Source organism: Dysidea avara, chromosome 14, assembly GCF_963678975.1.
Source record: "Dysidea avara chromosome 14, odDysAvar1.4, whole genome shotgun sequence".
NCBI lineage: Eukaryota > Metazoa > Porifera > Demospongiae > Dictyoceratida > Dysideidae > Dysidea > Dysidea avara.
In genome coordinates, this window is record NC_089285.1 from 10,275,247 (window position 1) to 10,344,610 (window position 69,364).

The window sequence follows — 69,364 nt, forward strand, 5'->3', positions numbered from 1 at the left end:
GTGCCTCATGTGTAATTAAAATATGCGTAGATTGTTTTTAAAATAATGAAATTATGTACAGTACCTTACATTATGAAGTTTGTAAATATGTCACAAACATTCGTGAATGAAATGTGCGAGGTGTGCAATAACCTTTTATGTAATCTTAACTTCTTTTTATCAAGTAAACCAGTTTTGCTCTTTCCTCCTCCCCCCCCCCCCCCCCCCCCCCCCCCATCCAGACTGCTGCTGCAGAGTGCATCTTTTCCAAAGACAGGATCGTGGGCCAAAGCTCTAGCCAGTCATCTTAGTGTGGAGGCATCCTCCCCTGGATAATTTCTTATCACCTGTTCAACGGGAACTAATTTTGTTGGTGTGCTGAATGTTGGTGGCAGTACACAGGAGTGTATCTGTGAGATGATGGATGAGCTACACTGCTTGATGATGGATAGCTTTGACAATAGATAGCTTAATGGTGGATAGCTTTGTGGTGGCTGATGTAATGGTGGTAATGTTGGCAATTATGTCAGAAGTGGATATATGCACTCATGTTCACTGTGCCATGTTTGGGATAATGTAGTCAGTCAGAGGCATAGCCAGATCCCAGGCCCGGGCATCAGCACCCGGGCACCAAGCTACTACGTATGCTCTACCTATACCAAGCTACCCAGGGCAATTAAAGACGGGGGCTTTGAGTAGCTTATAACATCCACTATATTGTACAAGAATAGCTAGCACGACTTACACAGCTGTAATCCTTGTCAACTTTACATTCCAGCAATAGCATGGGTTTTCCAAGAGATTTTCCCATAGTTAAACTTGATTGTGGTATTTACCACTAATGGGAAGCAATAAATAGAAGATAGATCGCATGATTTTCCTTAAATCGCTGGCAACATTGTGGCAAAAGAGTTGACAAAGACTCCAGACTGGTGACAAGGAGACAGAGGATCATTAGTACAGTAGAGTGGATGTAGTGGAAGATTGAAATATAAATAGCCTTAAGAGTTGACCCATTTAACTGGTAGAATACTCCATCCAGGGTGGAGATTTCAAATAGTATGGAGCATCTATCTATATTGTATTTGTAGATTGATGGACTACTCCAGTTCAAGTCATCAAGTGATAATTATAAGCACCTTGTGCTTTTATTCGAGTGTCACCCTGGTTGGGTATTAAAACACTAATATTTACACGCATGTATAAAGATTACCCATTGCTATAGCTAGAGTTTATAGTTGATAATTTTGCATATAGTTAGAGTTGATGGATAGTAATGCACAATGTGTTTTGAAACACATTATTGATGTTGATATGAAGATGGGCATGTGTGTTGCATGACTAGATGGCTTTCCCCCGGGCTCGGGCATAGCTAAAAGTCTGGCTACGTCCCTGTACTTAGTCTACCTGTCTACATCCACATATAACAGTTTATTATAAAAACAGGTTTCCTACTTAGAGAACAACTTACTCATCTATTATCGAAACCAAAAACTTTGTGCAGTTACACTAGTCCACGAAGGATCCAGTTTTCCCAGAAATGGTACTGTTTATTTAGACACCAGCACATCTTGTTATGAATTGTACGATCTAGTTTATAACTAGAGTTGCACCGATATGACTTAGCCAATATACAGATAACCGATATACTGGAAGAAAATAAAGCCGATACCAGTAGTCAAATACCGTCTACGTCATTTTGATTAACCTTTTCTATGAGAGGCCACCACGTTATGTTTCAACCGAAGTAGTACAACAAGGGAGTGGTTGCAAGATATAAAGTGCTCTTTAACTGTTCATGTGTGGCCCTCTAAAATGGAAAGTGACTGTTAATTACTACCTAAAACTACCAAGAGAAGTATCGAGCTATAGTCTGTACAAACACTCTGTGGTAAGTGGTCATTCGATCAAATCTTGGTGATAGAGAACTGTTGATTGGTGTTGATCAGTGTTGATAACAACAGTTGAACAGACTTAGGTGTGATCCATTCCTTGGACACTGTGCATAATGCTGAGAAAATTACAAATTTGCAATTAGTACAAACTAGGTGGGTTGGTCACCTGAACTATTTGCATTTTCATACATACTTACCTGATGAGCATGGAGTCCTGCATATCTTGTTAGTTGGAAAAAATCCTACTATTAACATACAGTTATCTGTAAACTGCATAAGCAAAACACAGGCATCTGCCCATCAGTTCAATCATGTGAGAGTTCTACTGCTGCTACAACTATGAAATTTACATGGAGTGTTCTCATAAGTTATGTTAGTATCTAAGTGTCCATATTAGTTGGCATTGCACTCCGTCACAAACTAATTAGTTGTAATAAAGACAGCTATTATAGCTAGTTCACACACACCAAAACAATCAGTATAGAGTGTAGCTATGACAGTTCAGGGCATTGCTTGTCTGTGCCTCCGCTCATCTCTGGATCTAGAACGAGAGTTTCTATTATACAAAAGAGATGAGATTATTGTAAATAGTACTTGGATAGCTATATATACCTGGTGTTATGCCTTGCTGCCACTGAACCCATAGTGGTTGGTGCCGAGCAACTTTGTTCTTCTTCATGTCAGTATCTCTAACCAGTCTATGCAATGGAAAAGACAATTAAAATGCTACTAGCTACAGACTCATTAAATTGTAGCCAGCTATCACCTGCAAATCCTGACAATTCTGGCAATTCTTTTTTCCTGGCCAAGCACAGCTGAGCTGCCTGCCCAGTAATAAATATCTAACAGTGTATAAAACTACAATGATCACTACCCACTATATAGGTATAGTTGAAGTCATTTTGTACCATTTTATGTGTTACACATTTTGGGTGTGTGTAGTAAAGTGTTGTTAAACTTCAATAGATCAGTGTATTGCATTTTCTTGTATGTTTATGCAGTACAGAACATTCAACCAATAAGCTGGTGATGTGTACTGAGGTGTTCTGATGTTGTTGTAGCTTCAACAGTTGAAACATGTGATCAATTGTGACATGCTAAAATTATTCATGTAGTGCAAATGGTTTAGTTATTAGATTACTTACCTTCCTTAGAAGTCAACCCCCAATGCAGATAGCTGCTGACCTGCACCTCTTTATTAGAGTCTTATCCTCATTTTCAAGCACAACACTGCCTAAGAAACACTCAATATTTCCATCATCAATCTTAGTTCTTACTTGCATGCTGCTGGCAGCCTGAGGATTCTCAAATTAGTGGACATAAGTGCAACACACAATATGTCAAAGGATCACCTTGAACCCTTTGTATAATACTTACAATAACTGTTAACCTTGATTCACTCTGTATCACGTGTTCTGTATACTACTATAGTCCTAGTGTTCACCATCAGAGTCATTCACACAGAGTGGTTTTGAGGGTGACAACTAGCCCACCACAGTCAATAGACTAACACTGTCACATGTGTCACTAACATTGTCCTGGGTATCAACTCTTGTAAAGGTCACTGAATTGTGTGACCTTGAGAGTTGATGTCTGGCTAGCTGTGCTTAATGGTAAGTAGGTTCTCATTATTACCAGTTATGATTTCATTGTGCATATCTTTCTTGTAAGCAAGGAGGGATACACATTTTCTGGCCCATGTGTAGCTGTAACAATTACACTGAAATTTTACTGGACTCACTGCCTTGTGGTGTAGGCACCTATTATCTTAATAGCTTCTTTTTGTTTTTGTGTAATTAATTGTTTTGGTATTGTGATTTTCTGGTGCCTAAACTCTCTTACCTGCGTAATTGTTTATCATATCTGCTGGAACAAACACTGCTCTAAGTGCTGGCTTTATACATGCTGTATGGGTAGTTTATCATGTTGGTGTATGTGACCCAATCCTAGCAATGTAATTGTTATTAATACATTCCTTGCTAGCTTGACAGAGACCATCTCCTCTCCACCTTGTGCTTTTCTTCTCCTCTACTCTGTTTCATATTCCATCCCCACCATTATCTCAATGACTCTCTTGGAATCAAAGGGCTTATAAAGCATTGATAGCAAAATTCCATATTTTTTTTCATGAGATAAAATATGTGGCAGCAAAGAGTCTAAAGGCCACAGCCTCCCAGTAAGTAACTGTAGTCATTTAGACATCTGAACGTTCACTAGAATCAACTATAGGTAGCTATATGCAATGGGAAAGATCAAGTGAGACAAGTTTAATTCCCAATAACTAGCTAAACATATTGTATTGATTTTTCACTTTTAAAGAACAAGTTTTATGTAATTGCTTGATTGTTCTATATTGATACTTGAACGTTCTATCATGATCCTGGCATGGCAGTGGTTTATACATCTATCTTCCAAAGTTAAACAGAAAGTCCAAGTTATTGTTGGGTGTGGGTGTGTGGATTAGAGCTGAAACAAATATCAAATTTAGTATTCGAATAGTTTGAATAGTACAACAAGCGATCATTCATATAGTCTGAATAAGTTATTTTGCTTGAATTTACATGACTTGATTTGTAATTCTCTATTTTAAATTCCATGATAGTGTTTTAAATACACTGCAATTACCTTTCACCACTAAAATATAACCTAATCACAAGTAAAATTGAAAATAAATTGTTAAAATATAAAACATATCCAGTGTTTACCCAAAACTTACTGGTTAGACATCATGTCATTTGTGTAGAATTCATCCACTGACTGACCAGTTTAAGGCCTGTTATTTCTTCAGTTGAATGATCTTCTTGTCTTCCTCATGTATCATTGTTAAAGGGACTATAGACGGTAGCGCTCAAACATAACATCACACTGCTCAGTTGCGAGTGGTTAAAAAACTCGGTAATTAAAGGGTGTGCTGTTTCCTTCACGAGTATTCATCTCGTTTTGTATGGGATGAATACTCGCAAAGGAAATGGGTGCCACGCCCTTTAATTAGCAAGGTTTTTTATCACTTACCATGAGCAAGTGCGATGTTACATTTGAGCAGTACTGTACTACAATAGAAAATGTACATACATTCAATTACAGCAGTTTTTGAGTGGCAAGGTCCAACATATTTCATGTCCTTCACCACTGTGAGGGATTCCATTGCAAGTTTGTCAACTGTTGCAATATCAACATTAAAGGTTATTAATTGGGAGTGTGGTTCTCACAATGAATCAATCAATCCAAGTTATATGCAGCAATTTACAATGATTGGTATACTGGTGTAATTTAAAATTATATGTTTTTAAAAAGTTGTGAAACAACTTAAATGAACAGATTTTCCATGCACAACAATGTTATAGTATCATCTCTTATTTCACTACTTTTTATATCTCTACTAGTTACACTAGTTTATTTGTTTCTTTTACAGGTAGGATATACACATGTGGCTATATATGTATTACGGTGACTGCTTTATTAGAGTATTATCCTGATTTTCAGCAAAATGCCGCCAAAGAAACACTCAATACTTACATCATCAATCTTAGCGTGTACTTGCATGCTAAGATTGATGACAAGCGATCATTACCTTGACAACCTGTGGAATCAAAGTACTTTATTTTTCATATAATTTTGTTAAGATAAAATATCTGGCAACAACAGGTCTGGGGGGCACAGTGCCCTCCCTCCATCACAAGTAATAGTCATTTAGACATCTGGAAGTTCACTAGAATCAACTCTGTAGGTAGCTACATGCAGTGGGAAACATCAAGTGGAGAAAGCAAGTTTGATTCCCGATAGCTAGCTACCTATTTAAGTGCTTATTAGGATACTTACACACTTACCCATTTTCCTGGCATGGTAGTGATTTCTTACCAAAATATGCCTCCTGGGGAAGTGATCCTCTTCAGTGAAAAATGAGGGATATTTGTCAACCACCACATGTGGCTTCAGTAGTGAAGCTGTATGTATTGGTGGAAGTGAAGATCTTTTAAAAACTAATCGTTTCTTGTTAACTAGATAGTGGACTCTTCTTAGAGGTGGACCTTGTATTTATTTATTTTATTTATTAATGCTTTATAGTACACACATACAAGCATGAGCTTAGGTACACACACAGATACAAGAATTGACAATATACATGGTGTACTAAAGGTCTGTAGGCTTGTTCCTACAGCCAAAAGTAGTAATTATAAAATAATAATAAAAGAACACATGATAAATTGTCTTAAACAGTGTGTAGTTAATCGAGAAATGATCAGTAACACACCGACTACAGGGACAGTGGTAGTGCAGTGTATGGGGGTTGAGGGGGTCAAAGTTATGAATGAAATGATTCCAGAAGTGGGACTTGACTCTGTTCCTGATAGTGTCAATAGACAGATTAACGTCAATTAATGGAAGCGCATTCCATAAGCGACAGATCCTTACAAAGTAAAAGTGTCGTTGCTTGTTAGTGGTAGAGGGATTGTGATGTAATTTGAAGCCTCCTAATCTGGCACTGGTAGAGAAGGAAATAAAATGGTGAATGTTGAAACTACTGGTTGGATTTTTGATAGATTTGATGAAAAACATGATGTCTGAAAGTTCAAAGGTGTGCATTAATGGGAGAAGCTCTAGTTTGAGAAGTCTAGTTTTATAGTCGGAAATGTAATCGTTCAAAATATACTTTGTGGCTCGTCTCTGAAGATGTTCTAGGTTACTGATGTCTTTCACTAAATATGGACGCCAGATAGGGGAGCAGTACATGAGCTGAGACCTGATTAGAGATACGTATAGCTTAACTTTAGTCAGTGGTGGTATAGATGAACTGAAGGTTCTTCGTACAAGACCCAATGTCTTATAAGCTTTACTTATAATAATGTCATGATGAGTTTTCCATTCAAGATTATCACTTAATGTAACTCCGAGATCTTTATGTGATTGTTTAGTAATGATTATGTTACCACTAATAGTATATGATGTAGGAGACTTCCGGTTAAAAGATAAATGGCAGCTTTTAGATGAGTTAAAATGTAAATTAGAGGATGTACTCCAGCTAAAGAGGTTGTCAATGTCACGTTGTAACAGTTGTTCGCCAGGAGGTGTCTTAATGTGCCTGAAACATATGGTGTCATCTGCAAATAGTAAAGCCTCACTGTCAGTAATAGAATTAGGTAGATCATTCATAAGCATGATAAAGAGAAATGGACCGAGAATACTGCCCTGGGGTACCCCAGATTCAACAGATAAAAGATCAGAATAAAAGTTATTAATAGAAACAAACTGGGATCTGGTACTAAGGTAGGCTTGAAGCCAAAGCCACAAGCTACCTGAAATGTTAAAGTTATGAAGTTTGGACAATAGATAAGAATGGGAAACCGAATCAAAAGCCTTACGGATATCTAAGTAGATGGCATCAAATTGGTCACGAGAAGAAAATGCATTGTGTAGAAATAGAAGTAGCTGTTGAGTAGTAGACCGATTGCACATATATCCAAACTGAGCAGGGTTGATGTAGGCCGAAATGTGATCAACCATTTTGTTGTAGATGACACGTTCTAGAACTTTAGATGTATTACTGAGTAGAGAAATTGGACGGTAATTTTTCACTGAGGTGGGATCACCTGATTTAAAAATTGGAACAATCTTATGGACTTTCCAGTCTCTAGGCAAGTATGAAAACTGAAGCGTTAAATTAAATAAATAGCAGAGAGGTTGATAAAGGGCTGTGGCACACCTTTGTAAAACAATTGGTGGTATTCCATCAGGTCCCGTGGCTTTGGTGGTATCTAAATTAAGAAGAACGTTAAGTACTTCACTATCAGATATATTGAAGTATGATGATCAATGTCATCAGGGGGTACAGGATGGCTTGATGCTTTGGTGAATACTGAATAAAAATATTTGTTGAAAAGGGAGGCTTTAGCTGAGTCAGAGTTGGCAGAGATGGAGTCATAATAAACAGAACATGGAATACAATTGGAATTTGTTAAACTTCGAATGTACTTATAGATTTTAGAGTTGCTGTAGGAAAAGTTAGAGATCAAAGTAGATTCATAGTCAGCCTTAGTATTGCTTATTTCAGCTTGGAGTAGTGTTTCGTTATTTTCAAGTTTGAGTTTATTCTGTTCAGAGGGATGCTTATTGTATTTACGTCTAAGAGTTCGAACACGATTAATATTGTGTCTAATAGAAGAGTTGAACCATTTAGGCTGATTGTAGCGATTGACTCTAACAGTGGGTATAAACTGTTTTATCCCATCCTTGATAAGTTCACTAATGTAGCACCATACATATGCGTTACATATTTTGTCCATTTCTGTAGTAAAGTGTTGTTAAACTTCAATAAATCAGTGTATTGCATTTTCTTGTACGTTTATGCAGTACAGAACTTTCAATCAATAAGCTGGTGATGTGTACTGAGGTGTTCTGATGTTGTTGTAGCTACAACGGTTGAAACATGTGATCAATTGTGACATGCTAAAATTATTCATGAAGTGCAAATGATTTAGTTGTTAGATTACTTACCTTCCTTAATCATTACAACATATTTGTACTGTCATATGGGAGGAAAGAATTACGTATTTTTGTATAGATTTACTGGGATATAAAGGCATGCTACTCTCCTAATAGAGAACTATTGTGTAGAAATGACTTGGCCTGCAATGTACAAGTGAAATGTATTCCAAGAAGCTGATATTTTTCAAGAAGGTAACTAACTGTTTAGCATCAGCTTTAGCTTTAAAAATGAAATATTTATGTTGCTTTCCAATTTTGTTGTAGTGTCGTCTCTTATTTCATTACTTTTTATATCCCTACTAATTACACAAGTTCACTTGAGGGAATGTTTTCTTTTTCGTTGCATTACAGCTAGGACATACACTATGTATAGGGTGACTGCTTTATTTTCAAGACTATGCCAAATATACTTAAAATAATGGATAATGAAGATCTTCTATGGAGAGGTCAACCCCCAATGCAGATAGCTGCTGACCTGCACCTCTTTATTAGAGTCTTATCCTCATTTTCAAGCACAACACTGCCTAAGAAATACTCAATACTTCCATCATCAATCTTAGTGCTTACTTGCATGCTGCTGACAGCCTGAGGATTCTCAAATTAGCAGACATAAGTGCAACACACTTTGTCAAAGGATCACCTTGAACCCTTTGTATAATACTTACAATAACTGTTAGCCTTGATCCACTCTGCATCATGTGTTCTCTATACTATTGTAGTCCTAGTGTTCACCATCAGAGTCATTCACACACAGAATGATTTTGAGGGTGACAACTAGCCCACCACAGTCAATAGACTAACACTGTCACATGTGTCACTAACATTGTCCTGGGTATCAACTCTTGTAAAGGTCACTGAATTGTGTGACCTTGAGAGTTGATGTATGGTCAGTTGTGCTTAGTGGTAAGTAGGTTCTCATTATTACCAGTTATGATTTTTCCTGCTTTATCTTTGAAATTCCTTCTATCGATACGTTTACAATCCTTACGAATGGCATCTTGGAATTCAATGGGAAAAGGATTTATGTGATCTACAGTTATGATTTCATTGTGCATATCTTTAAAGTGCTTCTTGTAAGCAAGGAAGGATGCACGTTTTCTGGCCCATGTGCAGCTGTAACAATTACACTGAAATTTTACTGGACTCACTGGTGTAGGCACCTATTATCCTAATCTTCTTTTTGCTTTTATGTAATTAGTTGTTTTGGTATTGTGAATTTCTGGTGCCTAAACTGTGTACTTGCTTATCATATCTGCTGCCACAAACACTGCTTTGAGTGCTGGCTTTATACATGCTATATGGGTAGTTTATCATGTTGGTATATGTGACCCAGTCCTTGAAATATAATTATTATTATTAATACACTCTTCACTAGCTTGACAGAGACCATCTCCTCCCCACCTTGTGCCTTTTCTTCTCATCTACTCTGTTTCATATTCCATCCCCACCATTATCTCGATGACTCTCTTGGAATCAAAGGGCTTATAAAGCATTGATAGCCAAATTCCATATTTTGTCATGAGATAAAATATGTGGCAGCAAAGAGTCTAAAGGCCACAGCCTCCCAGTAAGTAACTGTAGCCATTTAGACATCCGAACGTTCACTATAATCAACTATACGTAGCTATATGCAATGGGAAAGATCAAGTGGGGAAAAAGCAAGTTTAATTCCCAATAGCTAGCTAACTAACTAGATTTGTTAATGAACAAGTTTTATGTAATTGCTTGACTGTTCTATATTGATACTTGAACGTTCTATCGTGATCCTGGCATGGCAGTGGTTTATACATCTACCTTCCAAAGTTGAACGGATAGTCCAAGTTATTGTTGGGAGTGGGTGTGTGGATTAGAGCTGAAACAAATATCAAATTTAGTATTCGAATAGTTTGAATAGTACAACAAGCGATCATTCATATAGTCTGAATAAGTTATTTCGCTTGAATTTACATGATTTGATTTGTAATTCTCTATTTTAAATTCCATGGTAGAATTTTAAATCCACTGCAATTACCTTTCACCACTAAAATATAACCTAATCACAAGTAAAATTGAAAGTAAATTACTAAAATTAAATTACTAAATCCAGTTACAAATAGCAAAAACATATCCAGTGTTCAAAACTTACTGGTTAGACATGTCATTTGTGCAGATTTCATCCATTGACTGATCATATAAGGCCTGTTATTTCTTCAGTTGAATGATCTTGTCTTCTTCATGTATCATTATTAAGTATCTACGGTACTGCTCAAACATAACATCGCACCGCTCAATTGCAAGTGATTAAAAAACTCACTTATTAAAGGGCGTGGTACCTGTCTCCTTCATTAAGTATTCATCTCATTTTGAATACTCGCAAAGGAGATGAGTGCCACGCCCTTTAATTAGTAAGTTTTTTAATCACTTGCCATGAGCAAGCGCGACGTTACATTTGAGCGGTACTGTACTATAATAGAAAATGTACATGCATTCAATTACCTGTTCCAACATATTGCAAGTTTTGTCAACTTTTGCAATATCAACGTTGAAGGTTATTAATTGGGAGTATGGTTCTCACAATGAATCAATCAATCCAAGTTATATACAGCAATTTACAATGATTGGTATACTGGTGTAATTTAAAATTATATGTTTTTAAAAAGTTGTGAAACAACTTAAATGAACAGATTTTCCATACACAACAGTGTTATAATATCATCTCTTATTTCACTACTTTTTATATCTCTACTAGTTACACTAATTTATTTTATTTGTTTCTCTTGCAGATTGGCTATATATGTATTACAGTGACTGCTTTATTAGAGTATTATCCTGATTTTCAGCAAAATACCGCCAAAGAAACACTCAGTGCTTACATCATCAATCTTAGTGTGTACTTGCATGCTGCCAGCGCCTTAGGCTCTTAAATTGATAGATGTAAGTACAACACATGTTTTGACCTAAACAATTTTCATCATACTTAGAATAACCGTTACTTGTATCACCTTGCTCCACTGTATGGCATGTGTTCTCCTTACTAGAGTGGTCCTAGTGTTCGCCATCAGAGTCATTCACACACAGAGTGATTTTGAGGGTGACAACTAGCCCACCACAGTCAGTAGACTAACACTGTCACATGTGTCACTAACATAGTCCTGGGTATCAACTCTTGTAAAGGTCACTGAATTGTGTGACCTTGGGAGTTGATGTCTAGCTATTTATGCTTTGCACTGTTGTATAACAGCATGCTTGTGGGCTTTTCTACTTGGGCTTCAGGTATTCCATTCTTGCCATTACCTTGACAACCTGTGGAATCAAAGTACTTTATTTCTCATATAGTTTTGTCATAAGATAAAATATCTGGCAACAACAGGTCTGGGGGCCACAGTGCCCTCCCCTCTATCACAAGTAATAGTCATTTAGACATCTGGAAGTTCACTAGAATCAACTATAGGTAGCTACATGCAGTGGGAAACATGAATTGGAGAAAACAAGTTTGATTCCCGATAACTAGCTACTTGATTCCCGATAACTAGCTACCTAGTTAAGTGCTTGACTACTCTATTAGGATACTTACACACTTACCCATGGTAGTGATTTCGTACCAAAATATGCCTCCTGGGGAAGTGATCCTCTTCAGTGAAAAATGAGGGATATTTGTCAACCACCACATGTGGCTTCAGTAGTGAAGCTGTATCTATTGGTGGAAGTGAAGATCTTTTAACAACTAATCGTTTCTTGATAACTAGATGGTGGACTCTTCTTAGAGGTGTACCTTTTATGGAGACTGACTAGATGGTGGACTGTTTCTTAGAGGTGGACCTTGTATGGAGACTGGTTAGTTGCGGAAAATTGTTTGCTAATGGTGATGTCATGGCAGAGGAATGGGCATCATCAAAACTTGTATGGAGAATTAAAGATTGTGGGTAATTGTAAGCAAACAGAAATGGTGCCATCGTTTGATTCCAACTTCTCTGACAAGATGCAAAAATCTGATTGAGAGAAAGACATCTTGTAGCCAAACTAATCCTAACAAGATTGGGCAGCTGGAGTTAACACAGATGTAGTAGCTGCTTCATGGTCTTGTTCAGGTACAACTGTTGTAAACAACTCCTTATAAGGCAATAATTCTACTACAGCTTCTTCAGTCACAACTGTACTTTTCCATTATCAATGGGCGTGGTCACTCTCAAACGAGCTAATTAACTTGACAGACAGCTAATGGGTTTGCATTTTACCAATTTCAGTTATCCTCTAGTTTCTCAAGTGTAATTCTCCATGGCAAAAATTATTCACCTTGTGAAGACCGGCTGGTTTTTTGCTGTCAATTCAGTTGTGACAAATTTTCGTGCCACAAAGCAACAACTTCAATTGGCAAAATCTGTCATAATAATAGCTAATGATAGTATGTACACATCGAGCTTAACATTTAATAGAAGTAAAGAACTTTTAAAGATCAGCTTTTGGACAGCTCCCTTTTTTTGGTTCATTCAATACTTTTGACTATCAAAAGGGGAGAAACACAGAAGCTAATATAGTGAAATGTTTTAGTAATGCTGTTTACATTGAATTGGTAACTTTCAAAAAGCCTCAAATTTGGTGATACTTGTGTAATAAGAGTATACATACTAACACACCTGGTGATGTCCTAGCTGGTGATGTTGTAGATGTCCTAGCTGGTGATGATCACAAAAAGTCAACAATTATGACACAACCTTAAATCATTATAACTAGTTTGGCAACTATATTAACTGTTTTAAGTGTGTAGCTAGCTATCATACTAGTGCTGAGCGATAGTAAAAATTTTACTATCACGATAGTTACTCATTAAATATCGCGATAGTGAATATTATCCCGATAGTTTATGAAACACCAAAGTCTCAGTTGTATAGCTATGATTTGCAGTCATATAGAAAGTTATTTTGCATGCACAGGACATTTGTTAATTAACTGCGTGAGCGGCTGATGAATACGGACTTTTGGTAAAGCTTTTACAGGCCACTCCTTTGTAAGAAAGCTGGTAATACCAACTGTAAAACAGTATAGAAGGGTTGTTAATACCATTTTAATGCAGATCTGAGCTTATCATAACTATCGCGATATATCGCACTATCGATACTATTGCTCAACCCTATATCATACTACTACCCCCAAGGAGAAAACCTGGAACCGAGCTTGTACAGAATGCAAGAATATCCAGAAAATAATTACGAATGTTTAGAGCTGACAGTATTGTCATCAAATGAGTATATGCTGCCCTGTGTTAACAATACGATATCATTAATAATATCAAATTACTTCAACTTAGCTAAACATTGCAAGAACAATTGGCTGCCAGGTACATATACAAGGGAGAGGTCAACTAAACAAGTCAGTATAGACTAGTACGCAGGTGTGTCCTCTATCTTCTTTCACCCATCTGTTTTCCTTTCAAGTGTACACCTATAGGATATGCATCATTAGTTAATACAGTGAAACAAGACACTACAATATCAGGGGTGACATAATATGTAGCTCTGACTGATCTGGACCAGCTCTTCCAAAATCAAGATCAATATAATACTCTACTAGAATACTCAAATTGTAGTACACAGAGTAACCAATGTCATTAAGACCATGGCTATAAACACATTAAGTTGGCATCATTTTATAGTAGTATATGAAACATTTACTTCAATCTGAGATCTAGCCCTGAGGTATATAGAGTATGATATGGTTTTTTTTTTGTTTCAATCACATTTGGTTTAGTGCATGAGCAATAGACCAGTAAGTGAAGTGTATACCCAATTCTCTTTCAATGTTGGATGAGGGTGCATTGTCAGTCATGGGCTCTCCATTCTCTAGTGAAATAACTTCTTGACATTAATCTTCTTTAGAACAGTAAAACAGTATGATAGCTATACTCCAGTGTAAGTATGTACATTTAACACTTATGCAGTTAACTGATCATTTTGATATATTATAATCTGATATTCCAATAGGGAAAGTAACATGGTATTAGTGGCTGGTTACCCATCAGTATGAGAATTAAAGCCTGTACCAAGTCACTTTGACTCCACCTGTTCTTGTTGTGGAGCATCTTAATTATAGAGGAACGCTTATGATCTGCAATACAATAGAACACATTAAACACAGCAGTGTAGCTATGACAGTTCAAGGCACTGCTTATCTGTACCTCCGCTCATCTCTAGATCTAGAACGAGAGTTTCTATTATACAAAAGAGATGAGATTATTGTAAATAGTACTTGGGTAGCTATATATACCTGGTGTTGTGCCTTGCTGCCACTGAACCCATAGTGGTTGGTGCCAAGCAACTTCGTTCTTCATGTCAGTATCTCTAACCAGTCTATTAAAGTGTAGCCAGCTATCACCTGCAAATCCTGACAATTCTGGCAATTCTTTTTTCCTGGCCAAGCACAGCTGAGCTGCCTGCCCAGTAATAAATAGCTAACAGTGTATAAAACTAACACGATCACTACTCACTATATAGGTATAGTTGAAGTCATTTTGCACCATTTTATGCGTTACATATTTTGTCCATTTCTGTAGTAAAGTGTTGTTAAACTTCAATAAATCAGTGTATTGCATTTTCTTGTACATTTATGCAGTACAGAACATTCAATCAATAAGCTGGTGATGTGTACTGAGGTGTTCTGATGTTGTTGTAGCTACAATGGTCGAAACATGTGATCAATTGTGACATGCAAAAACTATTCATGAAATGTAGATGGTTTAGTTATTAGATTACTTACCTTCCTTAACCCTTTAAGGACTGCTGCCGTAATATTACGTCCAAATTAGGTATTGCTCGAATGACCAGTGCCGTAATATTACGTCCAAGATTATAGACAGTAAACAAAGAGCTATAACTCCGCAACAAATGAAGCTATTAGATCGAAACAGGGGCCATTGTATTCGCCATTCATAGGCGATTCTTTTGATATATAAGGCCAACTTATCACGCAAAACTAAGCCCGTGTAAAATTCCTAACAAAGTACAAACATTTAATATTTACACAACAATAAAACTAACCTTGTAGAAATCGCTCCATACCTTTGGCTGTGTTCATCGTATTAACTTCAAATAAAGTTCAGAGTGCTCACTATTTAGAGGCGAATAATTTGACATACAAGATCATGTGATGCGGTTTTTAAAAAAGTTAAATGGCGGACTGTTTTTTTGATTGTGTCACGAAGAAATTGATCGCGTGTAGGTGTTTGAAACTCACCTTAGTGCTTTTAAGACATTGGTTCTACACTTTGGTAAGTTAGATAATGCTTATCCTCATTTTCAAGCAAAATACTGCCTAAGAAACACTCAGTAGTGATTTTCTGGTGCCTAAACTCTCCCTTGCATGTGTACTGGTTTATACATGCTATATGGGTAGTTTATCATGTTGGTGTATGTGACCCAGTCCTAGAAATATAATTATTATTATTAATACACTCTTTGCTAGCTTGACAGAGACCATTCCTCCCCACCTTGTGCCTTTTCTTCTCTACTCTGTTTCATATTCCATCCCCACCATTATCTCGATGACACTCTTGGAATCAAAGAGCTTATAAAGCATTGATAGCCAAATTCTATATTTTGTCATGAGATAAAATATGTGGCAGCAAAGAGTCTAAAGGCCACAGCCTCCCAGTAAGTAACTGTAGCCATTTAGACATCCAAACGTTCACTATACGTAGCTATATGCAGTGGGAAAGATCAAGTGGGGAAAAAGCAAGTTTAATTCCCAATAGCTAACTAACTAGCTAAACATATTATATTGATTTTTCACTTTTAAAGAACAAGTTTTATGTAATTGCTTGACTGTTCTATATTGATACTTGAACGTTCTATCATGATCCTGGCATGGCAGTGGTTTATACATCTACCTTCCAAAGTTGAACGGATAGTCCAAGTTATTGTTGGGTGTGGGTGTGTGGATTAGAGCTGAAACAAATATCAAATTTAGTATTCGAATAGTTTGAATAGTACAGCAAACGATCATTCATAATCTGAATAAGTTATTTTGCTTGGATTTACATGACTTGATTTGTAATTCTCTATTTTAAATTCCATGATAGTATTTTAAATACACTGCAATTACCTTTCTGGTGGGTAAAACTTCTTCAACATATTTACATGGAATACCGATTATGCCTCCGCCTATCATGCATGTCTACCTCATAATTCACTTTTCCCACCTGGTCAAAATTGTGACTGGATTTTTCCTTTGTTCTGCTTGTAGGAAGGAACTGCAATTCAGCGAATGATTTGCCTATTCATGGAGAACTTTTAAAATGAACTGACCGATCAGTCGATTCAATATCTCATTTACCAAATTGATATAATGTCAAACACCAAGAATTCACAATATAATTAAATTTTTATAGGTAAATAAATACACAATTATGATACAACTTGGTCTTCCTACATTGAGAATGCTTCCACGGGTAAAAACTGATTTCTCAGTAATTCATCCATAATCAACTTATTGCGAGGAAGAGAAGACTGGGATTGATCAAAAGAGAGGCTTTGAAGAAGACTTAAATCTGTGTTGGTCCTTGCGTTCTGCTTCAAGTCACATCCACTTGTCAAACAAAATACATAGTCTTATAACCTCAGTCTATTTGTTTCTTGGATGTTTGATATCCTGATTGCTAGACTCATATTTTGTCAATGGGTGATATCATTTTCAGGAACACAGACAATACCACATCTCCTAGCATGTCTGCAGTTGCTTGGGTAAAGTAGGGCTCTGTTAACAGGTGGTTGGGAAGAAAGGCAGTGGCTAATGGCTTATTAATATCCCGATACCCGTAAGTAGTAAGTAATCGTGTGCTCTTTCTGCTATGAAGTGTTGAATTGTTAATTTGTTCTTAAAGACAAAACAATATCGCTAGGTAGCTAGCTATCGGCCATCATTGAGGCTTGCAGTAATCAAGGATAATATAAAGCAGTTAACATTTTATACAGGGTTTACATTTTGTTACATTTAATGGTTTGCTATCTTAGACCAGCATTACTGTACTTCACTACAATGCACATGAGAGTGAAAAAGAAGCCATCTTTAAAGGTCATAATCATTCCTTGACACCACTTGATGAATTTGTTCTTACTCCCTATCGACTAAGAGCATTCTCTTAGACATGTGTGTCACATATAATTATTACATGGGTTAATTTAAAGAAGTACCAACATGTCAACTCTTAGTGCACAGATTAAGATATCTGTGTGCATAAACCACTCTAGAAATATATGACATAGATTGATCCATGATCCATACCCTGGTGCAGCCCTTCTTTCCAAACCCTGGATGCGCCTTTGTAGCTGATATTAAATGCAAGAAATAAGGCATTAACATATGAGTCCTGCTCAAAATTTGTTCATGATAAATGGCTAGCTAGTACTTGAAAATCCTTTTCAGGTTCGTTGAAATTATATAAATGTCATCCTTCTTGTTTACTGCTACTCCAGAGAATTCAATAATATCAGATTCAAGTTTGTGCACAAGTATGTTTCTGTCAAAAATGATAATTTGTTTGTTGCCTTGAGTCACAAATATGAAGTTATTAAGGTAAATGGCTACTCTCAATGAAGCCTGAAACTGATTTGCATGGACATACACTTCTTATCAGTGATTACATTCATTTACCATGAAGTATCTGTGCTGACTTAGGACATCTGAGTAAGGTCTTTTCTTGGGGTTGCCAGATAGCTACTAACTACCGTATACGCGGTTTTTTTCTAGGGAAGAAATTTTCACGAATGCCATGATTTGGAGGTTTTCGCGATTTTATTTCCATGAATACTGCTTTTGAATCACATGATTAAACTTTACTAATCACGTGAGTTTACGCGGTAACCACTGCACGCTGAGTTGAATGGATATTAAGCAGTACTTCAAGTCTAGAGATTCAAACTTTGAAGACACCTTGCCGAAGAAGGTGCCAAAGGCTAGCATACGAGCGGTAGAGAAGGAGCTTAAGGAACGGGCCGAGGCAGTAGCGAACATATGAAGTGGTGGCTATGTCAAGATTACAGACGAAGAGAGAGCAACGATTGGTGGGTATGCCGTTATGAATGGAGTTACTGCTGCTTTGCGCCATTTCAAGCAAATGAAAGAATATTCCAAATGGGTGGAATTTGACCTTCACTCCAAACCATTGGTCTAACGAACAAGCGATGATGACCTATTTACACGCCATTCTTATTCCATATGTTGAGAAGACTCGGGCAAATCTGCAATTGAGCAAAAATCACCCAGCACTTGTAATCTTTGATCAGTTCAAAGCTCAAACTACTGAAAACTTTCTTAATGCTTTGGAACAGCATCACATATCATTTGTAGAAGTACCACTGATCGGTTGCAACCTTTAGATTTAAGCATTAATAAACCGGTCAAGGATCATCTGAAGGGCAGCTTTCAGGATTGGTACGCTGCTGGGGTACGCAGGAAAATACTAACCGGAGATGGCGACAGAAATGTGATTGATTTGCGTCTTTCTTTGCTGAAGCCATTAGGACTTCAATGTGCCTGCACTTACATTCAGACTACTGATTTTGTAAGAAATGGATTTCATGCAGCAGGCATAACTGAAGCTATATCAGATCTAGCGTAAAGATACAGTTAATTGGCTTTTATAAACATGAACAATGCTGTGATGTAATGTTGATTTACCAACTTATATTGAAATTAGTTAAATGTACACAATAATTAACTTTTATGGTATATCATGTTTGGTATTGCTATGAAAATGGACAAATGTTTTTTGAGTAGAAGCAGTTAAGTAGGTGCTGACGCATAAGATCTTGATTATACCTCTTCTGTGAAGGATCTTCTTGAAATGCAATAGATGTTGCAAAAGCAATAGAAAGAGACCACAGTCAGTGCCTCCACATGGTTTCTGCACATTAGCAAATTTGATATTGCACGGACTACAACAAAACTGTCTTTGCAGCATCTTGTATGAACTTTTGTCCCACCCTGTATATAAGGAGTCATACACATGCACTAACTTGCCCTTGCTTGTTGTTGCAGCACATACCCAATGATTTCCATTGATATGTAAAATCTGTATGCGATTAGCTGTTTGCTCCTTGTGGTCTTGGTTTTGAAGCAAAGTCAATCTTAGCCCATTTATTTTAGGAAAAGCTTCCTTCAGCAATCGCTGTGCAACATTGTTGTGCTTATCGGTTAGCATCTGACCTGATGCTAGAATTATTTTGTCCCCATTAGTCAATGAAATATCCTTAACCTTCACCCACATGTTACTGTCTTCAGATACTGCAATACTGTTATCAAATAATAACGGCTTTGGTGCTGCATACGAGTGCTCAGTGTTGATGTAGCGGAGAACATTAATTTGATCCTTGGAAGCTCCCACTGTAGCAGTCGACATCTTATTTGCAGGACCAAGAACTAGAGTAGAAACTTGACTGGAGAGTGTAGCAGAATGTTGACTGGAGAGTGTAGCAGAAGGTTGACCGGAGAGTGTAGCAGAATGTTGACTGGAGAGTGTAACAGAATGTTGACTGGAGAGTGTAGCAGAATGTTGACTGGAGAGTGTAACAGAAGGTTGACTGGAGAGTGTAGCAGAAGGTTGACTGGAGAGTGTAGCAGAAGGTTGACTGGAGAGTGTAGCAGAAGGTTGACTGGAGAGTATAGCAGAAGCTTGACTGGGGACTGTTACAGTAATAGTGAAGCTGTTATTCTCATCACGACACTGCTCCAAGTTACCATTAAAATGTGCTCCCTCTTCTTTCAAACGATACTTTGCCTTTTCAGCTAGATGTTTATAACTGACAAAAGTGTAAATACATGGCAATTCCAAACCTCCCTGTGGAAGATCACTCGAAAATCTCCTGCCACCTGTGATAGTGCAGGTAATGGACCCACCATGTAGTAGAAAAGTGGAAAACATGCATGAAAACTCGCGTGTAACGTGCCCCACAACTACATCCCCAGCCTTCTTGGTGGCGACAGCGAATGGATCAGCATGATTTCGAGGCTCTCTTGCACAATTTAGAACTTCTCCTATGGTTGAGCTTCAGATCGCTTGATAAATGTGATAACCTCTCACACAGCTCTGTATCTCAAACTTAAACATAGTGTAGTGCGAGGTGTCGTGAATCGCCAACCATGTGCTACCGGTATGGGTTCGTGCAGCGGTACACACTGCATAGCCGCCCACATGTATTCTATTTCCTTCGTGAAATTTTCACAATTATAAATTTTCACGATTATAAATTATCACGAATGCCATCCTATTCACGAAATTCGTGAAAATTTCATCCCTCGAAACCGCATATACGGTAAAAAGTTCGCATACCACAGGTTTTGGTCTTGTGGATTCGCGAGTACCAGATACATCCACTTCCAAGCACATAGCTCTGCTTCTTGCACTCCGGAATCTGTCAATTTTCCGGTCAAGACTTTCCATAAGAGCTTGTATTTCTCTAGACATGTATTCTACTTTTAACACTTCTTCATATTTTTGTTTTGCTTCTTCATCAATAGTTGTGGAATTACGTAGTGCTTTATGCCTAGCATTTGCTTAATTTCTACAAAAAATAGAAGATATGTAAAATAGTCTAATTAAAGCACAGTAATTCTTACATTATGCCTTCTCTTCCTTCTCCTAGAAATGGCAGGATTGCTGCCCCCTTTCTTTCCTGGCATGCTGCCCTTTCTTAGATTTAAAATATGCCCTTACTGCTCATATCAATCATAAAGTGGATGCACATGGAAAACATTTTTGGAACATACGTTTGATAGTAGCAGCATTGACATGTTTCGTGACAACTGCTTGCACATTCTTGATCATCATCCGATTAAACTGTTTGTTTCTTAAATCTGAAAATACCAGCATTCACGTGTTTCGTGACAACCGCTTGCACGTTCTTTGTTTCTTAAGTTTGAAAATACCATAAAGTAAAGTCTCTCAGTACTGAATATGTTATTCATACTTGACACTGAAACCCAGTGCATTTCTTCCACAGCCTCATCATCATTATCCTTCAGCAACGCATAAGCATTATGTCCAACAGCCTATACTACAAGGCTGCTGCTTCTTGCTGAAATAGAATCGCTTGCCGTTCTGGTTTACAAAAAGTATAAGGACCTGTTTTATGACCCTAAAAATTGAGAATGGACACAAAATGAAACCTCATGCTACAGGCATAGAAGAACTGGATTATGAATGAAGATGACGTGATAATTTCAGAGCTAGATAGCTAGCTATATGGTGGCTATAGCTAGCTATCACATCATTTAAGTGCACCGCCCCTTTCAAGACATGTGACTCCGGCTCATCTGATAGTAATCATGTTGCCAATTGTTAGAATGCCAATAACTATACTCCATGCATGCAGCTACAAGATACATCACATGTAGTATATACTTCTTTTACAGATTTTACTGATGAGGCCAATGCTTTATTATTAGGCTTGGATGACAGTGATGAACAACATAGCCTGTGTGAAAAGTGGAGGTCCTATATTGTGCCTGAAAGAATTCTATCTGATGTTTATGGTGGTCTGCAAGGAATTTTTGAACTACAACAGGAGATCTTTCTTCAATTTTTTTCAAGATTAACTGCTAATGAATGGAAAAACTGGACCTTGTTATTCTCGCTACTGACACTGCATGGTATACTTCCTCAAGAACACCTTATGTGTTGGCAGCTGTTTGCAAATGCTTGCAGTACCAGTAACCAGAATCAAGCAAGTATGTATTTCCTGCAAGCTTAACATTGGAACAGACACTGTAAGTACATTATATTGTAATGATCCCTTGTAGCTGGTAAATTTAACCATGCATCACGGAAAATATTTATATAAAAGATTTTGATCACTGCACCAGAACTTGTCAAATAAATACATCAGTGATTGTGAGACTTTTAACACTAAGTACTGATATGTGTATGTACAATGCTTATATTGTAATCATCTCCATATAGGTGTAGAATTGTTAAATGAATAGACCTATTTTTGCAAGTTCAATAAGTGAGACGTTGTTACAAGGTGGAAGTTGTTCACAGACCTCTGGTAAGTAGTATACATTTGTTCTGGTTCACCAGTCATAATATGTTACAAAGAGTAAACAAACAAGTACAAGGGAAATATTAAAGAATGAATTTGATTAGGGACCATATAGTACAAGGGAGGTGCAGTTATATTTAATCCCTAACTTAGTCATGGGTGTAGACTGAATTAGGGATTAAATGTCCACTAGTATATTTTCAAGTGTAGGCGACTCCCTTGTTTCAATACTTATTTCCGTAGTCCCTCGTTTTCCTTATTTTTGTCCCTGGTTTCTCTACTTGTTGATATAGACTGCTTGGATAAAAAAATTGCATATAGATAAACTGCATAGCTATTTCAGTTGATTTACTGTGATGTGTCTTGTGATAGCAAGCTGATCCAGCATCACATTTTTGATCTGAGTAATCCTGCCGTGGTACCATCAGGCTAACAGTTGATCCGAACTATTATCTCAAGATTGATAATAATGATCATCATGTAGATGCAGTTGATTCAAGTCACCAGAACTCCTGAGTCTCATACAATTTATTACTTAAATTACAGATGAATTTTGTATTACTTTAACTGCAGATAGGGACCTGCCAATTATGTTGGCATAATTATGAGCATAATAGGTACCTGAAAGCATTGAGCATAATGATAGCATAATAGGAAGAATATTTGAGCTATACTACAATCCTTAGTGGTCAAAGTATGTATCACAGAAAAAGATCGATATACTCTAATAGAACAGTCAATAACTCTAATAGAACAATCAAGCAGCTGACTGTTCTATTAGAGTATTATTATTAAAAAAGGGTACACAAAAGGCTTACAGCCTGTACAAGATGGTCGCCAAAACACATACACAGTTCAGCAAACTAAAACAACTGTAAGGACAAAATTTCATATGGGATTGAGTTCCAAACAAATGGTGCATTTATGTAGAAGGAATATCTGAATGCATTGATGGAAGATCGAGTCTGCAAAGTCAGTGAATGAGATCGTGTAGTGTCAGTGTTAAAATTAAAGTGGTGACAGGAATTGATTGGAGGTAGTGTCTAATCACTGGAATGGACTACTGGACTGACATTTTTTTTGGTTGTACACATTTTAAGGGTGGGATTACTGTATATTTGGATGACTTGTGACAACACTTCAGCACTGAGTGGTGAGTGTGATTCTAAAGGGTAGTTGTGATAAGCCAAATGGGTTAAATTAAACATATTATATTCACTGCTTGATAGTATCTACTCTACTGTATAGCAGATGCTAACATGTAGGTATACCCAGAAATGTTTCTCTCTATTGTGATACAACTTCCTATTAACAGCTAAATGGCATCTTATACAGTTAACAGAATGCAGACATTTCATTCCAGTAATGAAATATGAGTAATTATGCAATGGGATCTAGTTTGTGCATTCACACACACCATCTATGTAACTATGTTATAAAAAGGTCCAGTGATTAGACACTGCCATTGATTAGAGTTTGTTCATGCATAATGGAGTGCACCATAAAGACACTCTGGTATTGTTGTCGTGATGCCAGCGTAGGCCACTTCAGTTCCTTCAAGCAGTCATCAGTGTGCTTACTCCACCTGTACAAAGTGGAGTCATATCTACTCTTAATCCATCAAGCAGCTCTATGCTGAACAGACTCTAAAAAGTTGATATTCTTGGTGTACATAGCACAATGCAGCCTATTTAAGCATAGTGAAGCTTTCTGAGCAATTTTCTGACATGATATACATCATGCATTTTGAAGAGCAAAGATTTGCTTTAGCCACCTATTGTGTGCCCATAACTACAAATTTAATAGCAAAACATGGGAAACGAGGCATAAAGCATAATTTGAGCATAATTGGTGGATGCCTAACTGTAGAGAAGCAGTACACACAATGTATATACATGTTATCTACTGATAATAATTGTGTTCACATGTGGACATAATTCTTCCAGAGATGTATATGCAACTACACAAACTGGTGATATTGTAAACCACACACTAGTTACCGTATACATAAAAGTGTAATTTTTGTGGATGACAAATTTCAGGATTTTCACACCATAGATCTATAATTAGCCCTGATAATCAGTATTTTTTTTCCAGGATGAAAATTTTTTCAGGAAGCTAATCAATTAAAATACGCAAAAATTATGTGCCTTCCATCATAATTATTAACCGTTACTCATAAAAAAAATTACATCAGAAATGTATTTTTAATTCCAACGCTGTCAACAGGCTAAGTCAATAGCTGGATCTTGTAAATTACACCTGTGGTGGCTTGTTCTGGATCATCTTATACAGAACGAAGTAACAAGAAAGTTTATATCTGATCCCAAACAGTGTCTGACTAGAAGGATGACCACCCTCTCTACCTCATGTATTTGCCCATCATACATTCTGTTCCAGATGATATACAGCATTGAGCCAAAGGGGAGGAGGCATAAGAGGTGGCTAAAGGGTTACATCAAAAAAGATTTCTACATATGCAGTATAATAGTCTGAATTAAGTTATTTTTGGCAACAAGTACTATTGAATATATGGACATACACAGACACCTATCTTAGCACTTATTGTAACTTAGCAATAATCATTATTATAACTTAAACTAGGCACTTAGCTATGCGTACGTACTGTGTACTGATTAGCGTTAAAACCCTGTCGGGTGATTGCTGATTAAAAATAATAAACACAGACAGATATGTATGCAGAGATTTGTATAAAACCAGTCAGTGACACAAAGGCCCTGCAAATGTCTTGTTGGTAGTTATTGCTCAAACCTAATATCAAATAAATTATGTGACCCAATACATTTGGGCACATGCAAAATTTGTGGGAATTCTCAATTGAAAATTTCAGTGATTTTTTAAAATTAACTTTTGCATATTCTGATAAAGCAACTATTAAGCCTTCTTGCTGTGAAATTTCACACCAATAGCTTCTTTTATCTAGGAGATATACTCAATTATATCAGACCATGTAGTAGTTTCACTATGCATGGGACAACAATTAACTTACAAATTGGGTGATTTGTTCATTCCCAAAACCAAACATTTTCTTGTCTTTAGACAATAATACAAGTGATTTAATTGAGAAAAAGCACAAAACACATGATTAAACTCTCAAGGATCTCTTCATTAATTTAATGGTGATTTTTGTCAACAAAGTGATTTGTCATCAATTTGTCACATCTGATCACTATACAGTTCTATAAACTGATAATGAAAAGTTAGTTTGCAATGTATTAGACAGTAAATTGGCCATATCTTTGGAATGCTTCAACATATCATCACAAAATTTTCACACAAGGTAGATAACCACTCAGTGCTTCATTGTAGCTATAAAATAGAAAATTGGCCAATGTGCCCAAATGTATGGTTTTCCAAAATAGGGTCACATATAAACCATGCTTTTGAATTTAACTTAATTTGTTGATGTCTTTGCAATGGTGAAATTTCTGTCAAATAAGTCTAGGATTTCTCCTTATGGTTACGGTAACTATCAGATAGGGGATGACAAGGTGAAAGATTCTTTGATTACATCTATACCCTTTTCCAAGTTCATAAAAAACAGTTGAAATAGTAATCAATGCTGTGTCACGCACAAGTGCTAAAATACTGCAATTTGGAAACATTTCCACATAAAATTCATAATATTTTCTGCCTGTAGATATAAGCTTACTGCCTTTAGATTATAGGTATGGCTTTCTAAAGCATTTTGCTAATCAAAATGTTTGGGTAGGTACAGACAACCAAGTACACAATGCACCCCTCTCACAATTGCACAACACCGAATACGTGCATGTTAGAATAATATAATGTTGAACGTGAAAAATTTTGAAATTTGAACAATACAAGATTGAATCTGAGAGCATTTTCAATGAAAATTGTGTATATGAATTAAGTATTGCCATATATATTAACTACACAAGTGGATGAATGAAGCCCTTTAAACAAACCAATGCACTTCATTGTATATATGTATAGGTGCAGGCAGATTTGGAAAAATTCCATAACAGAACCAACTACATGTTTCCAGTGAATGTTCTATTAGAGTAGTTAGCTGACTGCTCTACTAGAGTATCTCGATCTTGTACACCTCCAATGCTGATCCGGGTCCTTGTTACATAAACTTTAGCATAAATCCACTGATAATACCTTAATTGGAAAGATGTTTATAAGGTGGTTTTATGAGTATTTGTATTATTAGTGATCAAATAATTATGCTAAGACAAAATTTCATTATAATACTCAGCATATTGATCAAGTAAAACCTAAATATGAAGGGGGGGGCTTCAGCCCCCAAAGCCCCCCCCCCCCCCCTGGATCCGCCCCTGTGTACAAGGTACTGTCCTAAAACAAAACACATACAACCACTAAACACACACAAAATAACACTTACAAAACAAATCAACAACAATAACTGCATTTAAAAATTACAACAAAAATGTTTGTAAATAGCGTGGTGAAAAACAGAACAGCTCTCAATTCCCAGACTACTGCTTGGTACTTTGTTAAGAGTATCGTCTAGCATTGATTGATGAAGGTGGGGGTATGAGGATTAGTTGTGTACATGCAGGGGTGGATCCAGGCGAGGATCCAGGCGAGGATCCAGGGGGGGTTCCACTTTTGAAAGAGCCTTTCTTACTCGAGATACTCTAATATAGCAGTCACAGTAGTCTTTTGAGGAGCAGTGTAGCAAGCTATGTATCTAGTTATAAATAAGGATGAGGCCTATATGGTAAGGGGCAGCTATTGACCTTTTTTTTTTTTTTTTGGTCTTCAACTTACAGCTAGGCTGAACTTGCAATTCCAGAATGGAACCCCCCTTTTTAAAAGTCTGGATCCGCCCCTGACATGGGAATACATTTTGTTAGGTTGCTTGTCTGATTTGATCGGAAAGAAATAAAATGCAATGCAATATAATAATTATGGTGAAGGAAGGACTGGCAAGAAGCCTCGGTTAGAGTCCTATAGTAACCCAATATGTGTAGCTATCCAGGGGGGGGCTCCAGGATTTTTGGTGACTGGTTTCTCATGAAGAGGGTGAAAACCCAAAATAATAGATAACTACAAGCTGAGTATAAGTGGTCTAAGCAGCAGTGTGCTAGGTAGGTAATTAAGGACTTTTATGTGGCTGTTAGTGTTCCGGCAGTCACGTGATTAAAAATAAAAGGTCCTGCAGCCCCCCTACAGTCTATTTCCAGTTGGTTGACTAGAGAAACAAAGTGTTAAAAGTCACGTGCTTGAAAGTAGCCAATGAGATCAGCAGCCTTCAGTTTAAACTAGTCTGGTGTGAAATTTCATTGGTTATTTCTATTCACGTGATATTTTTGCATTTGGCTTACGTGGACAACCAACCTGAAATAGACTGTATCCGCCACTACTATTATTAATTTTGACGCTGTAAGTAGTGTCTCACGTGAGCTGTCCAGACCACAAAGTTTGGTATTCAGACAGTGAGCCTGTCGTCTGGGGGTGTACGTGTGGTATTGAGTCGTCTCAGTAGTGAAGTTATGGCCTGTTGCTGTGTTGGGGAGAATCTTTGCCGATGTTTATTCCTTCGCCGTAAGAAGGGAATTTGCTTACAAGGGTGGCAAACAATTCACAACCATTTACAAACAGTTTTGCCGACAGAAGATATCGATAAAAATAATTTTACCGTTGTCCAATACAAGAACCTCCGTCTCAAGATTTATGGCAGGATAGTAGTGGATGAAGTCATATACACACTAGTAAAATGGGAAGTAAGTGTGATAATTGAGAGGCCATGATACCATAGATTATATTTATATGGTGATAGCTATGCACGTATCAATACAGCCACACCCGCTCGCGCAAGCATAGCCATAGCCGGTGGAGATTGTGCAATTAATAGTTCAAAGGACCTCACCATGCTTAAGGTTACGGCATAGTTTAAAATGCGTGGGCGGAACAAATTACAAAACCTGCTTTAACCCAAGCAGGGATAAATAATTTCAACAACTGTGTTGTGTTAGCAATACAACTAATTGTGCTTGTTTGTTTTTACTACAGAACAACAACTGTCCTTGGGTGTGTGGTCTACAATAGAGTGATGTTTTATAAAAACGCGCCGCCAAAAACCAGACCAACAGATTACTGAATCCTTATAATTTCAACACAAGTGGCTAAACAACTAAAATATCTAGGTCCTGTGGAAGCGATTTTTTTAAGTTACTGGTAGTATAGACGTTTTATTGAACTTTTTCGAGTGAAACAAGCTCTTTGAAGGCTTGTATCTGAGTCACTGGGGAGAAACACGCCAAAAACGCTTCCACAGGACCTAATAAATTTAATATACAGTATCACTATGCCCCAGAAAAGCCAATAGAGCCTACAGCTTTTGCTGTATTTGGCGGCGGAAAAACATGGTAGTGACAGCTGGAGCTGAGCGATGTACGGGCTGGCTTACTTGTGTTACTACAACAAATTGTAATGTTCCACCTGCCTCAAACTACACTGTAGCTACATAAAAACATTCAATATGAAGGGCTTCACCTTCATTTAAAACTTTTCACGCTGCTAGACTGGTTTTATGGGCTTCTCAAAAAGTATCGATAGGCATTCAAAATTTTGAATGATTGCCCGTGACTATACCGTAACCTTAAGGTAAGTAAGGGGGTTTCCGGACAGCTGGGTATTCCGGACACTTCACTTTTAATCCGCTACTGAAGGATGGAATAGAAACCGATCAGGCTATGGTTTATGTACCTAAGTACCCTACTTGTGTACTATAAAATACTGAAGTTTTGTTTCGATAGCTTTAAGGATTACCGAGATACATCACAATTTGCTTGCGCGTGTAAAATATTTTTGTGTAAAAACTTTCACTACGCATGTTAACAGGAGATTGAGGGCACCATTTGTACTTCTAAGCCACCATAGGCATCACAAATGATCAGTCACACTATTCAGTGAACGGATATATGATTTAGAGATAGTACAACTGGAATCCAAGCCCATTACCTGCGACGTGTTAACTGGCACGCGCAATCAACACAACCAGCATCCCGGAGAAGCCCCAAGCAAGGATCCGCGGAGCCACACTACTTAACTATGCTGTTTCAGTGTTAAGGCAAGGACTGATACAGATTTCCAGGCAGTAGATCAAATGTCGCATCTTCGAAAGCGCTGCAAGACACTCGCATGGTCCGAGCAAGGCTGGTAGCAGTTCTGCTCCTTAAAAATCGCTGTCATCAACAAAGTAACCAGACAAATAGAATGCTTTGAGTCTCTGCTGGGCCATGACACTCAATAGAGTGCAGCATTTCCCATAACAATGGCAGGTACGCCTTTTTTAAGGGTGCTCTGTACAGTTCGTACAAAGCTTCCCAAGACATAGTCTGTTTTGCACTAAAAGAAATATTATGGTCACTTAATTAGTCTGTGACATGTTGACACATTTTAGTACCCATAAATTAGGTATCCCATAGCAACAAGCACACGCATCTTGCTATTCTACACCCTCTCACTCAAATTAGAACTACTCCATCATTTTTAATCCAATGGACATGAAATTTTCACACAAGCTACTTTAGCAATTTTGCCAAAGAAGAGCGTTTGCCATTTTTAAATAGCAAGTTCAGATGATGAATAGCATGGAAGTAAAGAAAAGGATTTCTGGGAGTGTCAACCCAAAAGATAAATATGTGATGAATGAGAAGCTAAAAGACAAAAATAAAAACGCACAATGGTTTGTGCTGTTTAGCATAGTGTATCATAAAAGTATCAAGGCTCTAGTGTGTAAACTGTAGGACTAGTTCTAGTATAAAGGGAAAAACTGTAACTCATGTTCTAAAGCAAATTTAGGAGTTGGGTTTGGACTAAACTGTGTACTAGTGTTAGCATATATCCAGTAAAAAAGTACAGAACATTTGCTAAAACCATTTGTAAGTTATAGAACAAATTAAATTTCACTGGAAGCCATATAAGCGGACTGTACAGAGCACCCTAAATTTTTGGCGTTTTCTCAAACTGCAAATTTAAACTGCTCTTTCTCCTAGCACCCTACACTTTACCATCCACAATTTATACCACCGATAGTCTAGTTCATTAGCTATAATTCGGCACTAAGCATTTTAGAATCCGTTTTTCTCTCGAGAATTGAACAAATTTTTAATACATGTGCAAACTTTGTCCGGGAACGCCCGCCCCTACCTTATGTATGAGGCGTTATGCCCCCCCTCAGGCCACCCAGTACATTAGCACATTAGGATGGAAATCCCACCCAGGAGGGGGGAAGTGCTTAGTATAGTCTCGCGTGCCGCAAACGGTAATTTGTGTGGGGGTGTCACGGGTGTACTGTCTGGCACGCAAGACTAGGGGGAGTCACAGCATGGGGTCATGATGTAAGTGCATATAGTTTGCACCATTGTTGAATGCGGGAGGCAACTCAAGTTATAACAATAGTACTAGCTGACATTGTATGCAGTAAACAATATACCACATGTTAATCATTCAGTTGTCATGACAGTTACTTTGTTCAGCTATAACTTGCAAGATTTATATTTGTACAAAAGATTGTAACTAGTATAGAGAACAGAAAAGGAAATAGTCCAACATTCCTTTGCTCATATCAAATTAGGTAGTAAACGAGCCCACAAACCACCTTATACCATAAAACTATCTGTGTGATCATGACAGTTGTACAGCTAACAGCATAATGGAGGATTTGGGGGATCCCTGTGCATGGCCTAGTGGAACAATGGAATGGCAACTTGTAATAAACGTATTCCAAATTGTTGTAGACAACTAATACCACAAGAAATTGCTCATCTGTGTATAAACTGTCACACACACACACACACACACACACACACACACACACACACACACACACACACACACACACACACACACACACACACACACACACACACACACACACACACACACACACACACACACACACACACACACACACACACACACACACACACACACACACACACACTTGACTGCCTGTCCCGGATTCTGCTTCGATCTGGTCCCTTACCACCCTTGGGAGACACTAGCCAAGGGATGCTGGGTGACCTAATTGTAAACAATTTATTTAGGCCAGATGTATGAATGGACTCCTATAAGGGGCTGCTGATAATAGCAGGGTCTTATAGTCCAGTGTATACATGGCATTAACCCTATTGTTGCCTTGCAAAACCAACTCAAGGGCACTCTGACCCTGCCTGGTTTCCTCCATACGATGAAGACCAGCGCTGCTACTATTAGTTACACCACCAGAGTGGCATGTTACCAGGCCCACCACAAGGAGGTTGGTAGTGCGTTTACACGTACACATGCACGTGCTGCACACTCACACACACACACACACACACACACACACACACACACACACACACACACACACACACACACACACACACACACACACACCAATTAGCAAAAAGCATAATGTTAAACCTAACCAGCTAGTATATGAGAAATGATAGCTGTATGAACACAGTGAAATATTTTTAAATTTCATTTCAGTATAAGACATGGGTACAGCAGGTTTTTGTGAATGTCCTTTGCAATTCGGCTTCACACAGACAATGATGAAAAATACATGTTTGGTTCCATATTTGTGTTAACAGAGGAACGTCGTACTTGTACACATATTATAGTAATGAAGAGCAGCCTCGACATTAATTTTGTTTTGTGATTAACAAAGTATATATGAAACAGTTGAAAATATCAGTCATTTGTAATTAATATTTCTTTGGTGAAGCTTCCATAATACCTATATAGCTAGCAATTTAAAGTTATTCACGTGTAAGTAATGTAAAAATACAAAGCAATTATAAAATCTAGACAAGTGCATGCCTAGAGCCAACTTACCCAGCTATAATGTGAGCTGTGAAAAATAAGCAGTTAACTATTTTAATGACAACATTGGCATTATCATTGCAGCCATTTCTTAATTGCCATATTTAATTACTAGGGGAAAATGGAGTTTTATGATAATGTAGTCCGGACACTGGTCAAATTGCATAGATATGATTCTGCTATTTTCCTGGACACAGTGTCCCATCAAAGTATAAGGAGAGAGCTAAAGGGAGTTGGCTTATCTGGTATTCTACCAACTATAGCACTTACTTGGTTGCTAGGAGATAAGGGAGTGACCGCAAAAAATTACTATTGCCAACCCTCTGGTGTACTGTAACCACTTACAGCTGCATCAAGGCATTTGACATAATAACAATATTAGGTCCTTTCTAATATGCTGTAGTGGATACAATAGGCCATCTTCCATGTCCAGTCATTTTAGGCAACTGTCTGGCCAATTCTGATTTGTCAGAACATTGTGGCAGGACAACTGAAATTTCTTATCACAAGCTCTGCAACCTTTTGTGCCCTTCTTTTGTTTAAGGTCCCAAAAAACTCAAATTCGTCACAATTGACATGCACCATTCTATCATAGAGGTATGAAACTTTCCTGGTACAAGGTCAAAGGATGTTGTTTTTCATGCAGTAGTATAGTTGGCACTGCTCATCACATGTATCCCATTCAAAATTATTTTTATCATAAAGTCTTTGACGTGTTAGGGGTATGGCTTGACTACTTTTGATGCCAAAACATGCAATGGGTACAGGTGACCAAAAGTTTGGGTGTGTGAATTGTCAAGGAGTAGATGATATTTGTACTGCTAATGAAATGATAGCTTTGTGTATAGCTATTTGAAAACAATGTTATAGGTTATGTGCAGTATGTTGTGATTTTACTCATGCATCACACTAGTATTACCACATCGAGCGATATTCCATTCAGATGCAAATTGATAACCTGAGAGCAGGAGTGTGTTTCATACAACACCAGGCAGCAGGCACCACTTATCAGTATGGTTTGACTGAGACAGGACCATGGGTATCACTACCACCAGGTGCATCTTTTGAAGACAGTGAGTCATATGTACATAGTATGTGTAACTATGCACCAAAGCAGCTGAGCTGTGCAGTGCAACCTTCAATAACGATCAAATATGGTGACCAATAATGAAATGCAGCAATATAAATTACAGTAAAGTTACAGATTAACTGATGTAAACATTATTGGCCCAGTGGTGTGTCTACACCCAGGCCTGTTCCCTGGTTTAATTTGACTTGTGCCCTGGTAAATGCTAGTGTTTTGCTATCACTGTTGAATAACCACTTTTAACATTAATGATTGTAAAGAATAACTAGCACAACTTACACAACTCTAATCCATGTCAGCTCAAGCCCTTCTTTCCAAAGGGAGAAACGGCAATCTTGCCAAGGTTTCAATTGTGGTATTGCCATTGTAAGGCACTTATTAAACGGAAGATTGTGTGACTACCAACTGCAACATCATGACAGGGACTGAATGAATGCTTATTGTGTTGAATAGCCCCCAGTGATGGATTAAGAATTTATTTAAAATTCATATGTGAACAGATGCGAGCAAGTTTTGAGACATGTACCTGTATGGCTGTGTGGTGCCTTGGTAGATGATAGCTAGCTACTGACTAGTCAAACCATACAGTATGGAGTACTTGTTTAGTCAGTGTATGTTTTAACCCCCTTAGAACCGCGCCTGTATACAACCATTTTTGAAAATTCAGTTATATTGTCTTTATCTTCCTGAGGCATTATTTTACACTAATAAAGGTCTGGCTAACAGAAACGACTTGTTTATTTGACATTAATACCGTATTTCTATAAATATAAGCTGCGAGAAATTTTCACGAGTTAAATTTTCGTGTTAAAAAATTTTCACCTGTGTCCTCAAGCGACGAAAATTTTTCATCAACTTGCATATTTGTGCATGTATACTCCATTTAATGTGTCCTGTAGTAGCTAGTTGTCTATCAGGGAATCAGATGGCATCATTACCAATGTGCGGCGAAATAGATCGGCAGCTCCCTTCTCTCCTAGGATGAGGGAGGCCTTTGTTTTTAAAAGACCGCAGCAACCTCAATCCAGGTGGCCAGAAAGCGAATTCATTCAACTTCTCGAATATTACGTTGGTAAAAAAATTTCGCGTAATAAATTTTCGTCGGATGCTAGCTTCGACGAAATATTTTTAACGGTTTATAAATATAGAAATATGGTAGGTGATTTCATTCCAAAGTTATAATCATTTTTACAAGTGTAAGTAGTTAGAAATTGTATATTCAATTAGAGATCATATTAAAATGTAGGGGAACAAGGGAGAGGTCACCTACACCTGCAGACATACTAGTGGACACTTAATCCCTAATTTGGAGTCTATGGACTTTATCCACAATGACGTCATGAGCACAAGCTGGCTGTGTTTTTTGGAGGGACTAATGTACAGGTGCCTATAGAGAAATTTTCTTGATCAATCATATTCAAAGAAACTGACCAGTAGCCAACAGGTATGGGTATAAAGTAACAAACACATTGCAAATGAGTATTATTTCAAAACATTTCCCAATATGCTATACAAATCGTTTATTGTATTGTCTTGTAACTATACCTGTTGCTTAGAGCTTGATATCTTCTTCCTTGGCAGAAATATGATCAATCAAAACAACGATTTCTCTATAGGCGCCTGTACATTAGTCCCCCAAATAATGTGGCCATCTTGTGCTCATGACATCATTGTGGATATAATCCATACCCATGACTGAATTAGGGATTAAATGTCTAATAGTATATCTGCTGGTGTAAGCGACCTCCCTTGTTTCCCCTTTTTTTTCTATGATTCCTAATTGATATTTAAAATTCCTTTTTTTTTGTAACATCATTATGACTGGTGATCCTGCAAATACTGCATCAAAAGAAAAGATGGTGCCAGAGTTTGTGTTTTTGTCTGAATGTGCACCCCAACTATCATTACTGACTTGACGGTGTAGTGACCATTACACTTTGCTTTCAGCTCTATGTTCAGCCCATTACACAGCGCTACAAGCGAAGAACAATAGAAATGTCTCTGAAATCATTGTCACAAAATATGGATGATTTGCACACCCCGACTATCAATTACTGAATCGAAAGTCCATCATGCTTTGCTTTTAGTGACCTAGCACGAGGATCTTCGTGGATATTAACGAGGATATTTGTGGGTATTAAAAACAGAGGTAAAGCCACGGTTTCTAAAACACGAAGATCTGAGGGTATGGTCTCTAACTGACTTTGAAAATGAAAGCATTCTATATGGGATTATTGTGGGATCAGTCATTTTATAACCGTCGCACATGAGTGTGAAAGAGTAAACATATTTTTGTCAAAGAGAAATCGAAGCTAGCACCTTATCGCTACTTGCTGAAGACAGATGCTAGTGAAAATAATTGTCTTGACAAGGAAACTGACCAGTTGCTGCCATCGCAAGTGCCATGGTGTCACAACAGTGTGAAGAACGTGTGAATTAACATAACAGTTGGCTTGAGTGAATACAATGATAACAGATTGTCAGTTTTTTATTGAGTGTTTTTGATAAAACAAAACAGACTATAGGGTACAACAACTAATACAAATTATGTATTTATCTACTTACTCTACCTACTACTACTAGTACTACAACTACAAGCAGGAGAATACAACTATGGGAAAATGGGATTGTCATCAATATAAATGCCCTGAAGTGCCCAATATCTCAAGAAGTCATATTAATATGGTGCAACAGCAATATAGTAATATAATAAAGACCAGACTGGGTTTCACAGACCACACCCACATTACAAATAATGCAAAATAACCATTCTACAAAAAAGCTTACCCATCTAGGTATTTGGTTAAATGCTTCTACAGTTTAATTGAAGATGAAACGTGCTTAAAATACTCTAGAAAACAGGGTGGCGCTAAACAGAATTTTCTGGACTTATCCATTCATCCGAGCTACAATGTTAAACGGTACCTCCCATAATCAAATTGATTTATAAAAGGAATGGAGTGGTCAAACTCGTGTTGGCTTGGGTGATTACACCCACTGTAGACTATTAGCCTGTAATATACTTAGGAGAGCATAGCAAATCAATGATCGAAAGTGAGATTTGCGATGCTTGAGATCTTTTCTGCTAGCAGGTTTGTAACCATTTTAAGAACCTGCTAGCAAGTCCTTTAGTGGATTTTAAAGACCTTATTATGTCTCAAAGGTCAAAATATCTTATGCATATCATTTTCTAAGCTATTTTCAACCCGTTGCACAGAACAACAGTAGAAGAAGCGCCTCTGCAATCAATCCAGTCATCACAGAAAATACAGACAATTCCCATTTATAAACATAGGGAAGCTATTGTGCTACTGCAAATCGACACCTTGGGTTGTCAACAAAAAGAAATGAGACACAAAGGAGGACGAAGGTAAGTCCATGATGCATGCATTGTATGTACTGTGGTATGTCAAAAGGCACGTGTTGGGTTGAAGTGACTAGAAAATACCATTGAATAAAATTTTCTTTTTAAAATTTTGTAGCAATCTATTGGAAGCATTTAGGGTTGTACTGAAAGCACTTGGCTTGGTTATGCTTAACCAACACTGCCAAGGCACCAGGATGATTGTGACTAATTATACAGTATAGTAGTACTGTATATTAGGGATCATGGAGGTTTGGGTTTTCTGGCCAAATATATCACCCAAAAACCAGCCACCCTTGATACCAGTGGGCAGGTAACTTAATAAAATTTCATGGCTAATGTACTTTGAAATGAAATGACCTATTGACTTTAAGTAAAACCAAGCTGTTTCTTTCAGCCAGGCCATTATTTTTGAACCATGTTTTAACAGTATAAAAACAAATTGACATTGTGCTACTTCAAAAACCAGGCACCCATGCATCACTTTCTAGCTAAATAGACATGACTAAAACATGGGAAAAACTTACCCCAAACGTCTATTTATCACAGTTACCCACTCCAAACAATATCAGATGCTGCAATGACAGTAAATAAATCTCTAAACGTCGTATCGAAGCTTGCATAAGGTATTAAGCACTCTGCAAAATTGCTCTTGAACTTCATTCTTTTTGTGCTGGATTAAACGGGTATTCTTCGTGGTGGTATGGCTGTATTAGTCTTAAACCCGGACAGAGACTATGGCTGTATAATGAGCCAAGATACAAGCTTCAAGACTTGTTGAAGAGACACTATTATTAATAGATTTGTGTTCAGGTTAATTGCTGCAACTAGTTTCACAGCTGCTTCTCAGTGTAACAGGTGATGGGAAGTTATGAGCAGGCTTCGAAATCACACCACATTGCACTTGATATCACACCACATTGTACTTCATCGGCTAGTAAGGTTCACTGCAACAATAAATTCATACTGTATTAATTATACTTCAACAATTTTAAGCACAGGGCTTGTTGTTGGCTTGAACACGTTTAAAATCACGTTCAGACCTTTGTTATGCGTATTGTAGTTTTGCGGATGCTATGCTATGAGCTATATACTGGTAAATACACATTTTAGACTGTTTGAGCCAGTCTGCGTACGAATCCGTTTCCCAGTCTGTTCTGTGTTTTAGTCATGTCCTAGCTAGGTAATCAATCACCCATCTGTATATTCATATTAATGCAATGCTATTGTAAATAATTTATCTGGATAATTAGATTAATAATGTAACTAAGTGCATTTCACAATTTGTGAATTAGTTTATATAATTTGGTAATTATGTTGCTATGCACTGCTAAGAAGGAATATTTCAAACAAACCACAAATTACTAGTGCATAAATGAATGTTCTGAAATTCAAAGGTTCAAAGGTTCAAAGGTTCATTTGTTTAGGAGCATTTGAATACAAATAAGCATGGGCCACACCCTTTTCACATCACCCCTATTTCTGGTAGCCCATGAAGCAATTTTTTGGTTGCTTTATGCCTAAATAAGCATTCGTAACATCTTCAGTTACCTGTTTTTCAAGCTGGTATGAATAAACCACCTCAAGCAAAAACTTGTCTACCAGGAAGGTGCTGAGTATTTCTCATAACTATATAGGCTACTTTTAGCATAACCTGTTTTGCTCATATAGGTGCAGGAAACAAACAGATATACAAACAAAAACATACATACATACATGCATATATACATACAGTGGAACCTCAGTTACCTGGAACCCACTTATCCGGATTCTCGGTTAACTGAACTACGAAAATGACTGCTCTATTAGAGTAGTGACTGTTCTATTAGGGTAGTTGATTATACTGAAAGTTTTAAAACTGTTCTTTATGCTACTTTAAGATTATTTATATACAGTTTCAGAGATATGGACTTTTCAGACTTATGGACCACCACTGGTCTCAAGGGGTTCAGATAACTGAGGTTCCACTGTACATGCAACACACACGATTTTCAGAAAACAATTTCAGATAAGTTTTATGTGGGTGCACTTGGTTTAATTAATAATGCTCCAAGACAAAAATGATAAACTAAATGTGACCTGCTGAGTGAAAACCGGCTTTTTTTGCATAATTCTATCTTGCTATAAAAACATATTGAAATAAACTGGGTAAAAAATATGTGTGCTGTATAAAAAATTTATGCATGTTTAATTGCTGCTGTATGTACTGAAACGTAGCTCGGTTCAATAAAACCGATATACCACCAAACTCTCCTGTTCATGGGGAATAAGAAAATTGTTGTTTCAAGGTCATACACTGATTGGTATTTGAGTTATGGGTGGTTATTCATGATACGGTAGAAATAAAGTTTATTGTCACTATTTCAGTGTTGGAATGACCTTCTTCTTTGTCCACACTGAGGCGTGCAGGGAAAACACTACCTTGATTGATGGGCCAGTTCATGGTGAACAGACTGAGTCAAACTCTGTAATTTGTAGCTTGTTTTAGTCGTGTGTTATGATTAATTAAATAAGCACCCTGTAATTTATTTGCCAGATTGTTTGCTGTACAAATCGAGTTTATTCCTGTTCCATCTATCTAGTGCTATAACTCCAATACCATTCATCACAAAAGGCTGAAACTTTGGTTGTCCATTCCTTTGTTACTATAGATAACAGAGAAGTAATAAAATGAAATTCGAGGAATGTGCATTGCTCAGTGGGTCACAAATTATACTCAGTCTCTGAGGCAGCTGCCGTTACCTCAATGGTAACATGGGTACATAGTTTATCATATAGTATGATAGTGACTGCATAGTAGGGACCACAAAGGAGTAGGCATGGCCAGCATCCCCCAAAAAACAGCCTCAGACAATGATGATGCAGTATTGTTTAGGTAGAATTAAGCCCAAACAAGCTTTCAGATCGAACCGAAACGCTTTCAATAAGTTGCTACGGAATTTAAAAAAAAATTATTCAACAGAATTTTCTACAGACTGCCTGACTGACTGACTGATGCCTTCAGACAAGCGTAACTTGATGACGGCTAAGGCTACGGGCTTGATTTTTTCACTGTTCTACATTGCTTCAGCCCGAGAGGTGCCTTTTGACATACCGCAGTACGTACAATGGACTTACCAGTGTCCTCCTTTGTGTCCCATTCATCTTTGCTAACAGCAAAAAGTGTCAATTTGGTGGTAGCACATGATGGCTTCCCTTCGTAACGAAAATCGTCTGTATTTTTCATGTGGCTACTTCGATTGCAGAGGTTTTTTTAAAACAGTTTTTGATTTGTACTGCTGTGTAACAGGTTGAACATAGCCAACAATGAAGCGTAATGGGTACTTCACTTTTCAGACAATAATTTATGTAACTGGGCATGCGGCGCCATGCAACCCTTTCTTTCTGTATGCGTGGGTTGCAGAGATGCTTTTCAAACAGTTCTATATTCGTACTGCTGTGCAACGGGTTGAACATAGCTGACAATGAAGTGTAATGGATACTTCAATTTTCAGACAATATAGCTGGGGTGCACGGTGCCATTTCAAATGCCGTATGCGTCACCAATCATAATAAAATTATTTACTAAAAAAGTTAAGAAACTAGTATTTCAAAATAATTATTTGGAATTTATAACTAGAGTAGGGACCATAGCACATCAATAAAAAGTACTGAAACAAGCTGGAGTAGTGCATGATATTAAATTACAGTAAAACAATAAGAATTCTTATATCCTACTGTTCATTTCCATTATGGTAGTTAGAGCACAGTAGGGATATAACACTTCTTATTGTTTTACTGTGATTTAATATCGTGCACTACTCCAGCTTATTTCAGCACTTCTTATCTATGTGCTATGGTCCCTACTCTAGATATAAATTCCAATTTTTTTGAAATACTTGTTATAATAGCAATGCCACTGGTTGTGTGCAATGTTGGATATCACTTACTACAGCTATATTTCTTTAGGGTATATATTACATTATATTATATTGTAGCCATGGTTGTAGCTAACAATTTACACAGTTGTTGTACACCAGTACCTATATTCTCTTTATCTTAACAGCTTTCATTGATTTTTCTGGATCTGATGATTTATCAGATGTTGAACTATTTAATGGCCAGCGTGATCTATATTTGCAAGTCACAAGTGTAGATGATGGGTATATGGTGCAAGTGGCAAGAAGAGCAAAAGTAAGTGCTATATAGATAAACACAGCTCTGCTGTACAGGTGGCTCTGGAGGGGTATCTGAAGTTCAGAAACTGGCCAATCATGATCAAGATATACCTTATTATCAGAGCAGTCAACTTAATGCATTGGTCCTGGTATCACAAAAGGTTTGGATTGGAAACCAGTCACCACCAAACCTAGAGCCCCCATGAATTTTCTTTGAATACAGTATAGCTACATACAGAAAACAATAATTGTTTTGTATGCTTATAATACATGCATAATAATCTCTTATAATAGCAAGCTGATAATCTGTCACGTTTTGATCTGAGTGAGCCTAATACCATCAGGCTTGTTGTTGATCGGAATTACTATCTCATGTTTGTTAGCAGCACTACACAGATAGTTCCAGATCATACTTCTGGTTCCCCCTCTGGCAATCCTGACTATACATTTGAAATAACAACACATTCTATGTAAAAACTGTGTGTAACTACTTTTTTTTTTAATTTATGTAGCTTAAAACTAAAGAGTTAATTTTTTGCATATTATGATAGTCCAGGATTTAACTAAGTTAGTGTAAGAACAGTAAAAAGATGGTTGTGTGTTGATAACGGTCCTGAAGAAACCAATGGAGTCCACTGACAGTAGTTTGTTAATCCACAAGTAAGAAGAAAATTTAAGTTGCTTGTTCTACAGCACTGTAGTAGAATCCAGCTAGAGTGCAGAGGATCTTTGCAATTGGGAACTGGTCAGAAACATGTGATCCAGCGATTAAAGGAGTGGGACAGTTATGCCCTTTCTTTAAGGTATTCTTCAAAACTGCTTAGATGTAATAAACTTTGTTCTGTCATTGCCTACAAGGTGTGGATCCAGAAATTGGCATGGGGAGGGGAACAAACAAGCTAAGTTGTAGGTGGTTTGGGGAGAGCACTGAGATTCTCTTGTAATATTTAAGTAGCAATGATCACTCCTTAGTAGGTTGATTTTATACCTTGTAGATAGTTGTGAAGTCTTAAAATCTGGCTATGAAATTACACCAGCTATACAACAATTATTATTTTTAGAGGTGCTTAGTACATAGGAATGTGCTGGGTGACAATTTGACAGCTATTTTAACTGTAGTTTAGGTATAATATTAAAATGGAGGTAATATGTGACCAGATTTTACAGAACCGAAAATGAACTTTGTAAGTGTTATCAGTTGTGCAACATGGCCCCTCACTGTCTTTTCATCTTTATCTACTATATAGCTACACTCTTCTTCTTTTGAGGATCCAATTTCTTGTTTGCGTACTTTTCTTGTTTGTACATACTGTAAATAGTACCACCACTCACATTCATCGCACTGGACCTACAGCACAAATTAATGTGGATGTTGTTAACTTTAAAGAGTATATACATTCAGATAAGAGTAGTCCCATCCACAGTAAGTAGTGAGTGGCTATACAACACACTTAACAATTAAACAATGCTAGATAATATACATTCGTTACTGAAATATTCATTAGAACTCATAAACTCACCATAAAATCTCTGCCATGTTATATTTTCCTACTTCATCTCAGTAGGCAATGTGCATGCCTCATTCAATAGCAAAGATTCAGTTCAAAAAGAATTTATTGCACATGCAATTAATTATGCTAATAATGCTACGCTACAGCCAGATTTACATTAATTTGCAAACTGGAAGATTGCTTTCTCTACAGTTAAATCTCTTTGCTACCTCCCTCAATGTTATTGTATCAGCATTCTCCAGGTCTTCCTCTGTTTGGGCAATCATTACATTGTACTTCTCGAGCTCATCTGATTAAAATTGTCTGCTCAACACTCCTTTAGTGCATGCCATTAGGCACAAATATCCATTTTTAAGTGGAAGCTATAGTGTACTAGCTAAACAATAGATTATGTAGCAACAATAGAATAAAATATTTAATGAAATAATATACATATATGTGACTGAAAAAAATTGGCTAGATTTTCCAATGGATACAAATTAATTAATATGGTTGCTATCACATATGTGTGGGTATTGTTCTATAATTGTAGGGAAGTATAGGCTCTTGGGAAAATCTTTTATAAGCAGAATAGACCACCGTATGTAATATTATTAATCAATAATTGAAAGCACGCAATAACAACTAACTCTTACAGCTACAGTACACAATATTAATATTACAAGTATGCATAATGAATTATTACATCATGTCACATCATTACATTACATCATAAACTCTATTGCAGGTATGAAGGAGGAGTAGCATTATGTAATAATGGCCTGATTTTTCAATTTTCATTGCATTAATTAAACAATGGATCATGAATCCAATAGGAGTAATATATGTGTAGCAATTGCAGCCACAATGTACTGTGTGGAAGAAGAAATAAAGATTAAAATTTACAATACGTTTTCAGTGTATGTGGTTGCTATGCAACAGCTAGATAATTAACTCGACTATTCTAAAGAACATACAGTACTAGTATACCAGCTTGTGTACTTTCAAAGTAATAGCATTTCCACTGTGGAGAAAAAAAGCACTTGTGCATTCAGGAGTGGAAGCGTAGAATGTGACAGCTTTATTATCAAAGTCAACCACTCATAGTATTATTGTGAAATATTACATCATCTGCAGTTTCACAATTGGTGTAACATTCCTGGAATGTCAACAATCTACAAACAGTACACAACACTATTAGTCAGTCAGCAACTTACTGCTTTCAAATCTATACTTAAACATTAATTGTTTCGAAATGTATATAAACCTATATATCACCAAGCCTGGAGTTTGATTGTGGGTTTAATTTCACTCAACTGAGGCTACCTTAAAATATGTACGGCCCCCACTGATCATCTTTTTCATCTTTCTACTGTTGACTGGATTAATCTAATGGAAATTCTATGAGTTAATGTTAATCAAGAGTAAATTTACTCTTGGTTAATGCAAATTGGTTACTTTATTGATACAAACATACCGGCTTTGTTAACCTATCACTACAATAAAATGTGTTTTGTGCATATCACACACACACACACACACACACATCATCCATTGCAGCCACACATCATCCATTGCACACACACACACACACACACACACACACACACACATCATCCACACACACACCATCACACATCATCCATCAATGTGAACCATCATCCATTAGTTAGCAAATGAGATGATGGTTCACATTTGCTAACTAATGGACAAATGGGTTTACATTTGCTAACTAATGGACAATTGTGGACAATCATCTCCTACATATCACATACACCACAGGAGTGCATGCTATGTAAAGCACATTTAGAGCATACCACATAATTATGCACAAATACACATTTTATTGTAACATGTCTGTGTAATGGCTTAGACCAAAATAAGTTTATTTATTGCACATAAATTCAATAAAATTGATGCTTTTATGATACATCCTACTACCTCTAAATGATAAAAGATGCCATGTACACCAATATACGGTCACACTGCTTGTCTTGTGTGCTTCACACACTATATCCTGAAAGTGTGCCTGCACCCCAAGGGTGTGCTGCTGGTTGAGTGTGCTATGACCACCTCAGTTTTAACAATGTAGGTTTGCATCATGCAGTAAAGCAAATTATATCTTAATTACAGTAAAGCAAAATACATCTCATGCAGTTCTAGATAATAGAATAGCTAATCATACCAAAATATGATTGCTCTATAGATGTATATAGCTACCTAGCTAGCTCAATCTTCACTGAATTACAGAAAACGCTTAGCGAGACTAGCCCCTTCCCCCTCCCTCTTCCCCAAAAAGAAATGAAAGCAGAGTGCCATCCGGCATAGTCAATAGGTACGGCAGTGCAAAAAACTTTCTGCTTGATATTATATGCAAAGCAGGTTAGCTATAGCCTATACTCAGATGGTACGATTTTCCGTACCATACGCGTATGGTTGTACCGTACGCGTATACGCATATGGTATGTACCATACGCGTATGGTACAAAATACACATATGGTATAGAACAGAATTACCAAGTTGCAAAATGACTAGCAAATAATGAGTCAATGAATTCTCCGTATCACATGTCTCCCTGCACTAACATTAAAGGCAATTGATATAGGTTCTGTAATGTTGTATCAAAACATTAGCTGAGCTAATTGAAATTTTTGCTAACCAGCTGGATTAGCTACTATACTGGACTGAATAAGTTGTGTTATATCAACAAGGAAATATTTACAGAAAGTTTTCAGTGAATGTTAAACAATGTGTCTTAATTAATTGCTAAGCCATATATGGGAATTTAAGAGGAAGTATTTCCTTTTTCATTGTTGGCTATAATAATTATCCACCTGTATCCTGTTATGATTGTGTTTAATAAAATGTTGTAAAATAGATGACCTAACAAGGAATATGTGCATTGTTTAAAGTGATAATTTTAGGGGGGACAAGGAAGCTGTGTCATGCATGCTATCATGAGTCAACACCTTACTTGTGTTGTCAGTCGGGACACAAAGGAGGACAAAGGGAAGTCCATGATGCAAGCATTGTACATATTGCAGTTGGCAAAAAGGCATGCATGTCTCAGGACAAAGCAACAAAGCCTGTAGCCATATCCATTGTTGAGATATGAAGGCAGTCAGACAGCATAAAATTCTGTTATATAGAAAGATTTTAAAATTTCATCAAATTTATGGGATCGCTCCAAAGATATTTAGGGGCTTGGCTATGCCTAGGAGGTTTGGGTTTTTTGCCCCAACAATAGGTAATCATCACCCAAAAAACAGTCTTTCATCTTTCCTTTATAGCTAGCTAACAGCTTGGCAGTCACTGATGATCCCTAACTGAACTGTAATTACAGTTATATAAATTAAAATAGTTGTGATTTAGAGTCAAAAGTATCGTCTCACGTGAATAGCCCCCAAGGTTTAGTAGCTTCCGAGTACTGAATCTCTAATCGAGCGGCGCCCGCCATTGGTAATTAGGGTAGGACGCTGCCTGACTTCGACTTCGACTGGGAGATAAGTGATGGCCTGTTGCTGCTATGTTGGCGAGAATCTTTGCCGCTGTTTATTCCTTCGCCGAAAAAAGAGAACCTGCTTACAAGGGTGGCAAACAATTTACAAATATTTACAAGAAACTTTACCTCCAGTTTTGCCGCCAGAAGATATCGATAAAAATAACTTTACCGTTGTCCAATACAAGAACCTCCGTCTCAAGATTTATGGCAAGATAGTAGTGGATGAAGTCTTATACACACTAGTGAAATGGGAAGTAAGTGCATCGAATTAATAGAGTATATCAGGACCGAAATGGAACGTGGATATTTCTGGCTAGCTATAGCTATAGCTATAGGGACTGTCCAGAATGGACTAACAATTAGATTGTAAGTGTAGGTCTATTGTTTATGCCTTTTACATCAATAATGATGGTTTTTCCTCCATGATGGCCCCACCTGGAGATTGTGCCAATTGGTTCAAAAGGCCTCACCCATTGGGGACCTCTTCAGACCACCCAGCACACTGGCATGCACTTAGCTATCTGATAAGTGCATAGTTCATGCATGTGGCAGTGCATGCATAGTTTGAATTCATGCCATCGATAAGTGCATAGTTGAACTTGATCATTGTCCTAGTTGCCAACTCAATGTTATATTACTATATTTGCCATTAACTGAATGTTTGCCATTAAATTATGTAGTACTATATACTTTCATTATATGCTATTATCATGAGTTAATAACTTGTGGTATTAGCTATACTAGATAATATATCACAGAGTGTCCTGACAATATACTGTTACCTAATGTAGATTATATAAGGTAGATTATAATGCACATAGCTATGCATGTAATCAAGACACACGGTAGTGTGTCGTGTGGCCCAAGAAGCCGGCGCGGCACACCGTGAGTATATTAACAGGAAGAAAGTAAACGCGATTTTCACACCTTTGTAGCAGGGGCGGATCCAGGGGAGGGGGGCTTTGGGGGCTGAAGCCCTCCCTTCATATTTAGGCTTTACTTAATCAATATGCTAAGTATATTATAATGAAATTTTGTCTTAGCATAATTATATGATCACTAATAATATAAATACTCATAAAACCACCTTATAAACATCTTTCCAAGGTATTATCAGTGGATTTATGCTAAAGTTTGTGTAACAAGGACCTGGATCAGGATTGGAGGTGTACAAGATCGAGATACTCTAATATAGAGTAGTCAGCTAACTACTCTAATAGAACATTCACTGGAAACACGTAGTTGGTTCTGTTATGGAATTTTTCCAAATCTGCCTGCACCTATACATACAATGAAGTGCATTGGTCTGTTTAAAGGGCTTCATTCATCTACTTGTGTAGTCAGTTAATATGTATGGCAATACTTAATTCAGGTACACAATTTCCATTGAAAATGCTCTCAGATTCAATCTTGCATTGTTCAAATTTTCCACTTTCAACATTCTTATTCTAACATGCACCTATTCAGTGTTGTGAGCCATTATAATAAACAAAAAATAGTACAGCTGAAAATACCAATGATTCTATTTTTGTACTTAAAGTTTCTTTGGTAAAGCACAGTATCTATATATAGCTTAGCAATTTATGTGATTACTTTTTAATAATGTATAAAATGCATGGCAGTTATGAAATCTAGACAAGTGCATGCCTAGAGCCAACCTGCCCAGCTATGCGAGCTATGAAATCAAAAGTTGTGTAGAATGCTATAAAATTATCATTTCTTACTTTCCATCTTTAATTTCGTGAACTTACCATGAAAACGTATAGCTTAGATATTTTACTCAGAAACAAGACTACACAAAAGATTGAGATATTCTAATAGAACAGTCACATAGATAAGCAATATAATAGCTTCTTGCTATGGCTAGAGCAAGTGAAGAGATCAAGATACTCTAATAGAGTACTGTAGCTATATGCTGTTAGAAATGGTCAATTACCAAAGATTAATGCTGAGCAAAATATATAATTCTGTGCAAATATGTAGGTATATAATTATATACTGAAAAGAAAAACTGGTGGAAGAAAGTAGATTTATCTAAAAAGGGGGAGGTTGCCTAAGTGACCTCCCTTATTTTATAGCTATGATCCCTAATTGAACTGAAAATTCCTAATTTTTCCTTGTACTTGTTTGTTTACTTTTTGTAACATAACAGTAAAAACAAACTAATGTCCGCCATAATACTATTTTTGTGTAGTGACGTTCACTACTACTTTAGTAGTGGTGTTTATCACCATGTAGTGACGTTCACCACCATGTAGTGATGTTCACCACCATGTAGTGATGTTCACCACCATGTTCACCACCATGATGTAGTGACATTCACCACCATGTAGTGACGTTCACCACCATGTAGTGACGTTCACCACCATGTAGTTACGTTCACCACCATGTAGTGACGTTCACCACCATGTAGTGATGTTCACCACCATGTAGTTACGTTCACCACCATGTAGTGACGTTCACCACCATGTAGTTACGTTCACCACCATGTAGTGACGTTCACCACCATGTAGTGACGTTCACCACCATGTAGTGATGTTCACCACCATGTAGTTACGTTCACCACCATGTAGTGACGTTCACCACCATGTAGTGAAGGTCACTACATAAGTAGTGGGTATTGTGGTAGAAATTGGTGAAATTCACTGCTAATTTTTAGTGTATCACTGGTAAACCAGTGCATACCACATCAAAAGAAAAAATGGTACCATACTCAATGTTTTTATCTAAATGTGTGCCCTAACTATTATAAATTTATTAAAAAACTTAACTATGTTCAGCAGTTACACAGTGTTACAGACAAAGAAAGACCATCACGAGAAGTATCTCTACAATCAATCCAGTTAGTATAGCCAATATCCATTACAAATGCCATCACACACACTATAGCAACTATGAATCAGTACCTTGTGCTGTCATCAAGAAGATGTTGGACACAAAGGAGGACAAAGGTAAAAGTCTTCCTTGTTTGTTGTACTGCAGTATGCCAAATGACACCTGTCGGGCTGAAGTGACTTTCAACAGTGAAAAATCAAGCTCATAGACTTAGCTGTTATTGAGTTAGCTATGTTTGTCTGAAGGCAGTTAGTTAGTCAATCAGCAGAAAACTTTTCTGTAATAACTTATCTGAAGCGCTAAGAAGACACTTTTGGGCTTAATTCTACCTAACCAATACTGCCAAGGTCAATAATCTTTGTGAGGAAGTGCAAACATTCATGATCCTCAATACATAGTACCATACTGTTGATAATTAGAGGGAAATATTTGTTTGTAGTATACAGCCTATAACTTCCCATTTTCAAGCATTATGTATATTCTTCAGCCATTGACTTGATAGTAACCCCCTTTAGTGCCCTTCTTTTGTTCTGCCCTCCTCAAGGTCATAAAAATCTCATTATTTTAGCACAATTGAAATCCACTATTGAGCATTTGATCAGAGAGCATTTTCCTGGTACAACAAAGTATTACCACAGGGCACATAGTCAACAGCAGTATAGTTGGCACTGAACTTGAATGAAGAGAATTTAGCATGGTAAGATGGTGAGATAAAAGTGGGACCACATCACACCCCCCAAAATCATATACCAAAAGCTTGGGTGTATGAACTGTCAAGGACTAAATGATAATTATTATAACGATTATGATATGATAGCTAGTTATGTGTATATGTGACTGAGTCTGGGAAAATAGAACATGTGGCCACTAACTGTACCCCATCACATATCTCATCACTGGAATAGAGTATTTGCATCCTGTACTTATACATTTAATGTTTAATAAATGATGAAATTTGCGTGGCTATATAGCATAATAAAGTTATGAATCATTAAATTTTGAAAAGTAGGCAAACTTTATGTGCCTACATGCCCCATTTTCACAAGCCCAGTCACATAATACTTGAAAGCAATGTTATAGACTACATGTCTGATAGCCATTATTGCTTGTGTTTTAATTTTTCTCATGTATTGCACTAGTACTACCACATTGAGCGATATGCCACATGGATGCGATTTGATAACATAACAGAGGGAGTGTGTTTTATACAACACCAGGCAGCAGGCACCACTTATCAGTATGGTTTAACTGAGACAGGACCATGGAATCCGTTACCATCATCTGCACCTTTTGGAGACAGTGAGTCATGTGTACATATTAGAATTATGTGAATATGCACTAAAACAGCTGAGCTGTGCAGTACAACCTCTAGTAGGAATAATTATGATCAAATGTGAATTAACTGCAGCAATACAAATTTGTAACAATAACATTACAGTTTAATTGACAATATTATAGCTGTCACTTCCTGGCTGTTGCCTTTGAGGCATACAAGGTAACCTGGAGGAGACTAAGTGTGGAGCTTGACTAGACATTGGCTGGCCTGCAGTTTGAATCCTGAGGTTTGAGGGATATTTTCCTTTGTTTGACCCATTTTCTGTTCTGCGTGCCTGCCTTGCCTTGCCTTGCCTTGCCTTTCCTGCCTGCCTGCCTGCCTGCCTGCCCTGCCTGCCTGCCTGCCTGCCTACCCTGCCTGCCTGCCTTCAGACAAGAGTTATTTGATAACAGCTATATAAGGCTATGGGCTTTTTTTTTCACTGTTCGATGTCACTTCAGCTTGACAGGTGTCTTGGCATACTGCAGTATTTACAATTCACACATCATGGACTTACCTTTGTCCTCATTTATACCCCATTTCTTTTTGCTAACAGCCCAAGGTGTCAATTTGCGGTAGCACAATGGCTTTCTATGTTCGTAACTGTATTTTCCGTGGAGACTGGCAGAGGTGCTTCTCTTACTGTTCTTCACTTGTAATGCTATGTAGCAGGCTGAACATAGCTGAAAGCAAAGCATAATGCCCAATTCACTGGTATTGATAATTGGGGTACACAAATCGTCCATATTTTTGTGGTGACTGGATTGATTGCAGAGGTGCTTCTACTGTTCTTCATTTGCAGAGCTATGTAACGGACTGAAAGTGAAGTGTAATGGCCACTTCAATTTCCAGTCAAAAGTGAATTAGTAGTTTATAGTTTGGACATGCGTTCAGATGAAAACATTAACACAGGTACTATTCTTATGATATGATATGTGTGGGTTCACCAGTACAAGTATGAGGAAGTTTAAGTTCAATAAGGGACCATAGGAAAAAGTAGGAAGCAAGAGAGGTCTCCTACACCTGCAGATACTCTAGTGGACATTTAATCCCTACTTCAGTCATGAGCATAGACTGAATAAGGGATTAAATGTCCACTAGTACATCTACAAGTGTAGGCAACCTTCCTTTATCCCTACTTTCTCTATGATCTCTAATTGAACTTAAAATTCCTAATTTTCCTTATATTTTAAACTGTGTGGCATGTATATAGCTCTGGAAAACTTGCCTTTGTGGTTGCATGCTATAACAAACTCACTAGGAATTGTTGTGAAATGCACCTAGGTCCTCAGTAGCTATAATTTAAGGTGTATATTACGATCCACTGCAATGACGTTAATGCTAATAATTTTAACAATGCACACAGCCATTATTAAAATTTTTTATCATTAACATCATTGTAGCCATTTCTTGGCTGCCACCTTTGATTTCACAACTTTTTCACCCAGGTTTTTTAAGGCCGCACCATTTTTTCACAACTTGACTGTTTTCTGTGGATTTTACTTCTTTTTGTACTTTATAAGGTCCCAAAACCAGCCTATGGCTGACTTTGATGTTTGTTTTTACTCACATTCTTCTTTACTATGCAGATACAATGATGATTATTGAAGACAGACTTATAAATGTATTTTATTACATGATTTAATTCAATATTTGATAATCATACAGTACGATAGTACTATATAGTAGGGACCACAAAGGAGTAGGCGTGGCCCATGAAATAGCATCACCCAAAAACCAGCCTTAATTTTCCCTGATGATGATGAGGCTGTATTGGTTATGTAAAACTAAGCCCAAAAAAGCTTTCAGATCGACCCGAAATGCTCTTAACGAGTTGCAATTTTAAAAATAATTTATTTAATGGAATTTTCTACTGACTGACTGACTGAGTAACTGACTGACTGATGCCTTCAGGCGTAACTCGATAAACGCTAAGGATACGGGCTTGCTTTTTTCACTGTTTGACGTCGCTTCGGCCTGACAGGTACCAATTGGCATACCGCAGTACGTACAATGCCTTCTTCATGGACTTACCAGTGTCCTCCTTTGTGTCCCATTCATCTTTGCTGACAGCGAAAAGTGTCGATTTGGTGATAGTACATGATGGCTTCCCTTTGTAATGGAAATTGTCCGTATTTGTCATAGTGGCTGTTTTGATAGCAGAGGCGCTTTTCAAACAGTTCTTGATTCGTACTGCTGTGTAATGGGTTGAACATAGCTGACACGAAGCATAATGGATATTTCACTTTTCAGACGATAATTTTTAAAAATATAACTGGGGTGTGCGGCACCATTTCTTTCTATATTATTATCATACAGTATGATAGTTACTGTATAGTAGGGACCACAAAGGAGTAGGCATGGTCCACAGAATAATATCACCCAAAGAACAGCCTCAATTTCCCCTGACGACGATGAGGCAGTATTGGTTAGATAAAACTAAGCCCAAACAAACTTTCAGATCTACCCGAAATGCTTTCAACAAGTTGCTATGGAATTTTAAAAATAATTTATTTAATGGAAAATTTCTACTGACTGACTGACTAAATAATTGACAGACTGATGCCTCAGACAAGCGTAACTCGATAACGGCTAAGGCTACGGGCTTGATTTTTTTACTGTTTGACATCTTTTCGGCCCAACAGGTGCCTTTTGGCATACTGCATATGTACAATGTATTCTTCATTAACTTTCCAGTGTCCTCCTTTGTGTCCCATTCATCTTTGCTACGAAAAGTGCCAAGTTGGCGATAGCATATGATGGCTTCCCTTTGGTGATAGCATGTGATGGCTTCCCTTCGTAAAGGAAATTGTCCGCATTTGTCATAGTGGCTATTTTGATAGCAGGGGTCCTTTTCGAACAGTTCTTGATTGGTACTGCTGCGTAACTGGTTGAACATAGCCGACAATGAAGTGTAATGGATACTCACTTTTCAGATGATAACCATTTCTTTCTTTCAGTATGCTTGGATTGCAGAGGTGCTTTTCGAACAGTGCTTGATTCGAAATGCTGCGTAACGGGTTGAACATAGCTGACAATGAAGCATAATAGATACTTCACTTTTCAGACAATCATTGGGGCATGTGGTGCCATTTCAGATGCGGTATGTGTGGGTTCACCAGTCATAATTTTATAGAAAAAAACGTTAACAAACAAGAAAATTTGAAATTTTCAGCTAGAGTAGGGACCATAATAACACACCGATAAAAAGTATTGAAACAAGCTGGAGTAGTGCATGATGTTATTATTACAGTAAAACGATAATAAGTATTATATCCCTACTGTGCACTTCCATTATGGTATCTTGGAGCACAGTAGGGATATAACACTTCTTATTGTTTTACTGTGATTTAATATCATGCTTGTTTCAGTGCTTTTTATCAATGTATTATGATGGTCCCTACTCTAGTTGAAAATTTCCGAATTTTTCTGTGTACTTGTGTTATTGTAATACTCTACACTTTTTGAGTACTTCTAATAGAACATACATAGAATGTTCTAGAACTTCCATGGTAGATCTATAAAATAACAAATGTTTGATTATAAGTAGATTTCAACTAGAAATTTCATTTATAAAGTAAGTGAGGTGATCAGCCAAGGTAGCAGTGGTTTAGTGAGTAAGGATGCAGGTGTTAGATATGGACATCACTGGTTCAAACTCTGGTAAGGTTTTTCAACATTTTTGTACACATTTTTTACCCTGTTGTGACTGCTCTATTAGAGTATCTCGATCCCGAGATTTTACATTTGTTTAGTCTTTGCTATATAACTTTGTCGCTGTAACTCTATTGCTATTCAAACTATCTAAAGACACTGCTATGATGATCAGCTTATCTACACACCAATGTTCCCTATATTTGGTTTACTCTGTAGCCGTGACAGAAGTTTGATCTTTTTTTACGCGAATAAACGCTCATAACTGTTTGGATATTTCTCAGATTTACAGCAAACTAGGTATGTGAATCCACCATTACATGCTCTTATTTTGTGCCAAAGATCGAGATAATTGAGTAACATGTTTGCGTTATAGTAATTTTGCACAAAGTGTGCGAAAAGAAAAACTGAAGCCCCCATAGATCCCCCCCCCGTATGGTGGGATCTATTCTATGGAACGAACAGAACGGAATCATAAACTAAACTACGGAACAGAACGCTTTCTCAAAATGAAGCCTGCAGTTTACCATTGCTGAAACTTCCCTTACAAGTTATTGATGGACCTCCAGCCGGTGATTAAACAAAGCCCCAAGAAAGATAGAAACAATTAAAGGACTGATTGTGGGTTTTAGTCGGTTGTCATTAGTAACGAAGTACTTATTGTGGAATTAGCTGTCTCAGTGATGTTTATCTAAGAAATCAAGAAGAGCAGTTAATGGATCACTTATTTTCACTGAAGCTTGTACTTGTTTATGCTTAGTGTGACTATAGACTACAGTCTGGGGCCAGCATTTCAATCATAAATCAGTACACTGAATGTTGTATGCTACTAAGGAAACAAGCAGAAAGGCAATGGTGACAAGAAAGAGCCAGCTGAAGGAACTCAGTAAAAATGTGAGGAATTTTGTGCAGTGTGTGAAGCGCAAACATTCTGGCGAACTGAGTGCCACAACAAGGCTATTTTCTGTGAAAATCAATAAAGTTCATGGATTCATTAACACTGCAGTGGACTAAAACCAGTAGTGAGTTGAAATTTCTCTGTTGTATGATAAAGAGCTTGCCAAGTATTCGACTGTTAGCCTTGAATCAATACTTGAGACTACTGACAAAATCAACCAGATCTCCTAAACCTTTCATGCATCCATGCTCATAGCCACCAGACCTTGATTTGGACCAAGATCCTAGGGATTTCTAGAGTGTAACATTTCACATGCTTCTTTCCATACAATGAAACTAGCATGTACTGTAATTTGCTGCAACAGTGTGGCTTGTGTGGGCTCCTTGGGAGTCTACCTTGAAATATCAACTACAGCAGATCTAGTGCAGAGCACGCTTTGTAGCAAGAACCTGTGATCCCACTGGACCAGCTGCATGGACTAAGAATCCTCACTTGAAAATAACGGTGAAAAAATGTTAAGATTATCCCAACATGTGAAGTTACTTGATGTGCATACATCCACTTAGCAACATATTCAAGACAAGAAATTACCACCTTTTAATCTCCAACCTTCACCTTCATCCAAGACCCAGCTCATACCAGTCCACCTTTATTCCATCAGTGATTTTGTGAAATTATATATCTAACCTAGCCAAAGACTTTGCCACTCTAATTCACATCATTTCTTTATAATCACCATATTGTATAATTGCCGCTATGTGTATATCTTCATTTGTAAAGTACAAAATAGCTAGGTATGTAAATTGTAAGGTAGGATTCTATATATTGACTAAGAAAATTTAAAACAAACTTATAATTTAGAAGACAATAATTATGACAGTCAATTTACTTTAATTTGGATATTTAATGTCTTGCAACCCAAATCTAGGCTCACTCGTCTTTGACTGCCATCTAAAAGATTATAGTAAAGAAGTTTTCAGTCAGTAAGAAACACCAACAAGAGTATCATCCAACTCACATGTACTTGTAAATAGTACAGATACTTTATTAAGTAGCACACAATAATTATAGACTATTAGAACATAATTATTTATGTACATAAGGCAAGAATTTTTAGTTAAAAATATGATACGATTTTCTTTTTACTAAGAGAAAAATTCTTATCAATGTCCAAAAATTTGACGAATCCATGCATCTCATCAACCTTCACATTGGTGGTCTAAACTTTCTGAAAGTGATACCACGTACTATGTGTTATGATCAACTAGCCTTTTCCTGTCACACCAGTGTCTTTCTGGACAATTTCAGGAAATTCTACTGTGATTATGCTCTGAAACCAATGAAATTGATAAATATTGTACTATCTCATCAATATCAGCAGAAACAATAACTGCATGACATCATCCAATCAGCTATACTGTATACATCCAGTAACAGCCTCACGATCATGTAATAAATGAATTGAAGAGCACTACTAGGGAAACAATCATTGAGAAGGCTAATCTAGTTGCTAATGAAAACTAACAATCAATCCTTTAATAGGGTTTTTTTGATCACACGCTACCACTGGAGGTCTGCTGATAACTTGTAATGACGATAGTTTCAACAATGAGTTGCCGCAATTTGAGAAAGCACTATAGTTTAGTCCATCATTCTATTCTGTTCTGTACCATAGATCCCACCTGTTTAGTTAATGGATCCATGCACTTATAGTGTTCACAGAATATAGCCTCCTTGTGGCACACAGCCCAGTCCGCCAGAATGTTTGCGCTTCACACACTGCACAAAATCCCTTACATTTTGACTGAGTTCCTTCAGCTGGCTCTTTCTTGTCACCATTGCCTTTTTGCTTGTTTCCTTTGTAGTATACAACATTCAGTGTACTGATTTATGATTGAAATGCTGGCCCCAGACTGTAGTCTATAGTCATACTAAGCGTAAACAAGGTACATACTGTAAGCTTTAGGGAAAATAAGCGATCCATTAACTGCCCTTCTTAGATAAACATCACTGAGACAGCTAATTCCACAATAAGTACTTCGTTACTAATGACAACCGACTAAAACCCACAATCAGTCCTTTAATTGTTTCTATCTTTCTTGGGGCTTTGTTTAATCACTGGCTGGAGGTCCATCAATAACTTGTAAGGGAAGTTTCAGCGATGGTAAGCTGCAGGCTTCATTTTGAGAAAACATTCTGTTCCGTAGTTTAGTCCATGATTCCGTTCCATTCCGTTCCGTTCCGTAGAATAGAATAGACCCCACCCCCCGTACAGCATAAGAAGAAAAAACACGAAGAAATTAAAATGAAACTTTGAACGCCCATATCTCACAAATGGCTGGTGCGAATTTAATCAAATTTGCTGTGTGGCGTACCCTGCCTGGTAGAAATCTATAATGCAAAAATGGTGTGCGTTGGAGGAGGGGCCATGGAACCATGCACACGTGAAAAAGCTGTTTTCTTTCTTTCTGTCAATATACTGATGGTGTGGTCGCTGGCTTTCTTGGCCGCATAATACACTACCGTGTGTCTTGATGACTCCAGCCAAGGAAGAACAGCTGCAGATGATTGCATGAAGGTTAAATATATAGTAATTACTTTTCAGTTAGAACATATAGGCTATTCTATTAGGTTGCAAAGAATGTAGTCAATTGAAGCATTTGTAACTGTTCTATTAGAGTTGGAGGTAATGTGACTGCTCTATTACAGTATCTCATATTTTCGTAGCACTATATTGTACTCTGTTTCTCAAGCAGCTAGCACCTTCATTGCCTCAATGTTATTATATGTTATGAACTCTTGAAGGGATTATAGCAATGCCACTGGTTGTGTGCAACTTTGAAGCTATATCTCTTTAGGGAATACTATATTTTTTCATGCTAATAGTTTATGCAGCTGTGTGATTATAGTCTCTTTATCTTAATTAACAGCTATCATTGGTTTCTCTGGATTAGACGATTTCTCAGATGTTGAACTATTTAATGGCCAGTATGATCTATATTTGCAAGTCATAAATGAAAATGGTGGATATATGGTGCAAGTGGCAAGGAGAATAAATGTAAGTACTATATAGACTAAATCAGTTCTGCCATACATGTGAAAATATTGCTCAAAGAAGCATATATATATATATATATATATATAGGTGGCCTGGTAAGACTGACACTTTTAGAGTGGTGTAAATCCAGCACATGAGCACTAATATAATGATGGCTACCAATAGTATATTGTAACTGCCGGGAACGTTAAAGGCAATACTTAAATACGCAAATTACTACAGCTAACAGTGACTAGGTGAAACGTTGGTTAGTGACAAGTTAAAAGCTTGGATTGTATGCACTAAGGAATAGTTAAAACTTCAGACAAATGCAGTATATGTAAAATAGTAACATGAAGTCCTTGTGTTGTGACAGCAAAAGAAGAGCCAGTCTTGTAATGGAAACAATGAGAATTGTAGTAGAATAGACTAATATACTACCATGACTACTTTGTACTGTACACATTGCATCAGGTTGTAATGTGTTACCTTTGATACCAGTATTAGTGGATATATCTATCCAGCAGTTATGTGATTAAAAGTTAGATGAATCAGAAAGGCCACAAATATCACAGATGGGATCACACCACTGACTTATGAGTTGTAAGCTAGGATGTTAACCATTGTGCTATTGCTGCCAGGTACCCACCCCATAGTTTATAATAAGAAATTTGTGTAAGATGCAATCTATACCTGATGAGGTAGAAACCAAACCTGAACCCAACCCTATCCTAAGAGGTTAGCCTGTTAAGCGTGACATCTTTCACTGTGTTTGTTTTGCTCCTAAATCATGAAAAATTCATGCCTCCAAAACCCAACCATATTTGTTCAAATTACACTGTATAATTTTCTCCTCATAACTCTTTGGCCTGCTCCACTGCCCTTTTATGTATGTATGTACATATGTATGTATGTATGAATGTATGTATGTATGTATGTATGTATGTATGTATGAATGAATGTATGCATGTATGTATGTATGTATAAATGTATGTATGTATGTATGTATGTATGTATGTATGCATGTATGTATGTATGTATGTATATATGCATGCATGTATCAAACAGTATGGCAGTACTGTTTAAGTAGGAATAACCCAAAAGTAATATGCGCTGCCTAAAATGCTGCCTTTAAAAATCATCCTAGAGATATCTTATTCAACGCGAATATCACCTTTACAGAATAATATACCGCATTAAAAACAAGAAAACACTTACAAGATACAGAATTTTTTTTTTAAAATCACCCAAAATTTCAGTTTTTCATCTGCCAGCCAGCCTGCCTGTCTGCACTCTCTATTCCAGTATACACAAGGGTTTGTGATACAGTTACACTCATGAATATCTGGAACAATGGTAAATGAATAGTAAGTGGCAAGCACAAGAAGTGTTTTAAAAGGTGATAAATTGATGGTGAAAATGTTTAGCGGTTGACGACTGGTGAGTGCGGTTTATCTCTTAATAGGTTCAATGATTCATCTTGAAGCCACGCAAATTATATTGGGTTTCCTAAATCCAATTGTATATCATTGCATTAAAGACTTTGTTGGGATTTGTGGTCTCATTATCTAGCATACACTATTTTGAGGGTGGCTCAAGGGCTGTTTGATGTTTCTAGAAACTGGTCAAGATACCCTAATAGAGCAGTCACCCTAATACAACAGCAAAGGGAGGGAGGGAGGGGGCCATGTCCCAGACTTCATGGTAGTGTGCTTCTCACATTAAGGCATTTTTTCACATAAATTTAGCTGTAGAAAATTACAAAAGGTTTGGATTGAAAACCAGTCACCAAACCTAGAGCCCCCATACATTTTCTTTGAAACCACTATACACTAGTATATTCATTAATGTTAAACTAAAGTAGGGATCTAAGCAATAGAAAGTAGTGAAACAAGAGATGAATGATGGTATTACAGCATAGCTCGGTGGGAAAATCCCTACATTGGCATTTTATAACAATCACTTTGTTCAATGCCAAAGTAGGGATTTCCCACCATGCTATGCTGTGATACCATCATTCATCCCTTGTGTTTCATTACTTTTTATTGCTTGGATCCCTACTTTATTTTTAAATTAATAAGTTGGTATCTTTTTTTTTGTTATAGCATACAACTATACTGTTCTATTAGGGTGACTGCTGTATTAGAGATCTCAAGTCAGCCATTAAGCCACAGCATTATGAATAGAGCTAGGCCAATAATAACGGGGTGTGTCATCATGATAGATTGTTAAGAGGTATGGTCTCAGTGCTTGATCATTATTAATCATCCAAGATCTTCTTAATAGGCGTGGCATTGAACCTATCGTGAAGTTACAGGTATCTACCGAGCATAAGCGCCTCAATAAGATTACGGTGTCTAAATATGCTGCTCAAGGAAAGTATGATAGGAAAAATTAATGCCTCAATATGGTTTCAGTGTATGGAGACTAGCCTGATTGAAGATAAAAGGAAAGACAAGGCACAGAGGGCACAGACTCGTCAGAACCCCAAAAGGCACATCCCAGAGGTGAGTTTGTTATTGTGGCACGAAATGGTGCCCATATGCTGCTTTGTGTGGCCTCCAGCCTTGAAACTGTGGTCAGGCGGGCAGTCAGCTGCAGGCAGCCAGGTAGGCAGATGAAAATTTGAGTTTTGGTTGTTGTTTTTTAATTCTATATCCGGCCGCCTGTAAGTGTTTTCTTGTTTTTGATGCTGTATGTGATGTTAGATGGACTAATATTATTCCATAAAGGTGATTTTTGTTGCGTAAGATGTTCCTAGGGTGATTTTTAAAGGTGGCAGCTCACGTAATTTTTGGGAGATCCCTACTACCATACTGTTGGATACAAAATTTTTTGTATGTTTATTACACAATATCTCTTATAATAGCAAGCTGATAATTTATCACGTTTTGATCTGAGTGAGCCTAATGCCATCAGGCTTGTTGTTGATCGGAATTACTATCTCAAGTTTGATAGAGGCACTACACAGATAGTTGCGGATCATACTTCTGGATCCCCCTCTAACAATCCTGACTTTAGCTTTAACATAACAATATATACTGATTAATAATAGTGATGGTTTGTGTATGGCTAAATATGGTAAATGTTTTTTTCTCTTAAACTTAAAGATTTTGTTTTACATTCTTATATAGTGTAGAACCTGACTATGTTTTCATGAAGGAATGAAATTGCCTATTCTACAACACTAAAATAGAATATTCAATATCTACTTAGAGTACAAATGACCATTCAGATCTCTGACAATTGGGCACAGGTCAGAAAAATAATTATGTATACCAGTGTTATTAAAGGGCAGCAATATCTTCAAGATGTTGTAAACTCTCTTCTGTCATCAAGTGATACCAATGTTTTTGCATGCCTGCTGTGTCACATCCATTTTATAAATCCAAACATCTGTGACTGCATTATACTTACATGCATGTTGAGATCTATAAGTATATGACAAATTTTGCAAATGCCTTTGATAAAGTTCCACATAAGCGTTTATTATACAAACTCCAATGGTATGGAATTAGTGGGGGGATTCATCAATGGATTGACTCATTTTTAAGTAACTGATTGCAGAAAGTTACAATTGAAGGCTCCTATGTCAGTTACCTCAGGTGTGCCACAAGGTACTGTTTTGGCCCCCCTTTTGTTTTTAATATATATCAATGACTTACCTGACTGCCTATCACATTGTACTATAAGATTATTTGCTGACAACTGTATATTATACCGACCAATTCAATCCGAAATAGATTCTGTACTGCTGCAAAAGGACATTAATGGATGGTGCAATACCTGACAATACTTGGCAAATGAAATTAAATATTAATAAATGTTGCTATAAGAGTATATCGCCATGCAATTACCATCATGTTTATCGTATGTTCAACACTCCACTGTCCACTGTTTCGCACTGTAAGTATAAATACTTAGGTGCTACAATTCAGTCTGACCTTAAATGGAACAAACATGTTCAACAAATTACATGAAAAGCCAATATTTCCCTCATACATGATGTTACAACGGAACATCAAGATAGCTTCAACTGAGACCAAGACCCTTGCATACCAGTCATTAGTTAGATCGCAACTTGAATATATGCAGCAATGGTCTGGTCACCATGGCAGTCCTATTTGATACAAAATATTGAGAAAGTCCAACACCATGCAGCCAGATATGTAACAAATAATTATAGTCCATATATCAGTGTCTCACACCTCCTGCATTCACTTGGTTGGGAAACCTTAGAATCCTGCTGTACCAATGCTACACTGTCAATGTTCTATAAAATGATAAATCAACAAATCATAATACCTTATCTCCAATATTCTAATATCAATTTTACCAGAGGAACTAAAAAACAGTTACAAATTTATTCCATCTCATTGCCACAAAAACACATTTTAGAGCTCTTATTTTCCCCACACTGTACCCAAATGAAACAAAGTACCAGACCACATTGTAAATTCATCATCTATTGATCAATTCAAGTTATATTTATTAAATACGTAATTTATTGATTTTTTATAATTGCTTTTTGATCTGTAGTGTGTCCTTCAAATTGAAATTGTACAGTAATGGAAAATAATAATAATATACATCTTACAACTGTGCATTACCCACAATATGATTTGGAGTGATTAAAGCACTTTGTGTCATCTGCAAACAGATGTATAGTAGCTATATAGCACACAAAATGTGGCTGGGTAAATAACAGTTAGAAACTTTAAAATCATACAGCAAACTAAATTCATAAATGCAAATTCAAGTCCTCTGATATTCAGAGAACTTGGTAGCTCACATCCCTGTCATCAAACTTGAACCATATGTACATGTCAACTGACATTGTATGACTATAATCTCTTTTTTTCTATTCAGAATACAGCAGCTTACCTGTAACTGTCAAGTTTCTCAGAAAGTATAATGACCCACTTAATTTCATCACAGATACCCAAAGACATCAATCTTTACCAAGAAGCTTATTTTTCATGCCTGAGTTTTAGGGCCCTTCTATTTTAAACATGCATCTGTGCTTCTCTTTTGAAGGTTGGTTGTTTTAGGAATGTAAGCATCAATTTGCTTTGTTTATTATTTTCCATGTTTTGGAGACATTTAAATCCTTTAACTTCTTCCTCCTGTAACATATCTTTCAGTTGATTAAAATTTGTCTTACTATGGTATACCCTGTGGTAGCTATCTTCTCTGTTTTAGTGGCAGCGTAATTCAGATGCCATCTTAATGAAACCTATTGGTGTTGTGTCTAGTTTTTCTGTGCCTGCCCGTGCCCTCGGGTACTAGCCCTTCTAATATATATATACATCTTGAAGCACTACCTGGAAAAACACTTGCCAATATGATTATGTTGGCATAATTTTGAACATAATACATAATGTTAGCACTATCAGGCATAATGTTAGAGCATAATGGGTAGATTTTGCCATACAGTAAACTACACATCATGCATCTACATAACTATTGTATCTGTAAAGTCTTTTGTAGCCATACCACTGCACATAGGCGGCGAAAGGGGAGGGGGGGGGCTTAGCCCCCTCCTCAGAATGATATCACGCCAAAATTAATCTGGGGCTGAAAAGTGAAAACCGTGATAAAGATCGAGGTACTCTAATAAAGCAGTTACAGTATTGGAGCAGTGTGTAGCAAGCTATGTAAGGATTTTTTTTTGTAGTTTATCAGCTATAAATGCATAGTTGGTGAAGTGGGAAGCTATTGTCAGCTAGTTGTGACCTTTTTTTTTTTTTTGGTCTCACCTTACCAAACCAGAGATACAATGTAGTGCCTCAGTTCATTTTGACCATAAGTCTGGATCCGCCCCTGGTCAGCCCCCCCTCATATCAACTACTTCCTCCGCCACTGCCACTGCATGCTTTCCTACATACTGAAAAGGAAGTGTATAGTGGTCAGTATATAGCCTAATGCTAATTCTAATAAAGCAGTCAGGTACATAAACATTTGACATTAGAGCTGTTGGGCTGCCAATGATGAACTATTTTTGGCCAAACATTATTGTCAACCACCAATTTTGGAAATTCAGTCTTACTGTCGTGTGAAATAATTAAAAATTCACAATTTACTGTGTTACCATTAAGACAGTTTGGCACCTGTTAGATTATTTCTGAGAATTTGTAGTAAATCACGGTACTGACTAACAATTGTAACCATTGTAAAGCTGATTCATTGCTTGGAATTTTGGTCATAAATATTTGAGTTGTCAAATGTGATATCAAGACTGATTTTCCAAAGTAAGGTCGCATATACTGTGTAAAAGCATAAAAATAAACATGGAAGGTGAGACTAAAAGTATGAGCATATAATAGGTTAAATTTTTGAGCACTGCAAACATAGCAAAACAGGTGAAATTAAAAGCATAATAGGTTAGTGCCTTTTAATATTGTGGGAATCTCCAGATCAGGTAGTCTTCCACAAACACTCACTTCAGAGAGTGGGATTGTTAATGCCTCCACGAGATTGATGGAGGCTGTTTTATATAAAGGCTGCCCAGTACTTTCAGAATGTGCTATGGGTGGTTGATTTGGTCTGCTAAGTAGAAGAATGGAAGTAGGACTTGTCCAATAGTAATACTAAATCTATACCCATATTGATTCTGCATCATCCAGACATCTAGATTGCTCAGGTAATTGCCAAAGCCTTAATGTTTGATTCTGCCTACACTTATGGAGGAGCTTTAATTTCTGACAAGCCCTATGCTTAAGACTTACAGGCTTTGTCTGTTTCTTCTTCAGTAACGAGTGTAGAGATGAAGAGATAAAATCATTGCCAATAAAGCAGCTATTCCAAAAACAGGCAGTTGGCTTTCTTAAAACTGAACAAGCAATTTTCAGTATAAAGAGCAGGTAACATTTATAATCTACAATGTATCATTCAACCAGGGCTCATGTCACTTTAAAACAGGTTCTGTTCAGAATTGCTACACCATATATTTATAAAGGAGAAAACCATCTTTTTGTATGTCCGTCTACATTCCAGTTGAATTCACACATTCTTCTTGTTCTTGTCCTAAACAGAGCACTCATCATCTAGAATAAAACAGCATGTAAATTAAGGCATGCTTAATGCAAGGATGTAGAGCAAAACTGGTTGGATTTTTTTCTGTTAACCACATGCAAACTTCAAATAAACATTCGACCTATAGCATACCTTTTATAAACCACCATATTTCCATGTGGGGTGTTTAGCCAAGTGGTTAGTGCATGTGCTTTATAAGTATGAAGTCCTGGATTTGAATCCAACTGGTGGCACATTTCCTTTTTTGTTATTGCACCATTTATGGCACCTTTTCCCCATTCTAAACCTTTTGGTACATCATTTATCTGTTATATATAAGTTTAATTGTCATACAATATTTTTTTCTTTCTTTGTAGTGTGTATACCTACTTATAGTCATTATAAGTATTATACATTGGTTCTGGTTGTGAAATTCAAGAAGACTGTATTTAAACTACTGTACCTATCACCAATTGTCATAGCTCTTCTCTTATTTGATCAGCTAGCTCTGAACATGACACACCCCCATGTTGCTCCATGATGGATAGTAAGTTGTCAAAACTTTTGGTCTGACCAGCTTTAAGGGAGCTAGCTATCTTCCTCAGAACTAGAGATGATCCTTCTGATGATCTTGCCATTTGTTGGATAACCTCCTCATCCTCAAAACTTATCACTCCTCCACTGATGAAGTGACTAGTGAGATTCTTGATGGGTAGTGTACTGGTCAAACTGGCATAGTATTTAGTGAATACTTCCAACTTCTTCTCAGCTCCTATAAACAGTTACATATTACACAACTAACATTGAGATTATCACCCCACCTGATGGAGTAGGTAGATCACCTGATCCACTCAACAAGTCACCATAGTAACCAGGAGGAAGATCAGCATCACCAGATGCTGTACAAAAGATGGTATTACCTCTACACACTGCATCAAGAGTGATATGAAGGGTAGAACACTTTGGACAGGGAATCAACAAAGCCGGTCTCTTTGCTGCAGGCTAGAATACCTTCATGATGTCACCCAGTAATGTAGTAACGTTATCAATTAGTTCCCTTCTTTCTTCACAACTAATCACATCATTTTTCACCGGCATAGTGATGGTCAACTGAATACTCTTCTTCTTCACACATCGGCTGATGTAATATTTCTGGTGTGCTCCCAATTGTAGTCCCACCTTGCCATGTCTCATCCTATAATAAACCACTCAACTTATACACACACACACACACACTACAGACTAACTAACCACAAAAGCTGACCATTTTTTTCCACATTACGACAGATACAATCTGCTATCAACTGATTTAAAAGGCTAACTGGAATAAAGCCATCAACAAACTTGAAGTAGATGATCCTCTCTTGTTTGGTATTAGGAGGGTTCCTACCATCAATGTGAGGAACAAGAGAAGGAACAATGAAAGTGTCACCACTATCTGGTAATGATGGATAACCTTCTTCACTAAACCAAGCTTCTCTAGTGATATGAGCTATCAGGTGAAAGCACAGCAAAATATCTACCGCTTGTCGTTTAGTAACCTTTACCACACTGGGGTAGTCTGTGTGGAACTTGTCCAACATGTGCTGGAGAAGACTCTCATAGAGAATGCCATATTTTGCAAGCCGTTGCTGAGCTTCATCAAAACCTTTACCTCTTTTGTAAGAATGAGCAGTGATGACATAACTGAAGAGTCTAGCCAACCACCTCGGTGACAAGATCACAAGATTCTTCAAAGACTTTATCTGGCTGAAGTACAAGATGACACGTCTATCATGGAAGTACCTTAGCACACCTTGAAATTCTGGGCTGTTTTCAGCTATGGGAAATGTGCTGTCTGCAATGATTTCAACCATTGTGGATTTTGATATCACTTGCTCTTGGTGCTGCATAAGTGCTTGTTCAATTTTAAGAAAATACACTGGCTGCTTTGAGTTTAATGAATTAGCAGCTTTAATGGTGGTACTTTTCAAGCGCTCTATCTCTTCATCTCTACACTTGTTGCTAAGGAAGAAACAGAATTGCTCCAAAGCAGCTTCAATGCTTTCATTCATTCCAGCTAAGTGTTTAGCATAAGGCTTGTCAGAAAGCTGTTCTATAAGTGTAGGCAAAATCAATTCTTTGGCAATTTTCCAAGCTACCTTGATGTCAGGATGAAGCAAATCAATGTGAGTACCAGCAAGTATTACTGTTGGCTGTAATGGAGACAGGTCTCCCTCCCTTCCTTCTACTGAGCAGACTGAATCAACTACCTGAAGCCAGTAGTGGATACCGGAGATGATGGTACCACATTCTGGAGATAGCAGGAAACCTTTACGTGGAACAACCTTACCCATCAATTTCAATGAGGCATTAAATGTGATGGTCACTACTCCACTCTCTGAAATGAAAACTGAGTGAGTGTTATGGAAGACTACCTGACCTGGGAAATCCCACGGAGTGAGATTCAGACTATAGGGATCATATTGGAAAGCAGTGGAAGAAACTTCCTGTGTGGCTTGAGGATGTAGTTCATGTTTACAAGAATCATCTAGGGCCAGCACAGAAGAATTAGACAACTCATTACTGGTTTTCACTAAAGATGTAGCAGAAGGCATTGGTACATTATTGGTGGCATCAAATGGCATTATTTCTCTTACAACATCTTCCCTTAGCTGGTCAACAAATTGATAATAGAGTAGGTTAGTCTTGTCAGAGGGGCTAATTCTTGTCCAATTTTTGCAATAAATTTTGCACACATCAACTTTAATAGCTTCTGTGGCAGCTTGACCCTCAACAAACTCTTCATCAAGGAAAGATGAGATAAGGCAAGTCTTACCAGTATTCTCTGCCCCTACTAGTAATACCTGTAGGTCCCTGGACTCAGCTACTCCTTCTTTCATAGCCAGCGAGTAAGCCATCTTGATGCTCTCATCATTAGAATAGTGATCTAAGATGATACGTTATAACACATATATAGCTATTACAATACAAAAGTATCACCTCACCTGTTATTAAACTGGTAATCTTCCGGCATACCTCTGATATCAGAGGACGTTTCTGTGGAACATAGTCCAAACAAGACTTTGCCAGTTGTTTAAGTGACTCATTACTAGACATGGCAAAGTAACGCTGAAATTTCTGTTCGCCATCTTCATTGAGAGGCCATTTGTAAGGATTTCTTTGCGTGATCACATGACCGAGTACAAGACCAAATAAATACACATCAGATGGCAATCCATGTTGAGCACCATTTAACTCCCTAAATGGAGCTCAAGTATGCACACTACAGCCAGAATAATCCAACACTCCAAAGTTATACAGTTTGGCTACCAAACTGCTTGTCATAACAATATTGTTTGACTTCAAATCAGCATGTATTACAGGAGGGTTTAGAGTGTGTAGGTAATGAACTCCTCTACTGACATCTTGTAGTACAGACAACTTTACGTACATGGGAATATTCTGGGACTTCTCTAGTAATGTAGTGAGGTTGTACTCCATCATTTCCATCACTAGAACTGGCAGGTCACGTACACTAGGATAATACACTCCTAACATCTTCACTATGTTTGGATGATTAAATCTACTATGTAAGAGACACTCGCGAAAGAAATTTTGCTTGTGTACCTCTGGTCGATCATCGAGTTACTTGGCAGCGCACGTGGTTCCATTGTAATCTGCTGCAAATTAGGGACCCGCCGATATGCTCATAATTTTACCTATTATGCTATGCTGCACTGCTCAAAAATTTACCTGTTATGCTTAAATATATGCTCAATACTTACCCATTATGCTCAAATCATGCCCAATTATTTATGCTTCACACTGTGAAAAAGGTGGGATATAATATGTGACCGGATTTGCGAAAAGGTACCTTTTTCACACATAAAATTTGACCCACTTTTTCACTTTTCAAACCTTGTAACTTTTGTATCATTGCAAGCACGTGTCTGTAATTTTCCATGAGTATGCCTACATTATGTGGCTACATTTTGATACAAAAAGAAAGTCAATCAGTGCAAGGAGTCAACAGTTATGACATTTTGTATGCTGGTATGTCAAATGTGTGAAAAAGGTACCTTTTCGCAAATCCAGTCACATATAGTATTTCCAGTGGCTTATTGAATACAAATAAGCCTTAATATAAACCCTGTATTATACTCATGTGATACTTTAGTATAATGCATACTATACTATTACATATATGGTTTCAGTTTATTTACCACATTACCTGAAATAGCTTATATCTAATATAATTCCCATACTATACCATCACATATATGGTTTCAGTATGTTTAACACATTAACTAAAGCCTTACATGAGATTGTTAGTATAATACAGCTTATATCAAGCTTTTTTGTATTCAATAAGCCACTGGAAATACCATCTTATATCCCTCTTTTTTCACAGTGTCAGTTCCCATGCTCTAGTAATAATTTCCAATTTAATAAGTGGCTGAAGCACAAACCTACTTGTAAAAATGTATATCACAGAAAAGATCGATATACTCTAATAGAACAGTCAGTTATATGATTGTTCTATTAGAGTTACTGACTGTTCTATTAGAGTATATCGATCTTTTTGTGATAGCTATTTTGATAAGCAAGAATTCATACTATTACACAAATATATTCTACCTATTATGCTAGCATTATGCTCAATGCTTTGAGACACCTATTATGCTCATAATTATGCCAGCATAATCGGCGGGTCCCTAGCCGTGGCTCTCAACTGGTGGAAATCACTTTGAGTGAGAACATAAGTGAGATTATATTATGTAGAGGGAAGGAGACTCACCTACAGTGTGAATCACACTCCTAAATGTGA

At 37.2% G+C, this 69,364-nt stretch overlaps 3 protein-coding genes and 2 long non-coding RNA genes across 5 annotated transcripts; 3 read left to right on the top strand and 2 right to left on the bottom strand.

Moving 5' to 3' along the window:
* The first annotated feature begins 21,783 nt into the window (after positions 1-21,783).
* LOC136244957 (uncharacterized) lies at positions 21,784-23,007 on the top strand. Its single transcript, XR_010695670.1, has 3 exons — positions 21,784-22,091; positions 22,285-22,372; positions 22,739-23,007. It is a non-coding gene; the product is annotated as an uncharacterized lncRNA (long non-coding RNA).
* A 4,776-nt stretch (positions 23,008-27,783) lies between these two features.
* On the top strand, positions 27,784-41,353 carry LOC136244342 (uncharacterized). The gene is made up of 4 exons (XM_066035917.1): positions 27,784-28,104; positions 33,114-33,273; positions 40,697-40,824; positions 41,103-41,353. Exons 1-4 carry the CDS (start codon positions 27,874-27,876, stop codon positions 41,280-41,282), a joined length of 699 nt encoding a protein of 232 aa, XP_065891989.1. The 5' UTR covers positions 27,784-27,873; the 3' UTR covers positions 41,283-41,353.
* Positions 41,354-42,936: 1,583 nt separating this feature from the next.
* On the bottom strand, positions 42,937-46,057 carry LOC136244344 (uncharacterized). Its single transcript, XR_010695160.1, has 3 exons — positions 45,928-46,057; positions 45,692-45,877; positions 42,937-43,170 (listed from the first exon to the last, which is right to left on the bottom strand). It is a non-coding gene; the product is annotated as an uncharacterized lncRNA (long non-coding RNA).
* On the top strand, positions 45,742-60,737 carry LOC136244343 (uncharacterized). The gene is made up of 4 exons (XM_066035919.1): positions 45,742-46,055; positions 49,776-49,935; positions 57,434-57,561; positions 60,410-60,737. The coding sequence occupies exons 1-4, from the start codon at positions 45,810-45,812 to the stop codon at positions 60,587-60,589; spliced, it is 714 nt and encodes a 237-aa protein (XP_065891991.1). The 5' UTR covers positions 45,742-45,809; the 3' UTR covers positions 60,590-60,737.
* A 3,689-nt stretch (positions 60,738-64,426) lies between these two features.
* LOC136244222 (probable serine/threonine-protein kinase pats1) lies at positions 64,427-68,218 on the bottom strand. The gene is made up of 5 exons (XM_066035775.1): positions 67,542-68,218; positions 65,806-67,483; positions 65,376-65,749; positions 64,708-65,326; positions 64,427-64,586 (listed from the first exon to the last, which is right to left on the bottom strand). The coding sequence occupies exons 1-3, from the start codon at positions 67,651-67,653 to the stop codon at positions 65,557-65,559; spliced, it is 1,983 nt and encodes a 660-aa protein (XP_065891847.1). The 5' UTR covers positions 67,654-68,218; the 3' UTR covers positions 64,427-64,586; positions 64,708-65,326; positions 65,376-65,556.
* Between the last annotated feature and the right edge of the window lie 1,146 nt (positions 68,219-69,364).

Coding starts and splice junctions, on each gene's coding strand:
- LOC136244342 (XM_066035917.1), top strand. CDS start 27,874: ATGGCCTGTTGCTGTGTTGGGGAGAATCTTTGCCGATGTTTATTCCTT. Junction 28,105..33,113: donor ACACACTAGTAAAATGGGAA/GTAAGTGTGATA, acceptor GCATCACACTAG/TATTACCACATCGAGCGATA. Junction 40,825..41,102: donor AAGTGGCAAGAAGAGCAAAA/GTAAGTGCTATA, acceptor CTCTTATAATAG/CAAGCTGATAATCTGTCACG.
- LOC136244343 (XM_066035919.1), top strand. CDS start 45,810: ATGGCCTGTTGCTGCTATGTTGGCGAGAATCTTTGCCGCTGTTTATTC. Junction 46,056..49,775: donor ACACACTAGTGAAATGGGAA/GTAAGTGCATCG, acceptor GTATTGCACTAG/TACTACCACATTGAGCGATA. Junction 49,936..57,433: donor ATCTGCACCTTTTGGAGACA/GTGAGTCATGTG, acceptor CTTAATTAACAG/CTATCATTGGTTTCTCTGGA.
- LOC136244222 (XM_066035775.1), bottom strand. CDS start 67,653: ATGTCTAGTAATGAGTCACTTAAACAACTGGCAAAGTCTTGTTTGGAC. Junction 67,484..67,541: donor GATTACCAGTTTAATAACAG/GTGAGGTGATAC, acceptor GTATCATCTTAG/ATCACTATTCTAATGATGAG. Junction 65,750..65,805: donor AAAAATGGTCAGCTTTTGTG/GTTAGTTAGTCT, acceptor GGTTTATTATAG/GATGAGACATGGCAAGGTGG.